Source organism: Eptesicus fuscus, chromosome 16 (genome assembly GCF_027574615.1).
Source record: "Eptesicus fuscus isolate TK198812 chromosome 16, DD_ASM_mEF_20220401, whole genome shotgun sequence".
NCBI lineage: Eukaryota > Metazoa > Chordata > Mammalia > Chiroptera > Vespertilionidae > Eptesicus > Eptesicus fuscus.
In genome coordinates, this window is record NC_072488.1 from 58,523,119 (window position 1) to 58,593,637 (window position 70,519).

The window sequence follows — 70,519 nt, forward strand, 5'->3', positions numbered from 1 at the left end:
TCAGGGCAGAATCTCTCTGTATTATTCTTACAATTGCATGAAGATCTACAATTATCTCAAGTTTCAAGTCAGGAACACTCTTACACTCACACACAGAAGAGTGTTAAAAAATACAACCACACACAAAGCCCTCAATAAACATTAACTAATGATGGGATTCAAGTCCCACAACACTCTCCGTAATTTACCTTCCTCCCCCCATCACTCGATGTCAGTGTCATTGCAACAGGGGACGGAGCTTCCATCTTCCATGGGCCTCAGGGGATGGCCCGGGTTGAGTGACAGAGACCAATGAAGCCGGACGATCTGGGCCCTCGGGTCATGCTGAGTCCCCCGTTGCTCATGTGGCAGTGGGGGCATTCTGGTCCAGGTCCCAGAAATGGCCCTAGGCTGGCACCGGGGACCTGCTGCCTCCTCTGAGGTCTACAAGGTTCCTTCTGGGCAGAGGCTGCAGGTGGGCAGGGCCAGGCCCTAACACTCACCCCAGAGCCCCGAGACTTCCAGCTCCTGCCTGGCCAAGAGGACCAGGGGCAGGTCTCAGAGTGCTTCCAAGTCCCCTGCCCATGAGGAGCAGGGGAGGGACAGACAAGATGCCACATGGCGATGCACCTACAATGTGCCTTATTTCATGCGCACACAAATCTCTCGAGGTCACTTAGACCCTCCTCCAAATCAACCAACTGGAGCCCACACCCTGCCCTAGTTTCTTTCTCACACCCTCTTACCCAGCTCCCCCGGCCCAGTGCTGCGTTCTCACCCACTCAAGGTCAATGAGGACTCAGCCCAACTTGCTCAACTTTGGGTGTGTCCAGGGGGCCTGCCTGGAGGTCACTGGCTCCAGGAAGAAGGGCTCTGCCATTGGGCACCCAGGAGCTACCTCTGCCTGGCACAAGAGATGGCCTAGCACCCCTCTAACTCCCGATGGTGCCCCTCTTTTACAAAAGCAATGGGAAAAATATCCTCCGAAGGCTACATACTGACAGGTTATTGTTTTCATTTTGGTGATGTTGCTATGGTTACTTTTGGGGAAATAGTCAAGCTGCTAAATTACTAAAATCGAGTAGACTGGGGCATGAGGAAATGATTCTACTCTTGGTTTAAGTAACCTGGGAACTTGAATTTTTGAACTCTCCACTTTGGCCTGGTGATTATATATATATATATATATATATATATATATATAAATACTACAGATAACCCTCTGATCACCCCCTGAAGGACTTAGAAAAGAATGTTCACATATCCAACAGCCTAACATGACCATCTAGACCACCAGCCACCTTAAAGGTTATCTCCTAGACCAACCCAGAAGCTAGGAAGGCAGGACTAATTCTTCTCAAGAATGTCAGTTTTTTTCTGTAAGAACTCTTAGCTTTTCTTACTTCTTCAGGACCCTTAGGTATTGCCTAGTTGTGTTTCTGGTTTATAAACCGGAAGACCCTTGAATGAATCCTCATCATTTATTTCCAGCCGAGGCCTCCTGATTCATGTATGCTCGATCGACACCTACTTCAGCAACTGCTACCAGCACTGCATTTACAGTAATGGTTTAAAGACTCCCTCTTAGAACCACTTGTTAAAGCTTAAAATGTGAGTTCATTTAAAGAAAAAACAATAGCACAGATAAAACAAAATTGTGAAGGCAGAGGACAAACAGGTAGGAACTTAGAGGCTGAGAGGCCCACTGAACGTGGCCAGGCTCTGTCCCCCACGGTGGCCATTGGCCACCTGTGGCTACCAAGCACTTGGAATGGGGCTGGTCCAACTCCAGATGTGCCCTCAGTGTAAACACGCACTGGATTTCCAACCTTCGCTTACTAGCGTGCAAAATGGCTCATGAGTAATTTTTATATCAATTGCACATTGAAATTATAATATTTACATAGGGTTAAATAAGATATATTATTAAAAATAATTTCACTCTTTAAAAAATGTCCTTTATGTACCCACCTGAACATTTGAAGTGACACCCATGGCTCACACTGTTTCTATTGGCCAGCACTGCCCCCGGCTCCTCTCTCCCACCCCAGTCCCAGCCAGGGTCAGGCAGAGTTGTTTCAGAAAGGGGGCCTGGTGGAGTGTGAAGGAGGTTGGAGGACAGTGAGGCAGAAGGCCAATTTGGGGGGCTGCTCCTGCCCAGGGAGGAAGGGAGGCTGAGCCAGACCCAGGCAGTGGGATGGGTGGCGGAGATACCTGTGTGCCAGTGTTTAGGATCTGCTGCAGATGTGGATAGTGATGGGGGGTCATGGTGACTCCTCAGTAAGCTGAAAGGTCACCACGGAGATGTAGGAAGCAAACCCTCATGCCTTCCAGCTCCCCCGGAATCCGGTACAGACTCTGCCCCAGGAGCACCATCCCCTGAGAGTCCACCACACCTCCCAGGCCAGATCACCTTCGACAAAGCATGAACATGGGCCCGACATCCCACCTCATGGCTCCCCACTCCCCACAGGTCCCCTAAAAGGTCAAGTGCCCACAGTTCACAGCCCCCTGCCCAGTGGACACAGCCTTATCCTGTGGGGCCCATCTGGTCAGGCGTTGGGGGCGACCTTTGAACAGCCATTTCAGTCTATGGTTCTCATCAGCTGTTCTGAGAACCCCCGAGAGTGGCCCAGAGCAGACTTGGCAGAGGCCACCTGCAGGCAAAGGCTGCTGTGGGGATGGGGTGCACAGCTGGAGGCCATGGGGGGCCCTGGTCCACCTGAGTTACCATACCCAGGCTCCGTTCCCAGAGCTGATGTCATGTGAGTAAGCACCTATGTGAAAGGCATGGCCGACGTCTCCCAAATGTCTACAGACATGTATGGATGCAAAGCAGCATGAACCGCTTCGGACCAGCAGATGCTGGTTCAGCAGACGCACTTAGGAGGGGTTGGGGGTGGTTTCAGGCTGGTTGCTGTTACTTCAGGCAGCCAAGAGCAGTGGGAAGAGGTCTTGGTCAGCTGAGCAGGGACTTGAACTCTGGGCCCTCGCCTCCTGGCCGGGTGACCTTAGGCAAAGTACCTGACCCAGCTGAGCCTCCGTTTCCTCATCGGTGAATGGGGATGATAATGTGCCCGCACAGGACTGTGGGAAAGGTTAACTGAGCTCACATACACAAAAGCCCCAGAAGGAGTGACTAGCACTATTCTTCATCCTTCTGACGCCAAGAGAGGGCCTGGCCACCCAGTTCCAAGCCCATGGCCCCGTGGTGTTTGGCAGGAGACCCAGCCTCCCTGCTCAGTTAGCGGCACATCAGAAGCGCCTGGCGTGCCCACACCTGCCTGCCTGAGGGCTGCAGTGCTTGCCTGCACTGCTCTGTTTGTTAAAGCCCCTCAGTCCATGTGAAAGCACAGCTCAGGTTTAGAGAGCCTCTCCCTCCAGACAGGAAATGCTTGGCCTGGTCTGTGAGAGGGCCAGGCTCCAGGCTCCAGCCCAGCCTCTCTCCTCCCAGGAGAGCTGCCCTAGGGGACACGCAGGCCTGTTCAGACGGGGGCTGCCTGGCCCTCACCCATCGGGGTGCTGCAGCGCAGGCTGGCTCACTGAGCACCCACTCATCGCCTGCTCTATTTCCATCACTTGGGGCAGATGGCAGGAAGTGGCGGTGGGCGTCGCGTCGTGCGGCCCTGAGTGTTTGGAACGGGAGGCTTCTGGAATCCTCAGTTCTCCACCGCCCCTGGACAGAGACAGATGTGGGCCAGGCAGTGTGGCTGATGAGGGGGAGCTGGGTTTGTCATGAGTCCCTGCAGACACCTGCATGGGCACGTGCTTGAACACACACACACACACACACACACACACACACACACACACACACACACACCTGCCGCTTCCCCTCTCAGAGCCCTGGAGCAGGAGAGGGGAGAGCTGGCCTCTGGTGACTGCCACCTGGGCCAGGACACAAATCCTCCGCTCCCTGCCACTTGCTGCCCGGGAGGTGAGAGTCTCACTAACCCAGCCGCCCCACCCCCAGCCGCTCACTGACCGCATTCTACTGTCAGGCCTTTTCCGGGCGCCATCCAGTCACCAGAAAACAGGAGCATTGACACCTCCCGGCATCATGGAGCTCTCACTGTGCTCCCCGGGCCGTGCTACAAGGGTTAGTATAAGATCTCATTTGTCTAGGAGATCGATGATATTTCCCCAGGAAAGTGAGGAGACCTCAGCACAGAGGAGCTGCATAACTTGCCCAAGGACATGCAGACGGCTGGTGTAAGGCTGGGACTGAGGGACTGAGGCCAGGTCGGCTGGTGCAGAGCCAGGCTAGCAGCCCACAGGTGCAGCCACGTTACCTCTCCAGGCCCCAGGTTTCCCGGCAAATGGTGCATAGGGGGCGCTGTGATAGGCCAGGGTACATACGTTGTGGATGTGGGCAGGCATCTATGTCATGGCACTTTTGGTGGTGATCCAGACCTCGACACCCAGCCCCACCGGTCAGCACATGGCCCTGACTTCATGCGTGGACTGAACAAAGGCTATACGTGTAGCTGAGTCCCAGATGCAGAAACTGAGGCCCAAGGAAGGGATGGGTCCTGCCCGAGCCCACAGACTCCACAGGGAAGAGTTGGGGCTAGGATTGGCTCTCTGGAGTCACTGCCTAGATTGCCCAACTTGAGAGAATCTTAAAACAGCCAGGATGGACTGGGCACCAGCAGCAGGGGGGCCCAGGTTCGCCTCTTGATGCCCTGGAAGTGCCATGTGCAAAAGGTGGGGGGAGCAGCGCTGGGGTGAGGGACAGCGCTGGGGAGGAGGCTGGAGAGAACCGGCAGCTGCTGTGCCCAGCTGAGCCAACATGGGCACAGGCCAGCCTGATGGAGGGGGCTGGGCAGAGACCTGAGGCAGCAGATCCAAGGGGGGCGGCCGTGCCAGCTGGGCGGTGGGACAGGACCCTCTTGGCTGTCCTGCCTCAGCTCAACTCAGCCCCGGCCCATCCCACTCTGGTGCCTTCTCTCCCTGGCCCGTGGCTGCTCTGTGGTTCTAGGACGTGGGCTGATCACAGCTGGCAGAGGCACCTGTTGGAGGGAACATCAGTCAGCCAGGGATGGGGAGCTGGTGGGGGGAGGAAGGGGGTACCGCACAGTGGCTCACTTCACACTGCACCCTCGTTCTGCTCAGGCTCCTTCCTGCCCCTGTCTGGGACCAGCGGAGGGAGACCTGCCAAGCTCTCTCCCCTCTTCTTTCTTTGCCTTGGAAACCAAGGCTGCCCTTATAGCAGGCTCAGCAGCTGCTCTGGGCCTCACCAGGGAGGGCTGCCTTGGCGTGGTGCGGGGAGGGGGCCCGATGGCCCCAAGCCAGAGTGAGTCTGCAAAGCAGCTCCCACTCTTGCAGAAACGTCTAATAAGAAAAGGGATCCTGAATTCACCAACCTAGGGTTCTTTTCTTTGCAGCTCTGGACCTGCATCCCAGAAAGGGGCTATGGAGGCTCAAAGTTGCTGATCCAGGAGACATGGCTGGGTGTGGGGTCTGCTTGTGAGCAGTCACTAAAGGATTCAGAGGATTCAAAGCCACAAGCACACAGAGCCAGCCCCCCGCTGGGAGAGGGCCCCTCCTCAGCAACCTGGTTCCGGGTGTGCATCTGTCCCCTGCAGTCTTCTCCCCGGACCCCCTCCCCCGGCCCTAGGGAAGTAAGACAGAGCAGGTTTCAAATCCCAGCTGCAGCTGTGTCACTTGCCATCTAGGGCAGGCCTCGGGTTCACCTGTGAAGTGGGAACAATGCCAAGAGCTACCTCGTGGGCCACACGTGGGTCCAGGGAGATGATGCAGGTACAGGGCCAGCCCTGACCTCCCAGCCTCCACCTGGAGAACAGTCAGAGCCTCTTCAGGCGTCTGACTCATGCCTCATCGCCAGCCGGGCAGACTGAGGGAGCAAATGAGGGCTCACCTCCTGAAAGTGCCCTGCAGGAAGGCTGCAGCCTGGCAGGTGGGGGTTCACTCCCTGGAACCCCGGGCAGCAGGCAGGCCCACTCCAGCAGAGCCCGCAGCTCCGTTTGCGCTGCTCACGGAGTTCAAGTCTGGGTGCTGTGACGGCAGGCTGCTCCCTCCTCTGAGCCTCGGTGTCTGCAGAGGGCAGTGACCGTGCTTGCCCTTCTGGGCTGCTGTGAGGACCCATGAATGACAGGAGGGTGCATGCAAGAGGCGGAGGACTGGGCACTGACCATGGCAGTGACAGGCAGCCTGCGCTCTGACTTGCAGTCCCTCCTGCCGCTAGTGAGGAAGGTGATTTTCACAACCAGTCCTCCTGCTGACCTTGGTGAGCAGCCCAGGGGACCACTGGCCCTGCACCAGCAGGTGTGGGACCTGTTCCCGTCACAGGAAGGCTACTGGCAGGTGCAAGGCCCCTCGAGATCCTGTAGGGCCGGGAGCCAGTGTGGAGGAGGGCGGATGGCAGTGTGGAGCCACACTGGCCAAGGGAAGGGCAGGTGCAACTGCTGGGCTGGAGCTACTCCCTCCACCCATCTGGCAGGGATGGGCCCCGCCAAGCGCCCAGGATGAGCTCTGGGTGTTAGGGCAGAGGCCAGGCAAGAGGAGGACTGTCCTCCGCCGGGTGGACAGAGCGGGCTGTGTGCAGCCCGACTGCGCAGAAACCCGCCTCTGTGTGCATGCAACTGTGCAGCCCAGGGGCCGGGGGCAGGTGCTGCGTGTGGCCATGCAGGGCGTGCTCCCACTGACCTGTGGATGTGCACGGACTGTGCTGGCAGCGGTGTGTGCGTGCACGGAGCCTGCAGTGTGTGAGCCTGAGACAAGGCGCTGTTCCTCTACGTCTGCGTGCCCACCGGGGCTGCTGGGAGAAAAAGCACCTCTTCAACCTGCCCCGTTGCCAAGCTTGAAGAGTTTTGTGTTGTCACCTCTGCTAATCCTCCTGGCACCCCTGGGAGATGGACTAGGTGGGGCAGGGGCGACCGGGCTCTGAGCAGTGTGGACTGAAGTCAGCCACAAGCCCACTGCTGGCCCCTTGTTCTCATGTGTGAAAGAGAGATAGGAATCCGTCTTTTGGGGCATCCACTCTCCCCTACTCAGGAGACCCTGGTTGTATTTGAGTTCTTTGCCCTTCCTCCTCTCCTCTTCCTACTGCGTGCAGTGCTGGCTGGAGCTCCAGCGGCCCTGTTGGCCCTTAAGGTACCCTCGGAATGGAAGCCAGGGAGCCGGATGGAGCCTGAGTCCCTGCTGACCATGGACCTCCATGCCCGCCCTCCACTGCCCCGCTCTGGACTTCTGCCCGAGAGAGAAATGCAACCAGCCTTGTTCAGAACATTGTTATTTGGGATGCACACAGACCTATTCTCGGTGCCACTTCCTGCCGCAGAGAGATGGTCACACACACACACACACACACACACACACACACACACACGGAGCTCACACAGCCTCAGGACGTTTGCTGAGTGTTAACTATTCTGGGGGTCAGCTTATGTTCCTTTCCCTCCTTCTTCCTCACTTAATGATTATTCATCCTTCCCACTACCCTGCCACCATAGCTTGAACTCTACCCCAGGCATTTTCCCTGCTTTCTCTCTCTCCAAACTCCCATCAGCCCCCAGAGTGAGAACTCTGCATGTGTCCTTGTTAGGGATCCCATGGCCCTTTAGGACCTAGGCATTCATTCATTACTTGAATCATTAAAAGGTGCATTCATTGGCCAGCCCTCCAGCATAAGACACTCCCTCCCAGCGCAAACGATCCGGCGGCTCTAAGGGCTATGGAGCCAGGCTCAGGGACCTCACAGAGCAGAACCAGCCACATGGCTGATCCCAGGTTCTCCTCTGTCCAGCTTCTGTCCCACAAACACCTAAAAACTCTCTCCCACCCAAATGGGACCCCAGGAGTCTAGCCTCCCATCCAGGACACCCCAACACTTATTTTTCCCAAAGCGATCCTATAGGGGATAGCAAGGGATGAGCTCAAAAAGGAAGGAACAGCAAGGTTCCTGGGTGGTCCGAGGCAGCCCCCGGCCCACAAGCCCCCAGCCCCGCCACCGCCTACCTTGGCGCGCTGCATCCTGGGTGCTGAAGGAAACTGTTGCCGGCCTCCCCTCCTCACAGCCCAGGAGATGAGGACTGTGGGGCAGGGCTGGCAGCTGCCTCATGTTTGCTTGGACTGGCAGCTTCTCGCCCGCCCCCTGCCCACCCCTCCCTGCCTGTCTGCTTCTACGGGCTCCACCCCTTCTGCCTCTCTCTCTCTCTCTCTCTCTCTCTCTCTCTCTCTCTCTCTCTCTCTCCACCCCACCCCCTGCCCAGGCAGCACTGTCTCATCTGAATACATGGATAAATGGTCCTAACCCTGCCCTCTCAGCCTGGGGAAGTCCTGCCTCTCTGGGTCTCCCCTCCATCCCTGTCACCAGGGGTCTTCTCTGTGCCACCCCCACTCTGTCCCTTTCTCTAACACACTTTCTCTGCTCCTCCACTTTGGTTAGGGGAGGCTGGGATACAGTGGGGGGGGGGAGTGCAGAGAGCCCCGGCTGCGGGGAGGGGAGCTCTGGCTTGAGTTCCTGCCCAAGTGAGGGGCAGCCCTCCTGTCCCTGCTGCCCCCTCCTCACAACACCTTGTGGAGGGACCAGAGAGGACTTCAGGCCATGCATTGTAGTCAAGACCCTGGTGTCCCCTCAGCTGCCCTCCTCCCTGTGGGGACATCATTGTGGAGCGTCAGGTCCGAAGTGGCCTCACAGATGAAGGCTCACCACCCGGAGATGGTGACAGCTACCAAGGCCACATCATGCGGGTCACACAGAGGGGTCCTTTTACCTCTTTCACCTGCCACCACTAAATTATCCCTTTTTTACCCCTGGGGCTTTGCCATGTGAGAGCCCTCCCAGGTAGCCTGTTCCTCCAGGGCCTGTCATCTGTCCCTGCCTGGAACCCCATCCGGGTGGCTGAGGGACCTCATCTGATCCCCTGGGTAGGGGTAGAGGAAGGGGTGAGGGTCCCTGGGCATCCTCGGGAGGGTAGCAGACTCCAGGGCATTCGCTCAATCCCCAGGGAGACCCCCCCGGGATCCAGGTGCCTGAAGCCTCGCCAAGTTTCCCTTCTCTGCACCCCAGCGCCAGCCTGAGCCAGTGGTTCCCATGGAAACGGAGCCCTGTGACACCCTCCTCTGCAGCGGGCACAAGGCGCTCACACGCCCTTTTCCTATTTTTTAGCCAATCAGTTTGCTCCAACTCTCAGATCCGCAGGGGAAGAGAGCAGCCAGAGCTGCTGACCCACTGAGTCCGGGCGAGCGGGAGGCAGCCGGGTGTCCGTCCCGCTGGACTCCCAGGGCTGAGCCTGTGGATATGGAGGAGGAGGTTAAGCTGCCTTCCTTAACCTCTTCTGGGTGTGATACGCCCCCCAGGCACCACTGTGAGTCGGTCCCAGGCTGAGCTCCCGGGAGCCCCGGTGCAGTTCACCGGTGGCCTCTGGCTCCGAGCAAGACCCACAAGGGACTCCCTGAGCGCTGCGTCTGCACAGTGGCCTTGGGGGGAGTGTCATCGTCTGACGTGATGAAAGTGAGACCCAGGAAAGTTAAGGACTTGCCCAGGGTCCACGAGTGACACAGCCGCTCCGGGAAGCCTGGCTCTTCCATTCCCAATAGAGCCCGTGGCTAAGTCCCACCCTGCCTCCCAGGTTCCTTACACCACCTGGCAGTCTGCCACACGCTGGCCAGCATGGGCCTGGCCTTGCTTCTGGCCTGGCCTGAAGAGGGGGGACCCCACACCACTCAGAATGGCTCCTTTGAGTTAAAGAGCCTCAAGCTGTGACAAGACATGCCCAGGATGAATTGCCCCCCACCCCTGCTCCACCAGGCCCTTGTGCCTTTGGGCTTTGGGAACTCCCACTGCAACTGCCACGCAAGAGGTGCCCCTCATAAAACACAGATTTGGGGAATGTGTGCCAGGCCATGACCCTTGCCCACCCCTGCTCAGTGCCCCAGGCACTGGGCACATGGGATCCCCAAGAGTATCCCCAAGATTTCCCCAAGAGTGTCTGGGAGTTTCCGGAGATTCGTTGGCAGCGTATCAGACCCAGAAGAGGTTGAGGAAGGCAGGCTGTGGGAGGCCCTACCAGTCAGCATGAGCACTTCAGCCTGAGGTTTCAGCCGTGGTTTTCTCACATCAGGGGTGGGGGCAGGGATGGCGGAGTTTGAAAGAGGGAAAGTTAGGGGTTGTTTCAGAAGGTGGAGTTTCCTTGTTTACATTGAGTGCGCTGCCATTGACAGGAGGCAGAGGAGACAGCCATCTCAGCTGGCTGGGGCCCTCTCTCATTCCACCTTAGGGAGGAGCTCACAGCACCCCCACCCATGAGTGCTGGGGTTTCCCGGGCTTTCTTCCATCCAGGCCCAAGGTCAATCCCTCCCTCAGTAGGCACTCAAACCTGGCTCCCTGGAACCCCTAGCCAGTATCTTTTCCCTGGGCCCTTTTCTTGGGCTCTGACTCTGCCTACCCTGGCTAAGGGCAGGGGGAAGAGAAAGAGAGAGAGAGAGAGAGAGAGAGAGAGAGAGAGAGAGAGAGAGAAGAGAGAGAGAGAAGAGGAAGAATAAAGAGGAGAAGGAGGAGGACTGAGGGAAGGAAGAGTGGGAGGAGGCGATTGAGAGAGAGAGATACTCAGTACAGTTTCAGAGTTTGGGCCACTGCCCACCAAGAGCCACTGTCTGTGAGGAAGGGCCATCTAGGTAGGGGTGGGTCTCACTCTGCACATGGACCTCAACAAATGTCTGTTGCCCAAAATCAGCCCTACCCTGGACGCCTCAGCCCCCAGGCGCCACTGTGAGCAGCACAGCTACGGAATTGGAAAGCCACCTGACAGGCTTACGTCTTCCGCTGGCCCTCGAAACCTCTTCTGCAGCTGGATGGAAGCCTGGCAGAGCTGGGATGCTGCTTGGTGGGGAGACCCAGTGGTTCTCTGTCACTTCACATCACACAGCACAACCTAGGCTCTGGTCCAGCCCCTGTCCTGGTGGGCCCTCCTGCTGGCAGCCTGGTGCCCCACCAGTTCAGGTGGGGCGGGGCCTGCAGTGGCAGCATCGGCCTCCAGAGGGAGCTCTCAGGAACTGCACTCTGGGGTTCACAGAGATTTAAAGCTGTATCCCTTCCCCTGTGGGCACCCCAGGGGTCCTCAGAGCCTAGTCGTTGCTGGGCGCCTCTCTACCCTCCCCTGACTAGGGTCTCTCACATGGGCCTCAGGGGATGGTATCCCCAACACCCCTTGCCGCCCCGATACCCCAAGGAGTTCCACCGTCTCTGCTGAGCTCTGTTCACCCTCCAGGCTGCCCTGAGGACTATGCTGACTGCCCCTCTCAGGAGGCCCTCATCTGGACCAGCAAAGCAGCAGGTGGGGGTGAGACGTCATCCCCTGGGTTTCTCAAACTATGGGGACATCATGAAGCTCCAGGGGACTCTCTGTAAGCCCCTTTCCTTCTGACTTAAAGTGAAGACACCCCACCTACGTGGGCTCAGCTCACCCACCCCAAATCCCCTCCTTTAACCTCAACACCTGCTCCTGGGTCCCCTCAGTGTTTTGGGGGTCCAGGTGCCTAAGTTCTGCATCCCTGTGGCAGAGGTCAGGGGTGACGTCGTCTCTGCACACCCCGCCTTCTTCGCACCAGGCACCGTGGTGCACAGTGCGTGTCTGTAAGATGGGGAGTGCCAACTGCTCCAAGACGGACACGTCCAGGCAGCACAAGAGAGAATTGTGGGCCCTGGTGAAAGGGCATCATTCCAGCAGCCCACGGTGTGTGCACAGGGCTGCCCACCAGGGTATAGGCTCAGGCCCTGGCATTCAGGCCTGGAGACAGGGCGCTGGGAGTTAAGTGTAGGGATGGCCTGGCTCTGGGAAGGTGGAGGACACTTGTCTGTCTGTGACCACCCAGAGCAGGGCCTCAGGCTGACCCCAGAGAATTCAGGTATCACCTGAAATGCCCCAATTATCAGTTGATTCCTTTGGGCAAGTGGTGCCCTTTCTACTCAGCCTGCAATCAGTCTCAGTGCCTTCGTTTTCTCAAGCATAAACAGGTAAATAGCAATGTCAGCCTCTTAGTTAATTCATGTAAAGTGCTCAGCACATTTGTAGTGTGTACATTCCGCCGTTTCATAAATGCCTCTGTCCCCTTTGGTAGCCTGAGCAGGCCTCTAGCTCACCTGTGCTTAGCACAGTTGCTAGTGCATACCACAGCTCCATATATGTCTCTGTCCCTTTCTTTTGCACACCTGAGCCAGCCAGAACCGCCCTAGTCAGCCACCTGGGACCTCAGACCCAGGTGGGACTCAGACGCCCTGGCCCATATAGCATTTCTTTGGCAGAATCTGCCACTCACGGCTCACGGGGCCTTTGCTCTGGAATGGCCAGGCTGGAGTGTCTGACAGAACTCCCAGGGCGTCCGATCTGCCATCCCTCCTGCCACAGGACAGCTAAGATACTTGTAGAAATCTCCTTGGAGTCAGGGCCTCCTTCCCAGACCCACAGGGAATGGGGCCTGGCAGCACGCCCAGGAAGGAACCTCTAGGGCCACCAGACTAGGGGCCTGAATCCCAAACAAGGTCTACCTGTGAGACCTTGAACCAGCCACCCGGCTTCTAGAGCTTCTTTTGCTCAACGTGAGACAAAGACCGTCCCCACCCCCTTCAGGGAATGTCCTGGTGACCGATGAGCCTGTGACCCCCGAGGGCCTCGTTTCACATGTGAAGTAGGATTCCCATTGTAGGATCCCAGCATTTTAAAATCAGGGAAATGTGTAATATATTCTTCTCTGTGGCTATTTCTGTCTCTCCGTCCCCTGCCAAGTGCCAACTTCTATCCCCAAGAAACCAGAGCTTACGGTGATTCCTAAAACACAGGGGCTAATCTCCCCTGCAGAGGGCAACAGATAAGAAATGAGGAAAAAAAACCTCTCTGGGAAAAGCCAAAAAGAGGTGATTGTGCTACCTTCTGGGATGTGTGTGTGAGTGCGCTAATAACTAAGTGTTTGAATGGCTGGGCCAAGGGTTCTGGACACCAAGTTCAAAGAGCAACAGCCTTTTGCCAATTCACATGGGAAAGCAGATAAATTTTTTCAGGATTACTACTTCTGATCATGGTGGACTAGGACATGTGGACTAAATCCCCAGCTGAGGTCAACTTAAAAGCTGCTCTGATATGTTTGTTAGTCTGATTTGGGATGTTAAGGGCCAAACAAGGCAGTAAGGAATCACAGGGCCAAGATCAGGGAAAGGAAGGAACCCAGAGGCGTGTGCCTGGCATCTGTAGCTACTTTCTCCCTAGGGTCCCGCTGGTCCTAAAAGATAGTGAGCTGCTGAGCAGAGCTGTTAATAGCCTCTGGGGCGAAGGAGGTAAAAGCACCACCACGGCTAACCTTGCATGTCTTGGGTTAGGACTCCAGAGAGCTTCACTCCCACAATACGACTGGAAACAGGTCAGCCCTCCAAGGGAGTGCAAGTCATTTCAGCCCCGGAAAGTAGAAAGCCATCCTGGTTTGCTAGATCCCAGGCCACCTGCCAGATGTAAGCATAACCCTGGTGGGGGAAGAAAACTTTATCCTACACCTCAAATTACTTCTACAAGTTTCAGATGTAATATATGATACTCAACCAAAAATCACCAAGTATGTGAGGAGAGAACACAAAACTAGCAAAAAAAAAAACACAAACAAAAAAACAAGAGAAACAACAGACACTATAAACAGATCATGAAGGCTCCATGTCAGGGAGTTACTGAACTTCAAAATAACTATGCTTAATAAGCCCAAATATATCAAAGATAAGATAGACAACTTTGATAGAGAGCTGGGAATTACTTTTTAATAGTTTGTTTCTTTTTTTATCCCATCTATTTCATTCCTAAAACACAGGGGCTGCATTTCCCCTGCACAGGGCAACAGATAAGAAACGAGAGAAAAAAACTCTCTGGGAAAAGCCAAAAAGAGGCGATTGTGCTACATTCTGGGATGTGTGTGTGAGTGTGCTTATAACAGTGACAATGCATTGTGTATGCACCATGCTACTTCCTAATAGCAACTTTGTTGTTGGTTTGTAAGATGCAATTAAACACAGACACTCCCGAAACTCAGCAGACCACAACCAAAGTGCCTTTGCACAGGGGCCCACCTCCCGCTTCCCTCGCTCCTGCCCAGACCCAGCGCTGTCCCCGATTCAGTCATGGCCAAACGTTGCAGCATTTGAGCATGTGTTTTGTGCCAGGCCCCTGCCAAGGGCTTTCCACACATCGTCACATTTCCCCCGCCCTATGAGGAGGCTATGACTCTTCTCCCATTTTAAAAATGAAGAGACTGAGGCCCAGGACCTCCATGTACATGTTTGAGGTGCCCCCACTAACAAGCATTAGGACGAGCACATGGACCCGTGTCTGCCTGCTCCTGGAGTGGGCCCCTCCCCACCTGCTGATTGCTGGGGGAGTCAGCCTGTGACTAGAGGAGGCCTTGGGTTCTCCTCTCCACACTCCTGAGACACCGACTGCTTACAGGGCTCTAACCTGGGAGACCTACTGTGCAGGACCCAGAGCCAAGGCTGAGGAAGTGAGAGCACTTGACTGGATCAGGGACCCTATCTCTCCTCCTCTCTGCTTCCTCTTCCCTTCTTCTGGAACCCAGGGCTCGGCGTGCAGAGAGCCCAGGGTGGACCAGGGGACACCAGGCCACATGCACAGAAGGAGTAAGGGCCACAGTGCAAAACCCTGTTGTGGCCACCAGGTCCTGGCTGGGGAAGCTGCGTGGGGGCTGTCAAAGAGCTACCTCCTGGGGAGCCGAGGGGGAGGCCCAGGTCCCAGGTCCCAGGTCCCTTCCCCGGAAACAAATACTCAGAGAGTTGTTTGGAACAGTGCTGTTTCCAAACAAGGATGCAGGCAGGGGGCTCTGGCTTCACACAGGCTGGGGGGCCAGGAAATCCAGGCTGGGGCCTGTGGAGGGTACAAGTCTCCAGGCCGTAGTGGGTTCAGAAGCCAGGTGGCCCCTTGCCTGCTTAGTGGCTTTACCTGATTAGTTTGGTCAGGCAGGAGGGGTCCTGGGGGCCCAGCAAGGTGGTGGGATACGCAGAGAAAGGACAAAGGGGAATGAGCTTCCCTAGGGGGAGGATGTAACATGTGACTGAGGAGGAGACAGAGCTACGCTGGGGAAAGGGGAGGGGAGGGGAGGGTAAGGGGAGAGGACTGTTGCGGGGGGGGGGGGGGGGGGCATGTGCAGGGAGAGGGGTGGATGATGACAGAGGGGTGGGCAGGGCCTCTGTCCCACCCCAGGTGCTAAGAAAGGGACTCCAACAGGGGGAGAACAGGGTCTTCTCGGTGCTGACATGCTGAGGAGGAGGAGGAGGAGGAGGGACGCCTGGAAGAATCTGTGGGCTCTGCAGCTCAGCAGCAATTGAGCTTTTGAGAATGAATAAAGGGGGTCGTGAGCAGACGGGGTGGAAAGGGAACAGGCAAGATGGAGTGAGGAAGCTGGAAGTGGGGGACCGTCCAGGCCTGGACGCCGGCCTGGGCTCTGGGGGCAAGAGCGGCGGAATCCTCTGGTCCAGGCCAAGTCAAGGTGGAAGGCGGCAGCCCGGCATCACCTGGCAGCCAGCAAACCTGTCATGGATTCAGAACAAAGGAGGTGAGTGACAGGGATGGGGTACCTGCCAGGGCCTGTCGGTGCCGCTGCTGGGTGGACCAGACCCCACACTCAGACCCCACCAAGTCCCAGAACCTGTCACCCCCCTGGAGCCCCCAGTTGTAGAGAAGGCCTGGGACGGGAGAAGGACGGTGGTCCATGCACCCAGAGCAGGGCTTCAGGGCCCCAGCCCCTCCCCTTCCTTCCCCCAAACCTCTGCCCCGGCACCAAGGAATTAAGGGGGTGACTCACCCAAGGGGGTCCTACAGCTTCAGGGAGGTGACCCGGGGGATGTGGAAGAGCTGAGTCTCCTCGGAGCTGCTGGAGCTGTGGCATCACAGAGAGAGTGAGGGACCCCGCACAACCCCAGCCCAATGGGGACAAGCCCAGAGCCCCGACTTTCCCGCCTCAGATGCTATGGCGGGGGGGGGGGGGGGTGGGCGCAGAGTCTGAGCACAATGCCTGGAGGGTGCGCTGTAGCAAGGAGCAAGAGTGGCTCCTCACTGTGGCCCCTTGGGGCCAGCATGCGCCTCCTCTGCCTGGCGGGGTCTCAGGAGGGGTGTGGGCCCCTGTTGCCCCCACAGTCCTGGCAGCCCCTCACCTGAGGCGTTTCCAGATGGGATGGAAGTACTTGGAGGTCTTGATAGCAAAGATGATGCTGGGGACCAGGAAGAAGGTGCACCACGCCAGGCAGAACCAGAAGGCGTTCTGGAGCAGGGGGTGTGGGGTTAGCTCGCCGGGGCTGGGCAGCTCGGTACCGCAGGCCCCCACCGCCTCAGTGAGGGGCAGGAGGCAGTGCTCCCAGAGCCGAGTGCAGGCCTGCGGCAGGGACCCTGCCTCACCTCAGGTCCTGCTCATGCACCCCCCCCCGGGGGGCCTTAATGTCCACGAGCCCGTATGAGCGCCCCAGCACTCACCCAGGGGTCAGCCATCATGTCACACAGGATCACGCGGCCATTGTCCAGGGCTCCAGAGAGGGGCTGGCAGGTGGCGATGTGCTGAGTCACCTGTGGCATCCACAGGAGGCAGGTACATCCAGACCCACAGGTGCACACCCCGCAGTCAGGGAGAGGTTGACAGATACCGACAGGTCCAGGGACACATGGGGGAGACCGGAGACACACGAACACATGGACGGACACATGGACACACGAACACGGAGATGTAAGGACACACAGCTCAGCTCCTGCCCTTTCCATCATGCCCCAGCCTGCATTAAGCGCCTACTGTGTGCCCAGCACTGTGCCTGCAGTCACGCTCTCCCTGGAGAGGCAGCACAGCTTGCGGAGGCTGGTCAGCGAGGCCTGCAGGAGGAGGCAGGCCTGAGGGCTGGGTTGGGCTCAGACAGGATGGGCAAGGGGCCAGCACGAGGAAGGGCGTGCGGACGGGTGTGGGCAGCACGTTCGGGACCCTTGGCCCGTCCCGCTCACACTCAGGCCTCAGAGAGGGCTGCCTGGAGGGTGGGTGTGCAGAGCCCAGCTAGCGAGCAGGGGCATGGATGCCGGGTTTGGGAGTTTGGGCTCCAAGGCACCTCTAGGGAATCCCCAAGGGGCTCTGGGGTGGAAGAAGGTAGAGCAGAGTGAATGGCTGGTACCGCTGCGAGTGAGTGATCGGCAGTGGCTCTGAGGCCAGGAGGGGCCTGAGCCCCACTCACCTCCTCTCTCACCCAGGCCACGTACTGGGAGAAGTAGCCCATCTCCCGGGTCAGGAAGCACTCGCTTTCCTGCGGGAAGGAGAGGAGCGCTGGGCTGGCAGGAGTCCCAGGAACCAGCACCCAGTACCCATGCGTGGCACCGTCAGGTCAGGGCTGGAGGAGAGGCCGGGGTGGGAGCCATGTGTGACTCAGCCCCTCGACCCTCCTCTGGCTCTGAGGCAGCCGCCACCCCTCTGCCATCCCTCACTCACGTTCCTCAGGATACGGGTGGCCCAGGCCGGCAGCTCTCCTTTCAGGTGGGTGACCCTGTCCAGGGCACCTGAGGTCTCCCGCTGGGGAGAGGGGACGGGCTCGGTCAGTGTGCCGCTCGGTCAGGGAGCAGCCTCACTTATGAACTCAGCAGAGAGCACACAGCACGTCAGCTTGGGGCAGGGTGTTCCGCCCTAAGGTCACAGAGGCCCAGACAGTGGTCCTCAGGGATCTGCTCACCCACCCCAGTTCTTCCCACCCAGCCCTCAACCTCCCGTGGGACCGGGCAGAGCAGGCGAGGTCCCAAGCCAGCTGGGCCTCTTCCTCCCTCCCTCTGCTGCCCACCTGCTCCACCCCACCCTCCCATCTCCAGAGCCACCTGGAGGTTTGGTGCTGAGAATGCCAGAGTCCTGACACTGATGTTGAGCTTGGCCTGTGGAGGAGAGATGGGGGCTGGTTAGGGCAAGAGCAGGATCCGGTACCTGCCTCCCCGTTCATGCCCCCTGCCTGCCTCCCCTCCCCCACAGGCCCCAAGCTCCCTGGGCCTCCAGCTTACCACAAGGCTCTGCTGGGGGAGGACCTTCTCCTGGTAGAGGGTTCTGAGCCCTTGGGCCTCCTCCTGCAGTTGCTTCCCCAGCACAGAATTGCCCTGAGGGGAGACAGGGACAGAATGGCCTCTGCCCAGGACTGGGCAGCCCTTGCCAGCATGTCCTTTACCAAACTGTTCAACCAACATGCTGAGGGGTGTGCGTGCCAGGCTCAGATGAAAACACTAAGGCCTCCTTGAACTCCTGGGCCGGATCTGGGTTTGGAGGCCTAAGCTCAAGTTCAAGGTCTACTGCTAGCTTGCTGGGCATCCCTAAGTCAGCCACAGAACCTGTCTGAGTGGCATCTGCTGGGTGGGGCCTATAACCTATCTGGAAAGTAACTTTTAAACTCTAAATATTTCTAAATACAAAGTGCTGTTTTCCCAGCAGAGCTGAAACTCCTGAGGGGCAACTGTCATGATATCTGCTCCATCGCACTGTCCTCTTGCCACCTGTCCCAGTGGCCCCCACAGCACTGAGCACTTAGAAACACTTGCTCCATGGTGTGATGTCAGACCAGTCAGTCCGTCTGACCTCACAGATGGAACAAACCAGGCCCAGGGATGGTAAATGACTTGCCCAAGGCCACACAGTCAATTGGTGGCCGAACTTGAGTCAAAACTGATACTGAAAAACCCTTCAGCCCTGCTGGGGGTGTGGAGCCTCACTGGTGGGAGCCTCAATCCCCTGCCTTTGCCCTTGCCCCCTCCCCAATACAACCACTCTCACCCCCTCCCGTGGCACAGGCCTCTCCCCGACTCCTGCGTGCCCAGTGGGGTCCCTGTTCCCTTCTCACCTGAGAGTGGGACAGAATTTCCAGATCGTGGGCCAGCTTCTCCACACTGGTGTTCACCACGGGCTTCTCGATCTGGGGGCAGATGGAGGGGCCAGGAGGGGATGAACCCTGGTTCCCCCTCCCCTGACTTTCCAGTCTTTGCAAAAGTACTGCACACCAGGTAAGTCAGTAGGGACACATCAGCAGGTTTGACTGAACCTGTGACTGACACCATTTTCCATTCAGATAGAAGAAAAAAAGTGAGGCGCCCTCTGGTGTACCCCAAGGAAGAGACTTCCCACCATCATTTGCCACAGCAGAGGGTTCAGAACCACGGACAGCGGCACTCTCTGGGGTAGGGGGGACATTCACTCCAGCCCAGCAGGATGGGGCACATGGTCTAGGCCACATGGTCTGGGGACAAACCTCCCCCCACCCCCTGCCCAGGGACATGGGGGCTTGAGAAAAGATGGAGGGCCGGGACAAGGCGAGATGCACCCCTCCAGCTCCTCCTCGGGCCCCTCTGTTCTGCAGCGGTCTGGCCTGAGGGGCCCACGGCTGACCTGGATGAGGAAGCCAGGGTAGTGGATGTTACTAAGCCCACTGCTCTGCAGGGCCTTCAGGTCCCGAAGGCCAGCTGGACTCAGCAGGTCCAGACTCTCCATGTCCACTTTGAAGTTCTGCAACTCCTGCTCCAGCTTGGCCGAGTACTGGGAGAGAGGGAACAGGGTGGGGACATGTCCAGGCCCTGAGCCAGGGCCCCAGAGGTGCTGTCCTAGATGGGGCGGTCACCAGGGCCTCCATGCTGGATCCTTCCAGCCCCAGACAGACCCCCAGAGACCTCTGCTTCCTACCCACCCTCTCCCTCCAACCCATAGCCACCAATACCTAGCCCCCTCAAACACCTGTCTGGTTATTGGACAGCAACACAGACCTTCCCTGGCATCCAGTGTAAAATAGCTTCCCCAGCCCACCTTTCACATCACCATGTGTCAGGGGCTTCAGAGTACCTGTCCCTGTGACATTGTCTATGTGTGCACTTGCCATTGCCATCAGCTCTGTGAGAGCAGCGCCTCCTCTGCCCATTCTGAACCAAACCCTCGGAGTCTAGAGCAGGGGCTCACATGTGGTGGGCACAGGACAAGTGTGTTGAATATGAAAAAGTGAATGGATGGATGGATGATAGAATGACTTAATGAATGAACACAATCACTTAAGACAGATCACAGTTTAAAAAGGAACACTCAGCATTTCCCAGCCATTGCTGGAGGAGATTTAAAGGGTATGACATTCAGCCATGTTTAACAGATGAGAGACTGAGTCCAGAGAGGGGCACTCATCTGCCCGAGGTTTCACAGCAGGTTAGAGAATGGAGCCCAGCTCTGGTCCCCTCCTGCCCACCACCCTGCCTTCCCAGGGGGAGAAAGGCCTAATTCTTTCTCAGAGGCATCCGTGACAGGCGGGTACAGGAGATGTTTGAAGGCAGCCAGAGCTCTCCTGGTGACCTGGGAAGCACACCTTGTCACACTTATCTCTGCCTCACCAGCTCTTTGAGGACAAGCACTCTTAAGGTCACAGTTGATGTTGCCAGATGGCCACAAGGACTGCCCAGTCCCTCTGAACTTGAGGCCCTAATGTCCAGACTCTTCTGTGAGCTGGACCCTCCCCTCCCAGGTCCGGCTGAGACCCCTCCCCACAAGAGCCATGACTCCCAGCCAGCAGAGCAGGGCCCCTCTGCCCAGGCCCCTGCTGAAGCCCTCTCTGGCCAGCCTTCCTCCACGGGCATTGTCTGTCATGACTGAGAACCCGGTACCACCTGCTCTGTGGGTATCTTGTCTGGTTAGAGACACTGGAGGAGCAGAAAGCTAAGGCCCCCATTTATAGGTATGGAGTTGGGACTGTCACCTGGACCATGGGGCTATGCTGGCTGGCAGGACTCAGTTACTATGCTGCCCTGTGGGCTGAGAATGAGTGGTGGGTTCAAGAGGAGTTGGAAGGTTTTCTGGATGGAGAATCAGGAGTCAGCATGCTCGGGGCAGGGGTGGGGGGTTCCCAGGACATGCCTGGGAAAAGCTCCCTGGGGGCCTGGGAGTCAAACAACTCTCCCTCACCTCCCTTAGGGGTGGAGAGAGGAAAGGAGAGAACATACACCCTCAGGAGATCCCCATTCTCCAGCAGCTCTCATAAAGTAGCTCTTCCTCCTGTGTCCCAGAACTGTTTCCTATGGGCATGGATCCTTTTCCCCGTTCTATGCACCAAGCTCTGGCAAAGTCCAGCGGCTGAGGGATTGAATCCTGCCACCGACTGACAGTGTAAGCTCAGCAAGGGGCCATCCCTAGTGGTACCCAACTTCATCACCATCATTTTCACTGTCACCCCATCCCAACTGCAGCATACCAACCAATGCCTGTCCCGGGCAGGACACACCCTCAGCCTCCTGCTCACTGTCACCAGCCTTCCCTACTGCCACCTCATCTGTGTCCAGTTTTCCTGGAGCACAATGCTCAGAGCTGGCCACAGGCCCAGGCACTCACCCACCCACCTGCACATCCCAGAAACCTCCTGGGCTCCAGCCCTTGGCCAGGCCCCGAGCTGCCATCAGGGCATCTGGACCTGAGGCACCTCAATTGCTCTTGCAGACATCTTAGGTTCAAGGAGATGGTCCCACCACAGAGGCAAGACCGGAGGAGGGGGATCTGTAAGAAGGGTCCCCACAGCCTCTGGTTCCCTCACCTGGCTCAGATCCAGGTACGTCTCCAGGTCATAGGAGTCATTGAGCTGCAGGACCCTCCAGAGTGGAGCCGCTTTCCTGCACTGCCTGGGGAGGGGCGCAGGGGGGGACAATGGGTGTCAAAGATGAGAGAGGGGATGGCCAGGGGACTGATGTCACCCTAATGGGACACCCACCTCAGATCCTCCTCACACCCTGTCCCAGCCCAGGCTTCCTACTCACTGATAGGCCAGGAGGATACTGATGTTCTTCTTCAGACCAAGAAGGTGGGACAAGTTCATGGACGAGGGCAAGTTCCCCGGTGTGTCAACAAACTGGAGATGGGTTAGAGAGAAATGAGCCTGGAGTGGGCAGGGGCAAGGTTGTCCCAGCCAAGGGCTCAGTCCCATGACATCCTGGCTTAGCAGACAACATACCCTTTTGACTCCAGCCCAAACCTGCCTCCAACTCAAATCACCCTGGGCCCTAACACCCAGCAGGGACCCTTCCCACAATTCTTGAGGAGGGAGGTAGCCTGGTCTGCAACAGAGAATCTGGGATTACCTGCGAGAAGCACTGAAAAACCAAGACCCAAGTTCGCAGAGTTAGGAGAAAGAGGGCTGAGGTCTGGGAGTCCCCGCCCTGGGGCTGGGCATCAGTCCAGGCACTCACGGGCTCTCGCTCCCACTCCTCACTTATTGGTGGTTTTCTGTCTTTCTTGGGCCTTCATCATTGCCCCTTCCTCTCCCTCTTGCCTTCTCTGGCCCCTACTTCCTTCCACCCTCTTTCTCTGCTCATATCTCCTTCCACCCACCTCGTAGAGCTCCCCGCTCTCCCAGCTCCGACACACCAGCGTCTGCACGTTGCCGCCCACCAGGAAGGTGGAGAAGACGAGGAGGATGAGGGGTGCAGCGAAGAGGAAGCTGAGGTTGGCCCCACTGGGGAAGGCAGAAGGGTGGGGATTGAGGCGAGAGAGACCCTCTGTCCCCACCCACATCCCAGGCCAGCGTGGTCAGCAAGTTGGCTCCAGGGCAGAGCCCTTTGGGGAGAAAAACTCAGAGGACTCCACCACCTTGGCCCGGAGTTAGAAATGCTGACTGTCCCCACCCCGTCCACCCCCATCCTCAATGTCGCTGGGCCCTGGCAGCCTAGAGGAAAGGGTAACTTTTGCTCAAAGAGACAGGACTGCTGCCCCTTGGGCCCAGGGCACATAGAGGTGACCAGCTCCAGAGCTCAGCTCTCAACAGGGCCACCTGGCACAGCCAGCCATGACCCACCAGCAGGCGCAACTTAGAGGGTCTGAGCAGGACCAGTGCAGCTGACCTGTAGGGCTTTTTTGGGAGGTAGGCACAGCCCCATGTCAGGCCTGAGCTTAGAGTAAAACACGGGCTGGATTTCAGCCCCCAACCACCCCTTTGGCCAGGCACCCTTATGCAGTGAGCAGCCTGCACACCTGAAAGTGGCAGCCCTGGCCTTAGAGACCATCTAGTCCAGGGCAAATAGATTCTATCTCTGGGGCCACCTCCTATTGGTGGTGCTGCCTGGAGGCGGGGTTAAGGAAGATCCGAGGCTCTGTCTGGGCTCAGTGGGAGTGCCCTTTGGTTACTATCATTGCAACTGGTGTGGAGGTGGAAGTGCTTCTGTGTTGTTATGGGGCCCAGATGGGTTACTGATTTGCCATGACCACCCAGCACGTCAGCCTCTCAGTGCCCAGGACAGAAGGAGTGTCCGTGGGCACAGGGGAACCTGGCCAGCCCGATGGGATAGACCCTACCCTCTCCACACCCTTCTTACACCATGAGGACGCGGGCTCCAGCCCTGCCCTTGGCCTCCAAGTGGCTGCGGTCCCGCTGGGCAGACAGCCCCCAGATGCCCAGGTTGAGGCCCACGAGGTTACAGACCACCACAAGCAGGACCACAGAGCACAGAATGTAGCCCACAATCCACCTGCCACAGAGAAGAAGCTGGTGTCACGGAGAAGGGATAGGCTAGCATAGGACCTAGTGGCTGGGTGGGGCCACTAACCCCAAGGCTGGGGACTTAGAGTGTAGATTTGGATACTTCCTGACACACATCCCGCCCCTCCCCCCTGCTTCTATGGGGTCTACAGGCTCAGATCTCAAGGGCACGCAGCCAAGGTTGGGACACAGGGGCCCAAGGAGTAAAGGATCTTGGCTTAAAAGGAGGCAGAGGCTTAGTACAACAAGGAGTTGATGGGGACTGTAATGGGGCCCTGGTGACCAAGAGCCTGGGCTGCTGACTCCACCCCCACCCCCATGGGTCCCGAGCACCTGTATTTCTCGTATCTCTGCACCTCCTTCAGGTAGAGGCGGCTACTGTTTTCCACCTTCTCCAGTGCCTGGCTCCAGCGAGAGGCTGCCTCCCAGTTTGGGAACGCTTTGGCCAGTGTCTTCAGCCCTCTAGGCTGCTGGGCCACTGCCTTCTTCAGCTCTGCCCAAAGCAGCAGGGGCTTATGGGTTGGGGAAGGCACCCAGGGGCCCAGGGAGAAGGATGGGCAGGTAGATCACCTGGGACCCACAGAGAGGGCCCACTCTGTCCAGGCCCAGCCCAGGAACAGCCGTCAGCCTCCACCCACAGCCCCACTCCTCAGTCAGCGAGCCTGTCGTTAGGGGTGGAGTGGGGTGGCATGCTGGGCAGCCAGCCTGGCCCCTGGGCAGGGCCTTACCTTTGACCACATCGGCCAACTGCAAGGGAGCCAGGAGTGGGAGGGCGTTAAAGGTGCTGTTCTCCTGCCAGAGCAAAAGGCAGCTGTGCCTCCCGCTCTATACCTGGGGATCCCCGCGTGGGGACCTCGACACCCCCAGGCCCAGGGAGAGGGGATCTCACTTTGTGCTGCTCCCAACTCTGGAAATTGGGAAACAGCCTTCCCTTGGTTCCCTTGGTCGATGGCTTCCTTCCCCTCCCTGGGCCCAGCCTGACTCAACTCCCCAGAGCTCCTCGATGACCCTGCTTTGGATCCCCAGCCCTCGTGCCTAGACTATTGCAGTAGACTCCCGTGTCTCCCATCCCTCCTGCGCATGTCCACTAGGTGTATTTCCCTAGAGTCCATTCTAACCCCTCTCGCAGCCTCAGCTCCCACTCCTTCCTCCTGGAACCCTCTGCTGCAGCCACCTCACACAGCCTCACCGTTTCCTCAACTCAGGCGTTCCAGGCCTGGGTCATAGGTGCTGGCTCATGCTGTGGGGTCCCCCACAGCCATGTCCACCCAGGAGATCCTGCCTGCCTTCGGGGCTCAGCTGCAGGCTCCCTCCCTGGCTGCCCAGCCCCCACACCCCGAGGGTCCTAGCTCTTGCTTCTGAGTTCCAGGCCTGCTTCCCCCACCAGACCGTGTGCCCTCAAGAACTGGCATCCATCGGGGGATTCCAGCCCTGGGTACCACGTGATGGTGAGGCCCTGCTTTGACCCAAGTCTTAGGTTCAACTGGGCAAGCACCCGAAAGGGGGAAACTGAGGCTCCTCACTGTGAGCTCTCTGCCAGGTGGGGGAGAGGCCAGGTAGACAGGGTGGGCACTCACCTCCTGGACCATGCTGGAGAAGTTGGCCTCCGGGACCCCCTCCAGGCGATGTAGGACGTCGTCCACATGGGGGACCTGAAATTGGAGGGGTGGGTGGTAATGACAAAGGCCTGAAAGGGATCCCTGAGGGAGGATGGGGGCAGAGGCCACTGAAGCCTCAGTGTCCTCGTGTGTAAAATGTCGGGACCAGCACAGCCCTCTGTCCTGGGCGGCAGTGAGACCTCAAGGAGTTCATGGCACACTTTGTGCTGTAGGAAAGCTGTTGCCCCTCTGCCAGGATGACCAGCATTAGCCCCGGGGGGAGTGGAGAAGCATGGGGGGTCTGCCTTGGGAAACAGGGGACTCCGGGGGCAGCAGGCAGGGCAGCCCCCCTCGCTCTAACGGCCTCTGTCCGGCCTGCACCTGGCTGAAGTCAGCTCCCAGCTCCAGGCCATGGACCTGGCTCAGGGTCTCCTGGCAGCCCTGGCAGCTGGGCTCCTGCAGCAGGTCACGGAGGCGCTCTCGGTGCACCGAAATAGCCTGATCCAGGTCCCGCTGCCCCTCCCGCAGCTCCAGGAGGGTGGCATTCAGGGCTCGGAGGTGGTCCACGGAGACCTGCAGGGCTGAGAGACACCCCCCCACACACACAATCTTGACTGAGCAGTCCCCCCACTGCTGCCGGCATCCTCAGAGGCCTGGAGGGAAGCAGAACATCTCCCCTCCCCCCCCCCCCCGCCCCCACCCAGCCAAAGGGAGATGCCAACATTGACCTCTATCTAACCTCAACAGTTATAAGGGAAATGGCCCCAGGGCGCATTCAGGCAGGATCTGGGCAAGGGTGCCCAAGGGGATCCTAGGACAAAGCCAAGGGTGGGGCTTGGCTAAGGCGGCAAAAGAATTCTGGGGCCGAGTGAGGGTGGGGCCTGGCCTCCGGAGACACCACCCTGGACGCTGGTCCCACTCACCCTGGCCCAGGCTGAGCAGTGAGGCCAGCATCCCATACACCGTGCTCCTGAGCTGGGTGTGGATCGCGCTCCCGATGCTCGCGGCAACACCTGAAGAGCACAGGGCGGTCTGAGGGCTGGTCCCCAGGCGCCAGGAGCCCTCCCTGCCGGCCCATCCAGCCTCCCCAGGTTCTGCAGCAGCCTGACTGCCCAGCTGGGCCCAATCCCCACCTCTGTGAGGGTGTTCCCAGGGGGAGCCCAGGATGAGGGGACGAGAGGGCCCCTCAAGACAGACCTGGGCAGCGGGCCCCAGGGGCTGGCCCAGCTGCCAGCCAGCTCTAATCCTCACCATCCAGGTCCTTCAAGACGCGATTCTGGGGCACGGAGAACTGCTGTGCCACAGCCTGCAGCTCCTAGGCAACAGAGGGTGGTCACCTGTCGGCACCCCCTCCATGCTTTCCCAGCCCATCCCCTGACTCAGGGGTGCATTTGTGTAGTACAGGGACTCTCCAGCAGGGGGCAGCCAAGTACATGTTGGAAGGGGCCCCCTTTGGGCTAATTTGCAGGACCCACTCTGACCTGCCTAGGCCTGGTGCTCATGTGGGTGAGGGGTTACCCGGTGCTCACCTGGGGGACATCAGAGACCAGGCTCCGGAGGCTGAGCAGCGTCTCGGGCACGGCCTCGACACTGGGGCCCATGTGCTCATGCACACGCTGGTTGGTGACAAAGGCACAGACGACACCAATCCTGTGGGATGGGGGCGGAGGAAGGAACTCGCTGGATGTCCTTGGGCACCTGGGCCTGGGCCCACCCTCCCGCCTGAGCCGGGCACCCCTCACAGCAGCACGAGGGTGGTCAGCAGCAGGAAGGTCATGAGGGTGCCGCGCTCACAGGCCATCTCCTTGTACTCCGTCTTCACTGGGCCCCCACAGCGCTGGTGGCCACGGCAGCAACAGAAACAGAGCCCGGCAGTGGGCACCACCAGGAGGTAGAGGCCCGCGATGACAGCGCACACCACGTAGCCAGCCTCGTACCGCACCACCTGCAGGGCAGGCGACAAGGCTGTTCTGACCCACCAACCAGCCTGCCCTGCAGGACACCCCGGGGCAACCAGGAGGGCGGATGCACACAGCGGGCACTTTCACGAATGTCCTTGAACTCAAGCAAGTTGCACGTGTCCTTATTGTTGTTTACCACCTTACAACTGAGGAAACTGCCCTCCAGGGAGGTCGGGGTTCACTGCAAACCCCAGTTAAGGGCAGAGCTGTGGTTTGAAATCAGGTCTGCTGACTGCAGGGCTCATGAAAGAGAGGAAGGGATGCCCAAGACCCACCCTGGGGGACAGCCAGCAAGGCGGGCTGAGCTGGGGGCCTTCCCCTTCAGGCCCAGGCTCAGCCTGAACTCCCTCTCCACCCTGCCCAGCCTCACCTCATCCACCTTCACGGAGGCCGGCTCATTCAGCACGTTCCTCACCAGCTCTACGGAAAAAGTCAAGCTGGGGGCTTGGGGCAGCGACTGCTCTGCCCCTGTTCCCACCCCACACCAGGAGAGATGGGCTCTCTGGAGGGTGTCCTCCCACCACCAAGGCACCCTGGGAGAAGGCAGTGTCACCACAGCCCCTGGCCATCATGCCCAGGCCTCGGGATGGAGGGGCTGAGGGAAGGCCTGGCCAGCCCCTCCTCCTGGACCCTACAGGCTGGCCCTGCAGCGGGAAGCCAAGCCACCGGCCTGGTTAAGAGTGGAGAAGGGCCTGGCCTAGCAGCTCCTCCCCTGGAGAGGCAGGGGACAGGCTGAGAGGGCCCTGCAGCCCCTCCTGCTCCTCCCAGCCCCTAGCACCACTAGACCCAGAGGAAATCTTAGCCAGCTCTTCGGGAACTTCTAATGTAACCTCTATATTAGGTCAGAGACTGAGGCTCAGAGAGGAAAAGGGCTCACCCAAGGTCACACAGGAAGGTCCTGGAAGGGTCTCCAGGTGATGCCCCTGGGCAGGAAGATGGGGGTGGGAATGCTGGGGATCCCGCCCTCCAAAAACCCTGCTCCACGATGGAAGGGGACAGGGTGCTGGCCAGGACCCAGTCCCGCCCGTGGCCCGCCTGGGGAGAGCACACTCACCGGCAGGGAAGGGGTTGAGCTGCACAGTGGAGAGGAAGCGACGCACGGTGCCATAGAGATGGTCCAGGGGCCCGGGAGCGCGCACACGAGGGGCCAGCCACCGTTCCCTGGCTGCCCGCGTGAAGGTCAGGCGCGTAGCCGGGCCAAGGGACTCACAGTCCATGGCCCGCGCCCCCGGCAGGCTCAGGGCCAGCATCAGGCCCAGGCCCAGGCCCAGAAGAGGCGCCATGAGGTTGCCTGCGGCTCAGGGCAGGCGGATGTGGGCTCCGGCGGCAGAGAGTGCGGAAAGCGCACAGGGCCGGCTGTGCATCCTTCACCAGCCTCCGTCCTTCAGTTCTCAAAACTGGCCTGACAGGTTTGGGCTCCAGAGCTACCTGGGCGCTGGCCCAGAGCGCTGGAAGGGCAGGGCGGAGGCCTGGAGTTGGGGGCAGGGCCTGTTAGGACCGCCCTCAGCACCTGGGGTGTGGGAGCCTGGGCGCTCTAGCCCCTCCCCAGGGCCTCCTGGGAGGGCTGCCTCCGAGCTGGGTTAGAGACGCACTCAGTAGCTCTGGATTGGCTAGGGTGGCCCAATTTCAAATATTATATCCTGTGCTCAGACCAGCAGCCCAGACTGGGAGCTGGGAAAACAGCCACCCAGGGAAGCCCTGGCCCCAGGGTGGCAAGAGCAGCCTTCCAGGCCTAGGAGCCAGGCTCCTCTCCCAGCTCCTTCTGGGGCCCGCTGTCCTCTCGCCCACACCTCTGCTGCCAGGCCCATCTGGAGCAGAGAGGCCACCAGGCTTTGACCCGAGGGGCTCTCGGAGGGGCCGCTCAGGCAGGCACAGGCCTTTGGGTGGGCAGATCCCCGCCAAGGTGGGCGCTCTGGCCCAGGAGTGCCCCATCCAGTCGCAGCTGAGAGAACTGATCCAGGCTATGCCCCGCGATGTGTCTACACAGGCCTCTGCCTTCTAAATGGCCGTGTGCCTGAGACCGAGACACTGCCTGTGGCTGAGCAGGTCCTGGGGAAATAGGCCAAGCGGATGGGGATGATCCTGGCAGCATGATCCATCACACCAAAGCCACCCCGATGGCCACCCGACGAGGGAATCCGTAAAATGAGCATCTCACATGACACCCCAGGCAGCCATTAAAGAAACTGCTGTGGAAATGGCTCTTTGACCTGGGAGATACTCACGGGGCACTAATGCGAGCAAATGGCTGATCACGTAACAGGACGCGAGGGAAGGCATGCAACGCGAGCAGCTCTGGGTAACGCCGGATAAAATCACAGGCGACTTTTATCCTCTTCTGCTCATCTCTACTGACCACTGTCTTTGCCTGACGCACGTGTTGTTTGTGTCCAAAGAAGTAATAGGAGTTTGTGAGTTTCCATGGAGCCCTGGAGGGAGGGGCTGCTGCCCTGGTTTTCGGGGTAAGTTGCTCAGGGATTTTTTGCTGCTCATGAGGGGGAGGGGGGGTCCCTTAGATCTGAGTCAGGGCCAAGTTGGCAGCATCATCCTTACCCTTCCCATCGCTGCCCCACCGTTTTCTTAGAGCTGGGGGACAAGAGGCACAGTGGTGGAAGGAAAAGTCCTGTTAATAACGGGGTGCATGCCGGAAACGGGGCCTCATCAAAGGGTGACTCAGAGATGAGGATCACTGAGGAACGGGCTGGGGGGGTGCTGGCTCCTCGGTTCCAGGGGTGTGTGTAGGGGGGGGGGGGCAGCATTGCCCCTGGAGACCCAAGGCAAGTATGTGGCGGGAGGCCCCTGACCACTCTGCCCTGGCACTGCCGCATAAATGCCGGCTGTGCCCAACTCCCCCCCTTCCAGTCTGACTCACCTGTGCCCAGCGCCTGTGCTGGGCGCCCTGCCCCCAGGCTGCCATCAGGAAGGGCTGCTCCTCCCGCGCCTGCCTGCCCCTCCCCTCTCTCTCCTCCTCCAATTGGGGCTGTTAAAAAGTTACTCGCCTGGCGATGGCTTTCTAACTTCAGTTCTGCCACCAGCAGGGTGGAAATACCCCTTTCCCAGCTGAATCCCACCCACTTATGGAGCAGTTAGTAGCTACGATCTGGCTTTTTTTGGTATTTTCTGAGTTGGGCTGACTGGGGGCAGTGCAGTTATGTCCCGGCTCCCTGGGGAGACGAGAAACCCTTTGAGTTTGGGGTCATAAGCAGCCCAGGCCCAGGCTTGTCCCTCAACCTTCCTCTCTCTCTCTCTCTCTTTTTTTTTTTTCCTGTTAAGTAACTTTTTTTTTTTTTTATCGTCTAAAGTTTTACATAAGTCTCCTTTTTCCCCAGTTGACACACACCTCCTTCACCCCACCCCAGGCCATTCCCACCCCGGGCAAGCCCCCACCGCCCTGGTGCCTGTGTCCATTGGTTATGCCAATGTGCATGCATACAAGTCCTTTGGTTGCTCTCTACCCCCCTCCCCTGCCACTTGTCTCTGGATCTATTCTTGTTCATCAAATATGCTGATCATTATATCCCACATATGAGTAAGATCATGTGATATTTATCTGTCTCCAACTGGCTTATTTCACTTAGCATAATGTTCTCCAGTTCCATCCATGCTGTTGCAAATGGTAAAAGTTCCTTCTTTTTTATAGCGGCGTAGTATTCCATTAACCCAAAGACAGGATTTCTCCAAGAAAAGACAAGTGTACCAGCCTCTTTCTTAGCTGAGGGCAGAGGGGTGATGAAGACACTGAGTCTGCCTGTTGGCAGTGGACAAGGTGAGGCAGGAAGAAGGGATCTTCCGGAGTCAGTGGCCACACCAGGCCTGTCCTTCCCAAGTAATTCTCTCTCTTCTTAATCCTCACACGAGGGTGGGTAGAGAGAGGAGGGCAGGGGGAGAAAGAGAAATATCGATCAGTTGTCTCTTGCATTCACCCCGACCAGGGATCGAATCTGCAACCTTTTTTGGTGTGTGGGATGGTGCTCCAACCAACTGAGCCACCGGGCCAGGCCCCAAGCAGAATCTTGATGGAGCAATCTGTCATCAGACTGGCTGGCCAGCCCCAGACTCCTCCCCTCCCACAATCCCACCTGGAAGAGCAGGCAGGGCTCAGGGGCCCGCACAGGGCGCTGGACAGAGCGGGAAATGAACCTGCTGGTGTAACCCAGTTCTTTGGAGGGCCGAGCAAATGAGCTGTGTGGGGGCTGGGCTCACTAGCAGCAGCCATGCCCCTGCAGCAGGCTGGAGGGCTTTTAGAAGTGGGACAGGGCTCCAAGTTTGGTGCTGTTCTGCCTCCTTTTGTTCATGCCTTTCTGGGCATCGGGGCATACGCGCAGATCCCTTCCTCTTGCTACCCCCTGGGGCCCTCTGCCCTAGAAATTCTTTGATTGACCTGGGATCAGCTAACCATGGTTACCTTGGGAACACTTCCTGGGGCCACTTTCCCACCCCCTGGCTCACACATTCTCAGTTTGATGGTCCCTAAACCCTACAGCCCTGAGCTAGGCGAGGGGAGTGTGGAGGTGGAGACCTGGACAAGGGAAGGGACTCCACCCTCCAGAAAGCAGTTGGGAGGACAGCGTTGTGGCCACCCTCTGGGAACAGAAAGAGGAACTGTCCAGCTGTCCTCAGAAAACAGCAGGCCAGAGGGCTGGTTCCTCTTTTTGCTGCCTCAGGTGTCCACCTGTGGCCTGGGAGCAGGTCGTAAACCAACCCAAGGGGACAAAGACCGGGTCATCAGACCACGGAGGCTAGAGCAGGCATTCATGGGCCATCGAGGCTAGAGTGGGCATTCACGGGCCATCGAGGCTAGAGCGAGCATTCATGGGCCACCTAGGCTAGAGCGGGCATTCATGGGCCATCGAGGCTAGAGTGGGCATTCATGGGCCACCTAGGCTAGAGCGGGCATTCATGGGCCAATCGAGGCTAGAGCGGGCATTCATGGGCCACCTAGGCTAGAGCGGGCATTCATGGGCCATCGAGGCTAGAGCGGGCATTCACGGGCCACCTAGGCTAGAGCGGGCATTCATGGGCCACTGAAGCTAGAGCGGGTATTCACAGGCCGCTGAGGGTAGAGCGGGCATTCATGGGCCACCGAGGCTAGAGCAGGGCACTGCCATAGTGAACACACTTGATGGAAAGAAGCAAACATGTGCTAAGGCCGCTGAGAGATCTGAGAAGTGGGAATTTCTAGTAGGCATAGGAGGCATTTGAGGAGTGCAAGCATGGGAGCTGGAACTGGGCCTGGGGGCTTGGAGCCCAGATCCTGTGCCCACTGCTCTGTCTCCGACAGTCCTTGGGCCAAGGCTCACCCCAGCACGCACTGTCTGGGATCCTCTGTGTCCAACAAGGCAGAGCAGCCATCCTCCCAATCAGAATGGACCTGTTCTCCCAGGTAGGCGGTCAGCACAGCCCGCAGCACCGCAGCCACATTCTGAATCTTGGGAGAAAGAAAACAACGGCCCCACTGGAGGCAGCATCCCCCAGCCACCACGGCCCAGCCCTCTGTGACAGCCTTATGTGGTGCCGGCACGGATGCTGGGCGGTGGGTGTGTGGGGACAGTCCTCTGAGCAGGAGGTAGCACTCTCAGGGTGCTGGTCACAGTTGTTCCAAAAACCCACCAAATGCATAGACCACCCGATGAGTGTCGTTCTGAAAGTTTTAGGTGAGAATTCCATGAAAGGGAATGAAGGGCTACCTTGGTGAGAATATGTTGGAGAATTTCCACCACCATGAGCCCAGAACCAACTCTGGTTTCTTGTCTCTCATTCTCGCACCCAGACAATCAACTGTGTCTTTCCAGTGCCACCTCCCAAGCAGGTCTCCAGAATGGACCATGGAAGCCCTGGCCTGTGTTGCTCAGTGGTTAGAGTGCTGGCCTCTGCACCAAAGGGTCACAGGTTCAATGCTAGGTCAAGGGCATGTACCTTGGTTGCAGGTTCAATCCCCTGGCTCCAGTTGGGGTGAGTGAGTGAGTGAGTGAGTGAGGCAACCAATGGGTATCTCTCTCCGCCCCCCCCCCACCCCATCCTCGTGCTTCCCTCCCTCCCTTCTACTCTCTTAAAAAAAAAAAAAAGAAGGCATCATGGAAAATGCAGGTCAGACTATGTGACTCCCTGGCGTCAAGGCCTTCAGTGCTTCAGCGCCCCGCACCAGCCTCAGGGTAAATGAAAGCCATCATCTGTGCCGCCAGGTCCCTCACTGCGGGGGCAGGGGGGGGGTGCGGGGGGGGCCTCTCAGCCCCCTGCAGCTTCTGGAAGTGCTCCCTATCATTGTACACTCCTCTCTGCCCTTCCCTGCCCACATGATGCCCCCCACCCCACTCTCCACGCCTCTCTTCTACCCCATTTCTGCCCATCCTTTAGCCTTGGCTCCGTGCCATCTTCTCTTGGAGGCCCTGGCGTTCCCAGGGCAGTGAGGGATCCCTTCAGGCCCTGACGTTACCTGTGCACGCGTCTGCCTCCCAACGTGTTCGGACTTGTATCACCCACCTCAGCCCCAGCACAGTCCCCAGACACAGACATGCTCATAAATGTCTTCCTGGCCTTGAGGAAAGCGGATTTCAAAACATTCGAAGATAAAACATGTTCTCAAGACCAGAGTTTGGAAATGAGTGCGCTTCCCGCAGAGATGGGAGTGTCTCCAGCTGAAATCTGTGGGTGTGGGGTGGGTGGGCCTGTGAGGGAGGGTGGGGCGGACACGGAGGTGCTCCCCGGTGAGCACCTTGTGCCTGGGACCAACTTCCCGAGCCTTGCCAAGCAGTAAGGACGCGCGTGGGGGTTTGGGCACGTGCTGGAAGGTTCCTGTGACAGCCACTGCAGGTGGGGCCACCGGGGCACGGCCAGGAGGACGCAGGCGTGTGGGACCTCAGGCAGCCTCCCTGTCAGAAGTGGTCAGGTGCGGGGGGGAGGCAGGGCCAGGCGCACAGGCTCTCGGTGGCAGGGGGAGCTTCCAGAAGAAGCGGCCAGTGCTAGAGGCCCTCCACGAGGGCGTGCCGTGAGGGCTTCGGTCCTGGCAGCCCAGGCCCCGGGGAGGTTCTGCACCCTATGCCTGGCCGGGGACCAGAGGGCTGCCTCGTCTTCAAGCCTCGTTGGTGTCTGCGTCAGCTGAGAAAACAGCATTTTCCTTGTTACCACGTCCCCCCGCAGCCCTCCCAGCCCACCCAGCCCCCCTCTCTCCAGGTCAGCTCCCCGCTCTCCTGCGGTGCTTGTGGCCGTGGTCCCCGGGAGAAGGCAGGCAGAAGTCTGGTTTCAGAGCCTGGGCACTGGGGGCCTCCTCCTGCCTGTGAGCACCAGGGGGCAGGCTCTGCCCCTCAGGAGCCTGTCGTCAGAGGGAAACAGTCACAGCTGAGCTGAGCCGCTGGCCCTGTGGGAACGGGCCTGAGCACCATCTTCCTATCACAGGTGCGAGGGGAGGCTGCTCTTTGGAAGTCCATGCGTCCTTCCCTCCTCTGCAGGGCTCAGCAGAACCACTGATGGAGCTCAGTCTGACCCCGAGCCTCCTCCTGGGCACCTCTTATACTGCAGCTAGAAAACCTGACCGCCTTGTCCCCTTGAGACTGTGCAGAGCGGACACAGGGTGTAGGCATGAGGCCCCTTCCAGTGGAGGCTGCAAGAGGAGCCCCCTGCCGTGAGCGGGAGACCGGGCGCCGCCCAGAGGGTGGAGTTTCGGGTGGCGTGCTGCCTGCTCTGGCTCAGGGCCTGCCTCCTGTCAACACCACCACAGGAACCCCGGCGCTCAGGTGCCTGGTCCTGATGACAGAGCGAGGATTCGGAAGAATCTCCACCCACGGGAAGGGGGGTTCAAACCCACAGCAGGAAATGGAGCTGGGGAAGCGTGATGGCCAATTGGCAGACAGATTCTTAGATGCGTAACCGTTTGTGGAAACAAAAGGAGAGTGGGTTAGCTGACAGCAAGTGAGCACGAGTCAGCAATGAGGCCAGACACCCAAGAAGCCTTGGTAATGCGAGAGGCCCAGGAGGCCGAAGGTGCCCCCTGCAGAGGCCCAGTGCCACCGTCCTGTGCTGCTCGGCCCTTCGCCGAAGCGTTTACTCCCTCCCCGACAGCGGGAGCAGAAGAGGCAGGGCCAGAGCACCTGTGCCAGGCTGGGAGCCACCGAGGGCCAGGAGGAGGGCACAGGGCGGGGGGGGGGGGGCGCGTGTCAGGGAAAGACCCCATTGCATTCTGGTCTTTGTGCCAGAAGCAGCCAAGAGACCTGCCCTGCCTGCCCGGTCTGCTCCCACCTCTTCCCACCCACCCTCCACCTTCACAGACCTGGCCGCCCACGCCTGGCCCCAGCCTCAGCGTCACAGCCTCTGCGGGATGAGGGCCGTGCAGACCAGCCCTCAGCGTCACAGCCTCAGCGTCACAGCCTCTGCGGGATGAGGGCCGCACAGATCAGCCCTCCCGAGGCCCCACTCCAGCAGCATCTCCCTTTCTCGTGTGCATCGCCCAGGCTGAGGAAAGGGCCGAGTTGTCGCAGTCCCCCTCGACCAGGGAGAGCACATAGGGACCACCCTGACACCCTTGGTCCCAGGCACCACTGCCCCGTGCAGCAGCCCCTCGCAGGTGCACCCCCAGGCAGGACGCTGTACACAGGAAGGAACCGGAAGGCCGCTTTTCTGGGCCCCTGTCCTCTCTGGGGGACCCACAGCGAGAACGCTGTCCGCCCCTTCGTTAGAGAAGGCCGCTCCAGGGTGAGCTGCCACTGTGGCAGGCGCATCCCGTGCACACGTGCTGCTAACTGAAACTCAGGTGTCACAGACATGAAGTGCGGCCATTTCCTCAGGACAATGTGGGGGTGTGAATTACACAGCAGTCTGTGTCCCCAAAACAACAGAGCACCATACACTGCGGGAGGGGCTTCCGAGTCACACACCCTCCCCGTGAAATGAGTGGGGGCAATGGCAAAACTGTTCATCCCCACGGGAGACCGTGTCTTCCTGACCAGATGCAAGTCCCCAACCTGCAGCGTGAAGAGCTGCTTTCTCCGGGCCTTATCCTGGAGGGCAGGGGCACCCCCAGCTCACATGCCTGAAATTCCCTGTAAGGGCATGGGGCGGGGCTGTCTGCCGCCAGCTCCACCCCACCTTCCCCATCTACATGCTGCACCAGGCAACTTTGGGGACCAGCTCAATACAGGGCTGGGGAGTGTGTGTAAGAAGGGGGTGTAGGCAGGGCACTGGGTGCCTCAGCTGCTCCAGGGAGGGGGGCAGGGGGAGCCTGGGTTGCATGGTGCTCCAGAAGCACCTTTGGGAAACCTCCAGTTGGTTGCAGGCCAGCTGGGCTTTGGGGGTAACACCTGCCCCTGAAATGTGTGGAGATGCAGAGAACTCCCTGCCAAGGTCTGGGCAGCCTGCGTGGTTCCCTGGGGGACAGCTGGGGCTCTTGGGGATGGGCTGCCGGCAGGACAGACCGTACCAGGGAGCAAAGCAGATAGCCATAGGGGGGATCCCCACCTCGCTCCAGCTGGTCATTCCAACGCAGAGGACAGCGGGAGGAGGACTTGAAATGGAGATGACCCTGGGCAGTGACATCAAAGTGCCTGGACAATGGAGCAGGGTTTCCAAGTGCAGGAGACCCGGGGGGCGGCGCTCCGTCTGACGGAGACAAGTGACGAGTGACGTGAGGGAGCCTTCACATGGGAGGAGAGGGGGACAGACGGGCGGACACTGAGCAATTCTTTCAAAACCTCGGGGCTGTGGGGCAGTGACTCCAAAAGCAGAGGACCCTGCATCAGGGACATCAAGGCGAAGCGCAGAGCTCCAGCGCCCCTGACACGGAGCGGAGCTGCGGGAGCTGTGCCCGGTGCGAGGACAGCACAGCTGTGCCTCCCACACGCAGAGGACGGCGGGCAGTGCCACCAGACGCGGAGGACACCGGCGCAGCACTCCCAAGGCAGCAAGGAGAGCTGTGTCCCAGCACAGCGGGCAGGGCGCAGTGCCTCCAAGTGCCTCAGAGGGCGCCTCGGTGCGTCCGCACAGCCTGGAGACAATCCGTCCAATTACCTTGTTTTAAGTCACCCAGCTTGTGGTGACTTGTTTCAGCAACAACAGAAAGCGGATACAGAAACCTGATGCCCTCTATCTAAAATATGAAACTTTTGGCAGAATAACAATGCGCATGGATTTAGAAAGGAAACAGTGTGAAAGGGATTACACTGAAAATCAGCAAAGCCGTCCCTTCCCTTCTCTGCCCACGCACACCTCCCGCTCCGGATCCTGTTTTCTGGCACATCCGTCCGTGTTCCTAAAGAACGCCCTTATGCTGCTCTTTAGCTCTGTGAACAGTAGACACTGCGATTCACTTTCTGTTCTGAGAGATTAAAACTGTTCCTGGGAGATGTGCTCCCCCCAAAATGATGGCATGAGCCACGGATGAGAACACAGGGAACCAGTGTCAGGAGCCCGTGAGCCTAGAGAGGGCTCCGGAGGAAGCTGTTAGCAGACCTGCAGCTGCCGGCCGGCCTGGGGCCGGAGAGGGGCAGGGAGAGTGAGGTCGGAGGGGTGCTAGGGGTGGGTTCTGGAATAAGGGATGTGCTATAGGAGGGGCTTGATGGACTGTTTGGAAATAATTAACCATCTGTGCCTAGTAAATTATGCAAGTTATCAAACAAGGGAAATTATATAACAGAGAAAGGGGATTCGTTCAGAGCACACATACCAGTCAGGCCAACCGCAAATACGGATTCATTCAGCGTCCGGGTGTTCCCAAGTGAGGAGGGACAATGAAGGGATACAGACTGACCATGGAGGTGTCAGAAGACAGAACCAAGAGGGGGAAGTGTGACTGGGGCAGAGAAGGGAAGGGGCAGCTTTGCTGATTTTCAGTACAAAATCCCTTTCACACGTTCATGCTTAAATCAACGCGCATGTGTTATTTTGCCCAAAGTTTAATATTTTGGATAGAGGGAATGAGGTCCCTGTACCCATATTCTATTGTTGCTGAAACAAATCACCACAAGTTTGGTGACTTAAAACAATGAACTTTATTCTCTCCCCGATGTGTGATCGGAGTCCCATGGGCTCGCTGCTTCCTGGGCTCCGGGCCTCACCAGGCTGAAGTCACGAGCTGACTGTGTGGGCTCTTGTCTGACGTTCAGGGTATAGCCAGCTCCCATGCTCCTTCAGGTCATTGAAAGTATCCATTCCCTGAGATCCTATACCTGGGGTCCCCGTTTCCTTGCTGGCTGTCAGTGTGGGCCACCCTGAGCTGTTAGAAGCTGCTCTCTGCTCCCTGCACGCAGCCCTCACATCCCACAGCCAACAATGGCGCAGCAGACCCTTCTCACACCAGGAATCGCTCTGACTTCCCGTCTGTGTGTTTCTCTCGCCTCGTCCACCTCATCTCTCTGGGTGGCTCTTCTGCTTCCGATCCGGTGGGCCCACCTGGATGTTCTAGGACTGGCTTCCTATCTTAAAGCCAGCTGCTCGGTAACCTTACCTATATCTGCAACGTCCCACACTGCGGTATCTAGAGTAGTGTTTGGTTAACAAGGGACACGATCTTCCAGGGACATCTTTAGACGTTTGCCTATGACAGGTTTCTTTACGTTAAAGCTTCTCACTGTTTTAATTTGTGAGCATGAACGCTGACTCCCCCAGAAGGGGTCTTCTATGTCGGGTGTATGTGTTAGATCAGATTCCGTTGACTATGTCAGAAAACTCAAAATAGCAATAGGAAACCAAACAGAACTATCTTCTCACATAAGATGAGACTGGAGTGGCAGTCCGAGGCTCACCGATGTCCGAGGCTCACCGATGTCGTGCAGCAGCCACCCAGGCTCCTTCTCTCCATCCTCAGGCAGTGTCTAACCTGGTGATCGCCTTGGGGAAAAGATGGCAACTGGAGATCCGGTCATCACACACACATTCCAACCTGGGAGAGCTGGGGGAGGGGCAGCTGCTATCCCTCCCGGATGAGGCAGCTGCCCAGACCTTGAACGTACATCTCACTGGCCAGACCTTGACCCCAGGGCTGGGCATAGCGACAGGGGGCTGGAAGCACGCTCCCTGGGCTGGGCGCTCTGCTGCCTGGAACAAAGCCAGGGTCTGTGGCCCAGGAGACAGGGGAGTGTGGAGCCGGGTGGATCCCGCCTTCGCTGCCACTGTGGGTGTCCCAAGCAGATGTTTCTGCTCTCAGAGCAGAGTTCAGAAAGTGTGTCTGGTTTCCTTTAACCTGCACCATAAAGTGTGACGTCTGGCTGCCCAATACATTCCTGCTCTGCTCTCCCAGTCCCCAAGTAGTGGAAGCATTTTAGGACCAAATCACATAGTACCGAAGGAAACATAAACACCCGCCAGAAACTGCATCCAAATAGACCCCCGTGCTGTCAGACTAAACCTTTCCCCTCTTGCCCGTGATTCCCTCCGTGGGCACTCCCTCCGTGGGCGTGGATGTGACGCAGCACAGGGAACACTCACACTCCCCGCAGGGAGCAGGGAGCGCGGTGCCCCGGGACTGGGCGCCGGGCCAGCACCAGTGAGTGACCACAGGGACCTCCACCTGGCGGTCCCAGGCCCTCCCTTCATGTCCAAACCAAATGGCCCAGCTCCCACCCACAGCACCCTCTCCACCTCCGTGCCAGGTCACCTCCTGTCAGACACCTGGGCACAGGAGGACTCTCTTGCGTCCCCTGCTCGCCCAGCGGCTGGTCACAGCCGGGACTCTGGGTGCTAACCATTTCTCCACCCTGCAGCACCACTCAAAGAATTACTAGTACATAAGGGTCTTTGCGTATTGGTTAGGAGGTGAGGAAGGTACCTGCCACAGAGGAAGGGAAAAAACTCAACGTGAATGTCACTCATCACAGTCCTAGCAACTCACTCGCAGCCCAGCCACGGGGACTTCTCCATCCACAGGCCCTCCCTCCCTCATGTCATCTAAGTCTTCCTCCATCTCAGATCCGGGTACTGAAGACCCAACTACCCTGATGGTGACTTTGCGAGGGCCTCTGCCTGGGGCTGGGGTTCGAGCTCCTCCACGTGCACAGCCCTTCTCAGGTGACATGTTACACTCAGAGATGGGCTGCCCTGCTCCAGGCTGGCCTCTCACTCCCCACTCATTAACCTCCGAGGACCGCAAGCTCCTCAAATGCAAAGGGGCCTTGCCGTGCTGACCTCTAACTTTGACCCCTTTCCCCCCAAACTGACAGCTGGTGGCCACTGGTTGCAGGAGAAGCTCTGGCCCAGAAAACATCTTTCTCGAGGAGGAGGCAGGGCTCCTCGAGGGCAGAGCATCAGGCTCTTCACTCTCACAGCCGGGCCTTCCTGGACCAGGGGGAGAGGGGACAAAACCAGTAATGCAGAACCCGGAGGCTCTGATGGAGGGGCAGCGGCGGTGTGACGTCCGCGGGATGAATGACCACAGTGCAGAGGCTCAGACTGCTCCAGGATGGCCAGGCCAGGCGCACCCCGTGGGAGAAGGCACCGAGCCCTTCAAAGAAGGTGACAAATGGTAATTATGGGCGTCAGGAGGAAGGGGCCAGGAGAACAAGAGCTTAGAGAATCAGCTAGAACCGGGGTCTAGGCTAAATCAGGGACCAGGCAGGAAGCCTGAGGCAGACACACACTCACTTCAGAGTCCGTGTGAGGCAGTCAGGTGACGAACCGGCAGGGGGACAAGGTTTGACATCAAGGCGTGGCAGCAGGCTGAGCACAGCAGGCACCAGATACACAGGTGAGAGCCAGGTGAGTGCAGATACCAGGGCACTCAGGGGGGGACACAGTCCCTGCAGGCAGCGGGCAGCCGAAGGCAGCGGAGAGGAGGAGCCTCTGCTCCGCTGGTGCAAAGGCAGCGGGATCTGGGCATGAACTGGAGGCAGAACTACCTGGTCACCTCAGAGCCTCCAGGTTCCACTCAACCAAAGCTCCGACAACAAGCCTCGGGGGCCAGCGTAGCTGCTGGTGGGTGGAAGCCGGCATCCAGGGGCAGCCTGGAAGCTTTTGGGGAGAAGTGGCCTGTGTTCAGGTCGCAGTGGTGACCCAGCGGGAATCCCCTCTCCGGCTCTCTCTGGCAGAAAATTCTGCCATCAGACAGCACCTGCCACCCTTTGGAGCAGCCCGGGGCCTCCGCACCTCCACACCAGCTGCAGGCAGCCCTGTCCCAGAGCCCACAGCATCACGGAGCGTGACTACAGGTGACCCATCTGACCATAACACTCCCTGGCTTAAAACACTCCTGGGCTTTGTACCCCTAATAAAGTCCTGTCCCAGCATTTGTCAACCTCTGCTCCAAAGGCAGCTCTCCACGTCCATCCAACCCGCCTCATGTCCCATCAGACTGAGCAAGACTGCATTTCCCAGCCTCCCCCGTGGCTGGCTGGGGCCATGGGACTAATTCTAGGGAATGGGCTCTAAGCAGAAGTAAAGTGAGTTACTTCTGGGCTGAAGTACAGCAAAGCAGAGTGGGCCCTCATGCCACATGTCCAGATGGCGATGTCACAGGAAGGTGGCATCTCCCACAGCCTGGACCCCTGAGCCGTGGCAGAGCTGCCAAACCCAACACCCTTCACCCACACCCCCATGTACACACACACCAGCCCCAGCCAGAGTGAAAATCAATCCTTGTGAGACCAGGCACTGAGATCTGGAGTCAGCCTGTCATTGAAGCATCCCCTGGCCACTCCTCACCAAACACAGCCCCGTGTGGACCTGGCACTCTGGGCATCTTCTCACGCTGGTCAAACCTCTCACAACCAACTGTAAACTCCAGCCACATCTGCCACACCTCTCCGTCCCCGGACACAGACACAACATTGCCTCTGCCCCTGACGTGACAGTCCTTCGTGCCTCCCTCTCTCTGCCACTGAACATGCTGTGTCTTGACCCAATGACCCCTGTATAGTTCTCCCAAGGACCTCGTGTAGTTCTTCTGGCCAAACTTCCTACTGCTCTCCTCCCCCTGACCCCCAACCTCACCCCCTCACACACACACACACACACACACACACACACACACACACCCCTTGCCGCCAGCACGGAAAACAGTTCCTGCAGCATGGAAAATGCTCAGCAAATGCTAGCAATTATCAAGAAAGCGGGCTCTTTGATAAACGGAAAATTGGGGGACAGGGCTCTGTGAGGGAGGAACCACTGAAGGTGAATCATTTAGACTTATTCCAACTCGTCCCCAGGGGACCACACCACAAGTCAGCCACACAGGGAGATCACATTTCCGTGTTGGGGAACTCCTCCTCCACCCAGCTTTCAAAGGAGCCTTAAGCACATTGTCATGATTACCTGCAATGGTGGCATGTTTGCACCCCAGATATAATTTTTGGAAAAAGATAAAAGTCATTTTCCGCTAAGCCTGCTGAATTAAGTAGATAATCACGATGAGTAATATTGTTTGCTCAAAAGTGAGTGACGATGACAGAACAAAACCAGTTCTTTCCTGGCTCCAGACAGCACAGGTATCTCTTGTGATCTGACCCCTCCCAGGCCCCTGACTGACTGGTAAAGGACTGCCACCTGGTGACACAGAAGGGAACTACAGGGCAGTCCCTAAAAGGCCAAAAATCCTTAAAAATGCAAACCCAGGGATCCTGTGCCTGTATCCTGCAGAGGCCTTCAGTTTCCCTTTCACCAACGTGTTCCCGGGAGTGAAATTAATGTGATCTACTCTGCAACTCTAAGTCTGCCAGGCTGTTAATATTTCCTACCTTCCATTTTCAACTTGGAGACATAAATCATACACATACTCACATAAACTTAGACACATTCTAGAAAGATCTTATCTACTGCAAGCATAAATCTTAACTGTATAGTTCTGACAAACAGATACACACTGTGTACTCCACATCCAGTCAAGATAAGGAGCATTTTCATCAGCCTGGGCAGCCCCCGGGGGCCTCCCCAGCAGCCCTCCCCCTAAGAGGCAGTGACGCTGCTGTTTTCCATCACTACTGATCAGCTTTGTCGTTTCGAGTTTCATGTGAGTGGACTCACATAGCATGTACTGTAGCATTCTGACTTCTTTCACTCCACATGTTGCTGGAATTCATCCAGGCATCAGTAGCTCATTCTTTTCATGTTGAGTAGGAAGTAGTGCATTGTGTAAATATGCCATCACTTGTTTTTTTTGTTTGTTTGTTTTCTTACGCTGCTGATGGACATTTGGGCTGTTTCCAGTAACAATAGTACTACTAGGAACATTCTGGAATAAGTATTTTTGGAACATATTTTTCATTTCTCTTGGGTAAATATTTAGGAGTCAGATTTCTGGGTCAATGGGTAGGTGTGTGTTTACCTTTATAAGAAACCACTAAGCCATTTTCCAAAGTGGTAATAGCATTCATACCTTCCCAGCAGAAGTGTGTGAGTTCTCTTTTATTTCTAAATGTTGGGAGAAGTCCAATTCTACATGAGCAGCAACATAAACTATGATTTCAGCATTCGGCGAGGTAGGTGTTCAATAGAATGCCCCACATTTTAAAATGGCAATGTTGGCCCGGCTGGTGTGGCTCAGCGGTTAAGCATTGAGTCAAGAACGAAGAGGCCAAATTCATTCCCAATCAAAATGGGAACACCTGTACAGGTCAAATAACCTGGTTCTAATTCTAAAACAAACATTAATCCAACTTTCTGACAACCTATTTCAAAAGTCCCTTAAGATTTTTCTATTTTTAAACTGATGATTTTTAATTCTTTTAAGCAAGATTTTATTTAATCTCTGTTTAAAGTTGAATTCGTAAATATACTGTTTCTGTTATCCTTAAGAGAAAAAAAAAAAAAAACACGAAGAGGCCAACGGTTCAGTTCCAGGTCAGGGCACATACCTGGTTGCGGGCTTGCGGGGGAGGGGGGGCATGCAGATTGATGGTGTTTCTCTCTCATCGATGTTTCATCTCTTTATCCCTCTCTCCCTCTCCCTTTCTCTCTCTCTAAAATAATCAATGAAATATATATTTTAAAGTGGAAATGTTGGATTAAAACATAATAAATCTGCTCATAAAAACAAAAAGCTATCACCTCACACCTATTAAAATGGCTGTTATAAAAAAGACAAGAAATAATATGTGTTGGAGAGAATGTGGAGGAAAAAAGAACCGTAGTACACTGTGGTGTGAATATAAATTGGGAAACAGTATGGAGGCTCCTCAAAAATATAAAAAGTAGAACTATCATATGATCCAAAAAGAATCTAAAGCACTAATTCAAAAAGGTATCTGCACCCCATGTTCATTTACAACGTTATTTAAAACAAAATTTGTGCACTGGGGGGGCGGGGTCCTCAGCCCGGCCTGCGCCCCCTTGCAGTCCAGGAGCCCTCGGGAGATGTCTGACTGATGGCTTAGAAACCATCAGTCAGACATCCTTAACGCTGCTGTGGAGGCGGGAGAGGTTCCCGACACAGCCACTGTGCTCACCAGCTGAGAGCCCAGCTCCCCATAGGGGGAGCACACTGACCACCATGGGGCAGCTCCTGCGTTGAGCATCTGCCCCCTGGTGGTCAGTGTGCATCATAGTGAGTGGTTGTTCTGCCATTCGGTTGATTTGCATGTTGGCTTTTTTTTTTTAATTTCTTTATTGATTAAGGTATCACATATTTGTCCTCGTCCCCCCATTTCCATCCCACCCCCCTCCCCACACATGCCCCCACCCCCCTGTTGTCCTTAACCGCTGGTTGGGCTCGCATATTGGCTTTTTATTATATACTACAGGCCCGGTGCACAGATTTGTGCACCAGTGGGGTCTCTTGGCCTGGCCCGCGTGTGGAGGATCAGTGAACCTCCACACTGCTGCAGCCTGACCTTACCTGCCAGCTCACCCAGCTCCAGCCCACCGTCCTTGTCAATCCTCCACAGCACAAAGTAATGTGCAAAGCAGCAGGCAGCAGGGAAGGAGCCTGAGCCCAGGCTGGGTGCTGAGCCACTCCCTCTTATCCCAGCCCCACTGCGCCTGCCGCCACCGCTCACCCATCTGTCAGCTGAGCAGTGCTCCCACTATGGGAGCACACTGACCACCAGGGGGAAGCTCCTGTGTTGAGTCTCTGCCCCCTGGTGGTCAGTGCGCAACATAGCTACTTGCCAGTCATCCAGTCGTCCAGTCTCTTAGGCTTTTATATATATAAACTAAAGGCCTGGTGCACGAAATTTATGCACGGGGGTGGGGGGTGTCCCTCAGCCCAGCCTGCACCCTATTCAATCTGGGACCCCTCGGGGGATTGGCCTAAACCAGCAGTCAGACATCCCTCTCACAATCTGGGACTGCTGGCTCCCAACTACTCGCCAGCCTGCCTGCCTGATTGCCCCTAACTGCTCCCCTGCCTGCCTGATTGTCCCTAACTGCTTCTGCCTGCCAGCCTGATCACCCCCTAACCACTCCCCTGCCAGCCTGATCCATGTCTAACTGCTCACCTGCCAGCCTGGTTGCCCCCAACTGCCCTCCCCTGCAGGCCAAGTCACTCCCAACTGCCCTCCCCTGCAGGCCTGGTTGCCCCCAACTGCCCTCTCCTGTAGGCCTGGTTGCCCCCAACTGTCCTCCCTTCCCTGCAGGCCCAGTCACCCCCAACTGCCCTCCCCTGCCAGCCTGGTCGCCCCCATCTTCCCTTCCCTGCTGGCCTGGTTGCCCCTAACTGCCCTCCCCTGATGGCCATCTTGTAGTGGCCATCTTGTGACTACAAGGGGGCGGCCATCTTGTGCAAGGGCATGATGGTCAATTTGCATATTACCTCTTTATTATATAGGAGGAGGATAGCCAAGATCTAGAAGCAATCTAAGTATCCATTGGCAGATGTATGGATAAAGAAGATGTGGTACATATATACAATAAAGTATTATTCAGCCACAAAAAATAAGGAAATCCTGCCATTGGTGACAACATGATGGACTTTGTGGGTATTATGTGAAGTAAGTCAGACAGAGAATGTATGTATGTCTGATCTCACTCCCCACCATGTGCCTGTCTGTTTCTTCTGTTATTAATAATTACAATACATTTATTATTATAAAAAAGTTTTATAATTTTTAAAAGTTGTTGACAGTATTACAGATGTCCCTCCCCCCCTCCCACTCTTTGCCCTCTCCACTCAGCCCCACTTTCCCTCCCCTGGCCTTCATCCCACTGTTATCTGTGCTCATGGGCTATGCATGTATGTTCTTTGGCTAATCTGTTCATCTTCTTTTATCTACTGCCCTCCACCACCTTCCCCTCTGAGTTGTCCATGTCTCTGGTTCTATTTTGTTTGTCAGGTTATTTTGTTCATTAGATTCCACACACAAGTGAGATCACGTGATATTTATCTTTCTCTCACTGGCTTATTTTGCTCAGCATCATGCTCTCTATGCTTTCACAAAGGTAAGAGATCCTTCTTTTTCACAGCTGAGTAGTATTCCATTGTGTAAATGTACCACATCCATAGATGAGTGGATAAAAAAGCATACCTGTCTCTTAATTAATTTTGTGTTATTTTTCACCTGAATCTGGAAACTTCTGGTTTTCTTTTCATTATTTTGAGTGAGAACTAAATGAGCTAATTAAAGGGCTTAGTAGCCGAAACCAGTTTGGCTCAGTGGATAGAGCATCAGCCTGCGGACTGAAAGGTCCCAGGTTCAATTCCAGTCAAGGGCACGTACCTTGGTTGTAGGCACATCCCCAGTAGGGGGTGTGCAGGAGGCAGCTGATCGATGTTTCTCTCTCATCGATGTTTCTGACTCTCTATCTCTCTCCCTTCCTCTCTGTAAGAAATCAATAAAAAATATATTTTTTAAAAAAAGCATAAATTAAAAAATAGAAAGTAGATAAACAATAGGAAAAAAACAATGAAATTAAGAGTTGGGTATTTTAAAAGGTCAAGAAAATTTAGGGGAACAAAGGGAAGGAAGAAACTATATTACACTACACACACACATACACACACACACACACATAAACATGATATGGTTGTGGTCAAACAGGTATTACATTTGTCAAACTAAACAGACACTTTAAATGGGTGAATTTTATTTATGTAAATGACTAGTAAAATTAACAAACCTCTGGAAATGCAATCAAGAAAAAAAAGAAAGAATACAAACAAGCAATTCTGGGAACAAGAAGGACATAGCTACAGATAAAATAGGGGTTTTAAAGAAAATAGACATATTTTGAACAGCAATAAAAAATATTTTTTAAAAAACCTAACTTTAAAATTTGTTTCAAAAATAGGAAATCTGAATACCCTCTAAAACAAATCAAAACTTACATTATACAATAACCCAGTTTACCAGGTGACTGCAACTAAAGTATTCAAGGAACATAAACTTTTCCAGGATGAAGAAATCACTAAATTGGATAAATCCCAGGAATGCAAGTATTCTTTAACATTAGGAAATCCTTGAAGAGAGAATAAAGGGTAAAAGGTATAGGGGGCCAAATATATGGTGACAGAAAATGATTTGAGTCGGATGGTGGGCACACAATGCAATACACAGGTCACGATAGAAATGTACTTGAAACCTACACGATATTATTAACCAGTTACCCCAATAAATTTCATTTAAAAAAAGAAATAACTCGAAAATCCTTGATGCAATTTACTATATTAACAGATTAAAGAAAACCATATGATCATCTCAAAAGATGCAGATTTAACTGGTGTTTAAGAAAAAATATTTTTCAAAAGATAAAAAGAAACATTATATTGTATTTGTAGTCATTTTTACTGGGCTATACCAGCAGAAAGCATACATAAAGGACTCTATAAACAATACATAATGGTTATTTAGCACTTGATGCCTTACAAATCACTGTGTATCTATTATCTGTCTAATCTAGCCACTCTCAAGAAGGTATCACATGTTTTAAAAAATACTTGAAGAAACCCATTTAAAAAAAGGGTTATTTGTCCCAAATCCTAATTATTTTAATTCTTTATTTTGTTGATTCTCTGATATCCTGTGTTATTTGTCAAATTAAAAATAACAGATGTCTAACTATAGATAATACATAATTTAAAAAAAAATTCTGGCCCTGACCAGTTTGGCTCAGTGGATAGAGCGTCGGCCTGCGGACTGAAAGGTCCCAGGTTCAATTCCGGTCAAGGGCATGTACCTTGGTTGCGGGCACATCCCCAGTAGGGGGTGTGCAGGAGGCAGCTGATCGATGTTTCTCTCTCATCGATGTTTCTAACTCTCTATCCCTCTCCCTTCTTCTCTGTAAAAAATCAATAAAAAATATATTTTTTAAAAAAAATTCTGAATTCAGTTCTCCAGTGTTTCCCACATGCTCTTGGAACAGAGACAAATAAAAATGTTTAATTCCATAGTTTATGTTCTTAGTCATTTCTATCTTTCCTTCTCAAATTTGTAATCTACAATTAAACACTGGCTGCCCTGGCCAGTGTGGTTGTTGGTTGTCCAATAGACTGAAAGGTTGTGGGTTTAGTTCCCAGTCAGGGAACAAACCTAGTTTGCAGGCCTGACCTGCAGTCGGGGCATGTACAGAAGGCAACCAATCAGTGCTCTCTTTCACATCGATGTTTCTTTTAATCTTCCTTCCCCTTTCTCTAAAATCAATAAGCATATCTTGGGGTGAGGATTTAAAAAAATAACACTGGTATCCTCCCTGGTTTGGCTCAGTGGATAGTGCATCGGCCCATGAACTGAAGGGTCCCAGGTTCGAATCCAGTCAGTTGCAGGCATGCAGGAGGCAACCAATTAATATCTCTCTCTCATATTGATGTTTCGTTCCCTGTCTCTCTCCCTCCCTTTCACTCTCGCTTAAAAAAAATTGTTTTTCAATAGAAAAATGTCCTCGAGTGAGATTAAAAATAATAATAACAAAATAAAATAAATAACACTGGTGTTCTCCCCACTTAAAAACTATAGTTTGTTCAAAGCTGGATGAAGCTTGAAGCCTGGTGGTTTCTATCTACCAACTTCGCAGCTCCTCTCTGGGGAACAAGTAAGCATCCCTCTTGTTAGTTAATCCTGACTGGTTACAACAACCTAGGTATACCACAACCTCTGACACAACCTGACATATCACTTCCGTGTCAAAAGGAAGGACATCATGGGAAAGGGGAGGAGTACTCTTCCCTCTTCCTCTAAGCACAGCTAAAACCCTGGACACCATATATAAAACAGTGTAAGAAGTTCTGAGGATACAGGCTACTGGGGGCCAGGGACCTGAAGAATGACAGCACCGAGTCCCTTGAGTTTTCCTCTTGCCTCATCTCTCCCAGGCTGGGTTCTGAGGAAGCTGGCAACCCAGAAATGCCACAGATACAGACCAAAAAAGGTCCAAGAGAAGTCTTCTCTTTTCAGCCAAAGGACTAAGAAAGGAGTAAACTCACAAGACAAAATTTTTGGACAATAACCACTCTCCTCCAGCCAACGATCATAGGAGAAAACTTCAGCCCTATCCACACCAACAAAGGCCAAGTGGGGTGCCTACACTTCCACTCTCACCAGGCTGTAATCCCCACCCTGGAGTAGAGTCAAAGAAGGTCAAGTGAGGAGACAGGATTTAAAACAAACAAACAAAAAACTCCCATCCCACTCCAGCAGTATCAATGGAAACCATATGGGGAGACCAAGGCTTCTAACCCTACCCAGAAACCAGACATCTCTCCCTCCTTACTGTTTTGGACATTGGAGGGTCAGGACTCTCAGCAATTCATAAGGTCACTCCCCACCCAACGCTAGCACATGGTGTCAGTGGAGGACATGTGGGGAGCACTAATGAGACACTCCTGCCCCTCCCAGCTAGGTGGTATCAGTGGAGCCTTAGTGGGGAGCTGTAACTCATACTCCTACCCAAATACTCTAGTAGTAGAGGCCAATGATGGACTTCCAACACCAACTTCCAACACTTTATCCTCCAGGGCAGTGGCAGAGGCCAGCCCAAATAGAAGATTTAAATAGTATAGTCTTCTAACATAATGCCCAAAATGTCCGGATTTCAACTGAAAATCACTCATCTTGAATGAGAAGACAATCCACAGATGCCAACACTGAGTTGACCCAGATGTTAGAATGACCTGTTAGATTAAAACAGCTACCATAAAAATACCCCAGTAAGCAATTACAAACATGCTTGTCACAAATTTAAAAACAGAAAGTGTCGGCAAAGAAACAGAATAAAGAACCAAATGGGACTGAAAAGTATAATAACAAAAGTTAGTGATGGGCTCACCAGCAGAATGGAAGGGACAGAGGAAAGAACCCGTGAACTTGGAGATAGAATAATAAAAAACACCCAACCAGAACAAGAAAAAAATTGCTATGGCCCTGACCGGTTTGGCTCAGTGGATAGAGTGTCGGCCTGTGGACTCAAGGGTCCCAGGTTTGACTCCAGTCAAGGGCATGTATCTTGGTTTCGGGCACGTCCCCAGTAGGGGGTGTGCAGGAGGCAGCTGATTGATGTTTCTCTTTCATCGATGTTTCTGACTCTCTCCCTCTCCCTTCCTCTCTATAAAAAAATCAATAAAATATATATTTTTTAAATTGCTATGGACTGACTTGGGTTCCCTCCTTCTCCTAATGTGACTATATTTAGAGATGGGGCTTTTAGAAAGTAATTAAGATTTTATTTATTTATTTTTTTATATATTTTATTGATTTTTTTACAGAGAGGAAGAGAGAGGGATAGAGAGTTAGAAACATCGATGAGAGAGAAACATCGACCAGCTGCCTCCTGCACACCCCTTACTGGGGATGTGCCCGCAACCAAGGTAACATGCCCTTGACCGGAATTGAACCTGGGACCCTTGAGTCCGCAGGCTGACGCTCTACCCACTGAGCCAAACCGGTTTCGGCAGAAAGTAATTAAGATTTTAAAAGTTCATAACTGTGGGTCCTAATCTGAGAGGGTTGGTGTCCTCTAAGAAAAGAGAGCTCGATCTCTCTCTACACACATGTCCTGAGAAAGGGCTGTGAGGGCACAGTAGGAGGGTGGCTGTGTGCAAGCCAGGAACACACCAAAACCAAATCAGCTGGTACCTTGCTCTCAAAGACTTCCAGTCTCCAGAGCTGTGAGAAATACATGTCTGTTGTTTGAGCCCCCAGTCTGTAGTATGACAGCCCAACAAGACTAAGGCAGATTTGGGTGCTGCTATACCAAATACCTAACCATGTGAAAGTAGCTTTGGAACTGGGTAACGGGTGGAGGCTGGAAGGGTTTTAAGTTGTATGCTAGAATACAGACATCAAAGGCCATTCTGATGAGGTGTCAGACAGAAATGGAAACAAGAAGAAAGGCAATTCGCATTGTAAAGTGGCAGCAGCCTTGGCTAAACAGTGTTCCACTGTTTTGTGGAAGAGAGAACTTGGGAGCAATGAAACTGGGTATTCAGCAGAGATTTGTAGGCAAAATATTAAAGATACATCTTGGGTCTACCTCATTGTTTATAGCAAAATGTGAGAGGAGAGAGATGAATTGAAGAAACGATTGCTAAGGAAAAAGAACTTGGAGATTTGGAAAATTCTGTCTATCCCCATTGCAAAATGAGAAAGTTTGTTCAGCTCTGGCTGAAGGGCCATTTGATAGAGATCATGGGTGTGACTCATGGGTTTAATCAGCCATCTCAGCAGAAGCCAGGAATAGAGATGGGATTAAACCATCAGAAACACTGCCAGTTGGTACTAAAGGGGACAGAAAACACTAGACAAGATGAAGGCAGGCTGTCAGACTTCTTAGATCCTACAGGACCAGATAGCAGAGCTGCAAACGTGCCCTATGCTGCAAGGAAAGGAGAGAATGACTGAATAGATTCAGAGACCATCAGGCTACCTCTTCAGTTCCAACAGGTGGGGATGACCCTGAAGTGTCAACAGGCCACATGGCCAAACACTGAAGCTTTGGGGGGTAGGACTGCCCAGACCAGTCTCAGTGGCAGGACCGCTGAAGCAGAGGATTGTGAAGGTGGAACCCCTGCTTCAGTGAATCTGGAAGGTAAGGCATCAAGATCTGATGGAATTGCCCCACTGGGACTTGGACTTGCTTGGACTTACCCCTCCCTCCCTCCCTCCCTCCCTTCCTCTTTTAGAGTGCAACATCTGTCCTGTGCCTGCCCCACCATTGGTCAGGTTTCACAAGTTCACAGCTGGAGACAAATCTGCCTCAGGATGAAATATACCTTGAGTTTTACCCATACCTGCTTTACGTGATATGTAGGTGAAACTGTGGACATTAGAGTTGTTGCTAGCATAAGTTAAGACTTTGAGAGTTGTTGGGATGAAATGAATGTATTTGGCATGTGAGAAGAACATGAATTTTGGGGGCCAAGGGCAAATTCTATGAATTGTGTCCCTCCCAAATTCCTATGTTGAATGCTAATTCCAAATGTGACAGTATTCAGAGGAAGGACTTTTTAGAGGTAATTAAGGTTAAATGAGGTCATAAGGTTAGGGTCCTAATCTGATAGGACTGGTGGCCTTTAAAGATAAGGAAGAGAGATCTTGCCTCTTTCCACAGGCATACACCAAGGAAAGGCCATTCGAGGATACAGCAGGCAAGAAAGCCAGGAAGAGATCCAGCACCAGAGACCGAAGCCGACACCTTGATCTTGGACTTCCAGCCTCCATAATTCTGAGGAATAAATTTCTGTTGTTTGAACCACCCAGTCTATGGCATTTTATTTTAATGACAGCCTGAGCAGATTATGATAAACATATAGTGAAAAACAATGAACAGAGTTTCAGGAACCTGTGATATTACAAGCAAAGACCTAACATTTGTTTCAGCATCCTGGAAGGAGAGAAGGTGTGGGAATGGAGGCCGAAAATGTATTCAAAGAAATGATAACTGAAAATTCCCCCAATTTAGCAAAAGGCATAAACCTACAGATTCAAGCTCAGCAAACAGGATAAATTCAAAGAAATCCACACAAAGATACATCTTAGTCAAATGTGAAAACTAAAAACATAGCACTCAAAACATGTCTAGCAATAACCTTCAGTTTCAATTCATATATATATATATATAGATATATATATAGATATATATATATATATATATATATATATATATATATATATCATGTCATCTTCCTCTACCCAAGAATCAAATGGTGAAAGGCAAGTATTTCAAAGTCTTTTCAAATTTTCACAACCTAATATTCAGTGTCAGTTCAGGCCTACAACTAAATTTTACTATGGTATGAAAAAGTCTAAAGTACAAACTACATACAATGAAGGTAAATCTTCATAAATAAGTACATTGTCAAGTAACTCAGCTTGAAACAGACAGAAAACATCAAAGGCCCTTCTGTACTCCCCCTTTCTAGGCTACAGGTCTGACCCTGGTAATTAACATGATTTTCAGTAGATGTCTAAATAAGCAAGGTCTAAAAGACACAAAGTGCAAAAGTGAACTGCCAGGCCAGTGTTCTGTGGATTCAGGGGAAGCTGCCCTCATGGGAACTTTGTGACTGGCTAACTCACAAGTCTCATTTTTCCCTGGGTGTGAGTAATCATCTAAGTAGTTATCTCAATCAACAATTTCCCCCTCAAGAATGATTAGTCACACCCAGGAAAAAATTTTACAGTCTTTAACCATTATGAATTCTATTTTGCTGGACAAAGGCTGAATGCTCACTAAAGACTTTTCCATATTCTTTGGTTTTCCCTCCAGCATGAGTTTTCTGATGTTGAGAAAGGGATGAACTCTGGCTGAAGGCTTTTCCACATTCCTTACACATATAAGGTTTTTCTCCAGTGTGAGTTTTCTGGTGCTTTGTGAGAGATGAGCTCTGGCTGAAGGCTTTCCCACAATCGTTACACTTGTAAGGTTTCTCTCCAGTGTGTGTTCTTTGATGACGGATGAGGGCTGAGCGGTCACTGAAGGCTTTGGCACAATCATTGCATTTATAGGGTTTCTCCCCTGTGTGAGTTCTCTGATGTTGAGTCAGGGCTGAACAGTAGCCAAAGGCTTTCCCACATTCATTACACTCATAAGGCCTTTCCCCAGTATGAGTTCTCTGGTGCTGGATGAGGCCTGAACGATCACTAAAAGCTTTCCCACATTCGTTACACTTATAGGGTTTCTCTCCAGTGTGAATGACCTGATGCTGGGTAAGAAATGTGCTTTGGCTGAAGGCCTTCCCACATTCATTACACTCATAAGGTTTCTCTCCGGTGTGAATTCGCTGATGTTGAGTGAGATATGAGCTCTGATTAAAGGCCTTCCCACATTCATTGCATTCATAGGGTTTCTCTCCAGTGTGAATTATGTGATGCCGAATAAGGGCTGAGCGATGACTAAAGGCTTTCCCACATTCGTGACATTTGTAGGGCTTTTCTCCGGTATGAATCCTCTGGTGGAGAGTAAGGTGTATGCTCTGGCTAAAGGCTTTGCCACACTCATTACACTCATAGGGCTTTTCTCCTGTGTGAATTCTCTGATGCAAAACAAAAGCTGAGTAGTAACTAAAGGCTTTCTCACACTCATTACACTTCCAGGGTTTTTTCCCTGCACAAATTCTCTTATGCCTCATTAGATCTGAATTTTGTTTTAGGTTCTTTTTCAATGAATCACAGTTACGTAGTCTTTCTCCTTGCTGTTGAACAAGTAATGACCTCCGGCCAAAATTTCTTCCAAATTCATCACACTGGTAACTTCTCTCCCCAGGTTTCTTCTGAGTGACAACTTCTTGTATTAAATGTTTCTTGTGGTTTTCCTGTTGACTCTCTAGAGAATCCTCACATCCACTGTCACCTTCCTTTGGAAATCTTTCAATTAACACACCAGGGGCTGACTCTTCTTCAGAAACATCCTGCTCTCGAGTTAGCTCCTTGCCTTCTGGTCTTATCTCCCAGTCTAACAGAAACAAAAATGGACATGTATCATTTCCTAAACTGAGAGTAAGGTAATTACTGTGGTGGGAAAATAGTAAAACAATCAAAAAGTGCTACAGGGAACACATGAACTTAAAAGCTCTCACAAACAGCCTTGCAATCATAAAAGAACATGAGAAAAGAAAGATGACCGGGCAAAGAAGTACAGCCGCATAGAGGGAGAGGGTGAGTAGGCATTCACAATTCCTCTGTCTAGTGGCTAGGAAATGAGAAAAACTAATGGAACAAGACTAAGCAGAGGTGATAAAAAAGAAAAACAGAGTCCGGGGAAACAGGGCTGGGATCAGAGAAATATAGTTTCCCAGAGACTGCCCATTGCCAGCACCACACCATGGCATTATCACTTCACACCCTGAGAATGACCATCATTAGCTGATCTCCTTCTGCCAATCGTTTCCCATTCCAAAATATCCCACTCAATGCTAACAGACTAACCTTCCAAAACTACTGCTCTCACACAAAAATATGTTAATTCTACTGTCTTGAGATGAGACACATATTCTAGTTACTAGCATTCAAAGTGGTCAAGATCTACAAATTCGCCCTGGTCAGTGTGGCTCAGTTGGTTGAGTGTTATCCCATGCACCAAAAGGTCGTCAGTTCAATTCCCAGTAGGGGCCCTAGCCAGTTTGGCTCAGTGAATAGAGCGCTGGCTTGCAAACTGAAGGGTCCCGGGTTCAATTCCGGTCAAGGACGCATGCCCAGCTTGTGGGCTCAATCCCCAGTAGGGGGCATGCAGGAGGCAGCCAATCGATGATTCTCTCATCACTGATATTTCTATCTCTCTCTTCCTCTCTGAAATCAATAAAAAATACATTTTAAAAATTTTTTCCTCATAGGGCACATGCCTGGGTTGTGGGCTCAATCCCCAGTAGGGGCCATCCAGGAGGCAGCCAATTGATGTTTCTCTTTCACATCCATGTTTCTCTCTCCCTCTCCCTTTCTCTCTCTCTAATATCAATAAAAATATACTTTAAAAAATATCTACAATTCAAATCATCACAAAGCTTAGTAATTCAGAAGCAAGTGATCATTCTCTGACTGCCCCAGACCCAACAAACTGCAAAGAGTAAACTAAAACTAAGTTGTTTTTTTAAATGAATAGCATGTAGAGAGGGGGAGGTCAAATCCCCATGTGCTTATATTGGTCCCCAACCTGTCAGGATTGCTGCCCCCAAATCCTAGGCTTTCTAGTAAGAATTTCGGGGAGAGGGGGGAAGCTTCACTGCTAAAAATGTTTAAACATTTCCAGGTGTAAAGTCTTTACTATCCATTCCAACCATGATGATATATACAATAAATCAATATGATCAAATGTTCTCAACCACATATCCTAATTAGGGAAGTGACTGAGATTTTAAAGGACAAATAGATAGATACAGATTACAGGCAAATGGACTTCCAGCTAAGAGGATAATTAACTTATTACAGGTCACAAAGCTTGAGTAGCTGAGATTTTGGCTTTGGATCTGGGAAAACTGGGTCCAAAGTCTGAACTCATAACCATATGCTATGCTGCCTCTGCTTAGATAGAGAAGGCAAGGGAAAACTCAGAGATCAATTTATAGCCATTGCTGTTAGACAAAAAGTCACATTACCCTCAGAAGTAAAATAACACACATGAAAAACCTGGTTTAGAGCCGTGCACCCATGCAAATTATTAATATACATTAAAATGCTACTTTCATTTCACCTTATTGGGGGGGGGGGGACTGGTTTAAAAGAGTAGAAAGTACTTACTTTCTAAAATATAAAATTATGAATTTATAACAGATCATCATCCACAGCGGGTAAAGTGTGGCACGGGAGAAAGGGACTTCAACTTTTCTATGGTCTAGCAAAATCTGAAAGGCTCCTTCACAAGCATTTCAAAGATGCTTTTCCCACTGGCCATGAGGGTTGTAAGTTCTCTGTTTCCAACACTCACTCACCTGGACTAGTGGCTTTTGAGGCTTCTCTCTCCAGCTTCTCCCCAGACTCCAACTGAGAGATTACATCAGGCTTGGAAATTGGAAGCCCTGTTCATGGGGAAAGTAAAGAAGTCTGGTAAAAAGCACAGGATTAACTCTTTGGTCATTAGGAAAGACACTTATATGAGAGGCAGGTTCTGGATTTCTCCCTCACCAGTGCTCAGGAGGCAGGAAGGTTGATACGGGGTCTATTTGAATTCAGAACAATGAGTCCCTGTTTCTACCTCTCCCTATTAAAAGAATAAGCATCCACTTCTTAAGAGGTATTTTCACTAGAACTTCATCTTAATATCTCTGGTCAGATAATAGAAAAGAAGGCTATTACCACCTGGGAAAATTCAGTAAAAAGGAGTCCATTTCTAACTCTAGGGGTGTTAAAAAAATATCCAGAAACAAAAAGCAGAAATTACATGTCTCAGGCCTTTCAGGAATTAAGACTCTTTTAACCATTTTTATGCCATAAGTGTCTATAGATACAAGGCTCGGACCTTTTCAAATTAAATTCAAAATATCATGGCAGTTAACTGGTTAATCTAAGAACCTCCTAGTTCCTTGGAACTGAGGAAGCAAAGCTATCGCACTGAGTAAATTCACAGGGACCGAGGAGCCATCCTTACCTAGCAAGACCAGATTCCTATGCTTCTCAGGCACATCTCCCTGCGGAGGGTTCAGCTGTCCCCACTGGGTGAGAGCCTCAGCCATATCCCTGATCATGAGCGACTCCTGAAAAACCAAATACATCCATGCTCACCAAGGGACCTCCTTCCAGAGGTCTCTGGGAAGGACTCAAAGTGACAGACAGAAGCAGGAAGACATGAAGGATGGGAAGGTTAGACAAAATGACCTCTAACATCCCTTCCAACACTAAGATTCTCTGGTGTATAATAGTCCCCCTTATTTGTGGAGAACATGTCCCAAGATCCCCAGCAGATGCCTGAAACTGCAGATAGTACCGAACCCTATATATACTATGTCTTTTCTTATACGTACATACCTTTCCACTTAAAAGAAGCACTATGACTTGTCTTTGACATATCTGAATTGCTAGCATCATAGACGCCCTGATGGGTCTGACTCCCTCCCACCATCTAACCTCAATACACTGCTCCTTCTGAAATCTCTGGGCTGCATGGTGGCCACCTTTCCACATGCTATTTCCTGTTCCTGAATGCTCTCCACTTGTGCATCCTTTCAGCTCTCCAAATCCCACTCACACTTCAGATCTCAGCTCAGGTGTTACCCCTCAGGGAAGCCTTCCCTGACTCTCTGGGTTGTAGCACCATGTTCCTTCCCTTCTCTTAGATCATGCACACATTGAGGAGACATTCTGATCATCAGCTCTCTGTCTCGTTCACTGTAGCGCCTGGAGAGCAGAGGCCAGGCCAGTTTTCCCTCACTGAAGCAGCCCTGGTACCTGACACATAGCAGAACACTGTATTGGTCAGACAGTTGAAGGAAGGAAGGAACACTTGAATAAGAATCAGTAGAAACGTTTCAAATGGGGTGTTCTATGAAAGTGTGTGTGGGAACAGAGGTGGGGAGGGGAACAGAAGTGTATCAAACAGGATCTGTCTTCCAGAGCTAGTGAACTGCAGTGCATCACAGTGCACCAGGAGCTGGAGCTGGAGTTCCACCTGGGTAACCTGCTGGTCTCTGACCGGAAGCCCTTCATGGGCCTGCAGTGTGGGGACCCACACCCGGAGGCTGAACTGCGGGCCTTGGTGAGCGAACTGTGGGCCTTGGTGCAGGACAACATGCAGCTGCTCAGCAACCACAGAGCTCATGGAGGAGGCACTGGTGGTGTGGCCGCCGGAGCCCACCACTTGCCTGCCGCACAAGAAGTTGGTGCTCTGGCCATGGCAGCTTACAAGCTGGCAGCAGTTCGCACGCCTCAAGGGCATCTGACCCAAGAAAAAAACCACTCTGGTGTGAGGTGAGGTGAGTGGCCATGGTGGCGCTGCTGGGGCTACCAGCATGCCCGCGACAACACCAAGGAATGGCTGATCAAGGTGTCCAGCAATGCTGACCCCCTGTAGGACCTGTTCACCAAGTAGATTCAGGCTAAGAAGAAATAGGTGGCCAAGAACGAGCGGAACTGGCTGCATAATTTAGCCCACGTGCACAGGCTGACATGCACAGGCTGACAGACACCAGAGTAAGGGCCATGCCTTGCAAGTGGCCAAGGTCTCTACTGCTTCTGTGGGGCACTTCCAGGAGAGCCTCCCAAAGAGAAGGTGCCCCAAGGATCTGGCAAGAAGAGGAAGTTTCAGCCCCTTTCAAGGACTTTGCAGGGGAGAAAAAGAGCCAGTTGGAGATGCTGTGAGTCATGAACAGCAAAAAGCCTCAGCTGGACGTGAGGAGGGCCACCTATAAGCAGATGAGAGAGGAGGACCAGAAGGAAGTGGTCAAGAGGAGGAAAATGAGCAAGAGAAAGGGGGCAGGGGCAGGATCCTGGAGGCAAGAGGAAGGTAGGGTCCACCCACCCAGGGGGGTAGGAGAGGGAGAGGCAAGGAGGCTTGGGAGGCAAGATGAATTCTGGGCTACCTGGCTAGGGTGGCAAGAGGAAAGGAGGGGAACACCAAGAAGGAAAGTTCACTCTCCAACCTGCCTGCCTATAAACCAAGAACTATTCTAAATGTTAAGGTCTAAGTCCTGTAGGGGATGCAGAAGAAGGTGGCCACTGCCTTCATCGAGCTTGAGGTTGAAGCAATAGGACGGCCCACCGCTCAAAATAGTATGTAAGGGATTAAAAATGGCGGCAGAATAGGTGGATGCTGCATGGACATGCTCCCAGGAACAAGCTGGAAATACAACTGAAATACAGAAAGACTTCCTAAATAATCAATGGAAAACTCACAGAAGAGAACCTTGATATCCAAGAACTGAAGGTGGAGACCACAAAGAGACTCGTAAGAGGGGCGGAGGCACAAAAGGGCTGGCTGGGCACCCACAGACAGCAACTTAAGTCCCAGAGAGATATCTCAGCTGTGGGGGTGAAGGGGTGCCACTGAGAACTCTGGGATCTAGTCTCAAAGCTGGGCTCCCCAGAAGAGATCACCAAACTGAGGAAGGTACCCACATAACATCTAGCTGTGAAAAGCAGTGGGGTGCTGTCTGCCAGGGAGTGGCAGCTGAAAGTTCAAGCACCCTCTTGTAAGGCCAATGCACAAAAATTCCCTGTGGAGCCACCAATCTTGTGCTTTGGCAGAGGGAGGATGAAGTGGACTGGAGCTGTGAGACCAGAACCCAGGACTGGGGACTCAGGAGATAGAGCTCAGAAGGCAGACACCCCAAGTTTCCTGGGCTGAGTCATTCCCTCACACAGTGGAGGACATCTTTCCCACATAGACATCTGCCTTGCCTGGGGGGGAAGACAGTCAACACACCCTATTGGAACACACCTTGCCCTGAGGCAACTTAAGAGATTAAAAGTAACAATTAGCCTCCAGGCAGAAGCAACTATCCCACCCTGTTGAAAAAACTCTCGCTACACCTAAGGACAATTGCCTGGGAGCAATTCAGGTCTGAATCCTATTAGTCTGTAGACAGAGGTAGTCTCTGGAGGCTTTGAGTCTTTGCCTGATCAAATTAGTCAGAAGTAGCCTTTAACGCTGTCCTGCACTAGAGATTGAGGGTATAGAAGATCTACCTACTACATAGTCACAAACCCAGACAACCAAAATGAGGAAACAAAAAACAATCCCCAATGAAAGAACTAAAGAATCCAGAAGAAGAGATAAATGTAGCAGAGATAAGAAATTTATCTGAAACAGAGTTCAGAGTAATGATGGTAAAAATGCTCAACAGTATGAAAAAAGATATAGTAACTATGAAAAAGAACAGTCTGAGATAAAGAATGACATAACACAAAGAACACATTGGAAGGAATACACAGCAGATTAAGGGAAGCTGAAGATGGAATCAGTGAATTAGAAGACAGAAATGAAACTATCACTCAATTAGAGAACTAAAAAGAAAAAAAACAATTAAAAAGCAGGAGGACAGCTTAAGGGAGCTTTGGGACAATGTAAAACACAATATTAGAATAGCAGGTGTGCCAGAAGAGGGAGAAAGGAATAGAGAAGGTGTTTAAAGAAATAATGGTAGAAAACTTCCCTAACCTGGTAAAGGAAAAAGTCACACAAGTTCAGGAGACACAGAGAACCCCAAACAAGAAGAGCCAAAACAGACCCATGCTCAGACACATCGTAAGTAAAATGCCAAAATTTAAAGACAAAGAGAGAATTTTAAAGGCAACAAGAGAAAAAACTGTTACCTAAAAAGGAGTTCCCATAAAGCTGACACCTGATTTCTCATCAGAAACTCTACAGGCCAGAAGGAAATGACATGAAGTATTCAAGGTAATGGAAAGCAAGGTTCTGAGAACAAGATTACTATATCCAGCAAGGCTATCATTCAAAATAGATGGTCAAATAAAGAGCTTTCCAGACAAAAAAGGCTAAAGGAGTTCATCACCACCAAACTAGCATTACAAGAAATGATAAAGGGATTGCTGTAAGGGATTGCTGAGAAGAAGAAACAGAGAGAGAAACCTTGCCATGCAGAATTAAAATGGCTATAAATAAGGATCTCTCAATAATAACCCTAAGTGTAAATGGATTAAATGCTCTAATTAAAAGGTATAGGGTAGTTGAATGGATACAAAAACATGACCCAACTATATGCTGTCTACAAGAAATCCACCTCAAAACAAAACAACACAGGATGACAGTGAAGGAATGGAAAAGAAAAATAAAGCTGGAGTAGCAATACTCATATCTGACAAAATAGACTTTAAAATGAAGGCCATCACAAGAGACAACAAAGGTCATTACATAACACTAAAGGGATCCATCCAATAAGAGGATATAACCCTGGTAAACATATATTAACCCAATATAGGTGCACCTAAATATATTTTAAAAAAAAAAAACTTCTAGAGGACTTTAACAGAGAGATTGACAATACAGTCATAGTAGGGGACTTTAACACCCCTCTGACTTCCCTGGACAGATCTTCCAGACAAAAACTTAATAGGGAAACAGAGACTCACTGGATCAGATGGGTTTAATTGACATTTATAGAACATTTCACTCCAAAGCAGCAAAATATATATTCTTCTCAAGTGCACATGGGTCATTCACAAAGATAGACCACATGTTAGGACACAAAAAAAGTCTCTACAAGTTCAAGAAGATTGAAATCATATCAAGCATCTTCTCAGAACACAGTGGAATGAAATTAGAAATCAACTACAGTAAAAACACCCCAAAACATTCAAATACATAGAGGCTAAATAGCATGTTATTAAACAATGAATGAGTTACCAATGAGATCAAGAAATCAAAAACTTCCTGGAAACAAATGAAAATGAATATACAACAAAATCTCTGGGCCATAGCAAAAGCAGTCCTGAGAAGGAAGTTCATAGCACTACATGCATATCTCAAAAAAACAAGAAAAATCAGCAATAAACTATTTAACTCTACAACTTAAAGAACTAGAAAGAGAACAACAAGAAAAGCCCAGAGTAAGTAGAAGGAAGGAAATAATAAAGATTAGAGCAGAAATAAATAACATAAAGACTAAATAAACTGTACAAAAAAATCAATGAAACCAAGAGCTGGTCCTTTGAAAGGATAAACAAAATTGATAAACCATTAGCCAGACTCATTAAGAAACAAAGAGGACCCCAATAAATAAAATCAGAAATGAAAGTGGAGAAGTAACCACAGACAGCACAGAAATACAAAGGATTGTAAGAAAATATAATGAACAACTATATGTCAACAAGTTGGACAATGTGGATGAAATAGACAAATTCCTAGAAAAATATAATCTCCCAGAACTTAATCAGGCCCAAAACAACTGATGAAATAGAAGCAGTAATCAAAAAACTCCCACCAAATAAGCCCAGGTCCAGACGGCTTCACATGGGGAGTTTTTCCAAACATTCAAAGAAGAACTAACACCTACACTCCTCAAACTATTTCAGAAAATTCAAGAAGAAGGAACACTTCCAAACTCTTTATGAGGCCAGCATTATCCTAATTCCAAAACTAGATAAAGACCCTACAAAGAAAGAGAATTTCAGGCCAGTATTCCTGATGTACATAATGCTAAAATCCTCAACAAAATATTAGGAAATTGCATCCAGCAATATATTAAAAAGATCATGATCAAGTGAGATTTATTCCAGGGATGCAAGGCTGGTACAATTATTCGTAAATCAATAAACATGATACAGAAGGAGAAACCAAGATGGCGGCATAGGTAAACACCTGAAATTGCTGCCTCACACAACCACTTCAAAACTACAACTAAAAGACAAAACAGACATCATCCAGAACCACCGAAAGGCTGGCTGAGTGGAAATTCTACAACTAGAAAAGAGAAAAGCACACTGAGACTCAGAGGAGGTGCGGAAGTAAAGTGCAGAGGTACGGAGGCGCGCGCGTGAAAAGGGCTGGCAACTGAGGATGTGGTTGTCTTTTTCAATCGGGAGGGAGACACAAGCTTCCAACTGCTCTGAACTCCAGTTCTAGGTGAGACTCTGGGGACCCAGACTTACACATGGAGAAACTGGACTGTCTGCCATCGGACAGAACTTGAGGGTGGCTTTCTCTCAGAGATGATTGCAGTGATTACCGAGGGACACTGAGACCCGGGGGCCTCTTAAGGCAGGGCTGAGGATCATCCATAGCTGTTTGCTCCACCCTGTTAATTTCCTGAGACCCCGCCCCACCCAAGCTGTGCGCAGAGGCTTTTGCATATGAATGGCCTGGCCCTTTACAATCTAAAATTACCTAACAAACTGCAGCTGGGTCAGAGAGACCCAGAACATCCAAAAGAAGGGCTAAGACCCCACAGCAACTTGCATTGCTTCACAGCTGGGCCTCATCTGGGCACCTCCAAACCCCAAACAAAGAAGAGGAATCTGCAGATCTCTCTGTAGTTTCTGCTGGGTGGCCTCAGGCAGAGGCTAAATTAGCACCTCCTTAGAGATCCAAAAGCCAGTGTACCCAGTGGTCAGAGTAGGACCATCCAGATTACAACTCCTCAGATCAGTGGTTCTCAACCTTTCTAATGCTGCGACCCTTTAATACAGTTCCTCATGTTGTGGTGACCCCTAACCATAAACTTATTTTCGTTGCTACTTCATAACTATAATTTTGCTACTGTTAATGAATCGTAATGTAAATATCTGTGTTTTCCGATGGTCTTAGGCTCTATATTAGTGGTTCTAAACCTGTGGGTATGACCCACAGGTTTAGAACCGCTAGCAGGGTCACCTAAGGCCATTGGAGGCTGAGCCACTGGGCCCTATAGGACACTAAGCAACACAGGGAAGCAGCCAAAATGTGGAGACAAAGAAACAGGTCACAAATGACAGAAATGGAGGAAAGCAAACCACTGGATATAGAGTTCAAAACCACGGTTATAAGGTTTTTCAAGAATTTCCTAGAAATCGCCGATAAATTTAGTGAGACCCTCGAGGATATGAAAAAGGACCAACTAGAAAGTAAGCATACACTGAATGAAATAAAGAATAATATACAGAGATCCAACAGCAGACCAGAGGATCACAAGAATCAAGTCAAAGATTTGAAATACGAAGAAGCAAAAACACCCAACCGGAAAAGCGAAAAGAAAAAAGAATCCAAAAATATGAAGATAGTGTAAGAAGCCTCTGGGACAACTTCAAGCGTACCAACATCCGAATTATTGTGGTGCCAGAAGAAGAGACAGAACAAGATATTGAAAACCTATTTGAAGAAATAATGACAGAAAACTTCCCCCACTTGGTGAAAGAAATAGACTTACAAGTCCAGGAAGTGCACAGAACCCCAAACAAAAGGAATCCAAAAGAGGACCACACCAAGACACATCATAATTAAAGTGCCAAGAGCAAAAGATAAAGAGAGAATATTAAAAGCAGCAAGAGGAAAACAGTTAGTTACCTACAAGAGAGTACCCATATGATTGTCAGCTGATTTCTCAACAGAAACTATGCAGGCCAGAAGGAAGAGGCAAGAAATATTCAAAGTGATGAATAGCAAGAACCTACAATGAAGATTACTCTACCCAGCAAAGCTATCATTCAGAATTGAAGGTCAGATGAAGAGCTTCACAGATAAGAAAAAGCTAAAGGAGTTCATCACTGCCAAACCAGTATTATATGAAATGCTGAAAGGTATTCTTTAAGAAGAGGAAGAAGAAGAAAAAGGTAAAGATAAAAATTATGAACAACAAATACAGATCTATCAACAAGTGAATCTAAAAATCAAGTGAATAAAAATCTGATGAACAGAATAAACTGATGAATATAATAGAATCAGGGGCATAGAAAGGGAGTGGACTGACAATTCTCGGAGGGAAAGGGGTGTGGGGTGCTGGAAGAGACTGGACAAAAATCGTACACCTATGGATGAGGATAGTGTGGGTGGGGTAAGGGCAGAGGGTGGGGTGGGAACTGGGTGGAGGGGAGCTATGGGGGGGGCAAGAGGAACAACTGTAATAATTTGAACAATAAAGATTTATTTAAAAAATAAATTAAAAAATAAACATGATACATCACATAAGCAAATTGAAAGACAAAAATCACATGATCATATCAATAGAAGCAGAAAAAGCATTTGACAAAATCCAACACCCACTTTTGATAAAAAACAAAAAAAAACTCTCAGCAAAGTTGGAATAGAGAGAACATATCTCAACATGATAAAGGCCATATATGACAAACCTACAGCCAACATCATACCCAATGGGCAAAAACTAAAACCATTTCCCCTAAGAACAGAAACAAGACAGGGATGCCCACTTTCACCACTCCTGTTCGACATAGTACTGGAAATGCTAGCCATAGCGATCAGACAAGAAGAAGAAATAAAAGACATCCAAATTGGAAAAGAAGAAGTCAAACTGTTATTATTCACAGATGACATGATATTGTACATTGAAAACTCCAAAGACTCCATCAAAACACTACTAGACTTAATAAGTGAATTCAGCAATGTAGCAGAATACAAAATTAACACCCAGAAATCTATGGCTTTTTTATACACCAATAATGAACTCACAGAAAGAGAAACTAAAAAAAAAAAAAATCCCATTTACCATTGCACTGAAAAAAATTAAGATACCTAGTAATAAACTTAACTAAGGAGGTAAAAGACCTATACTCAGAAAACTACAGGACACTGAAAAAAGACATAAACAAATGGAAGAACATACCCGTGTTCATGGATTGGTAGAATCAACATCATTAAAATGTCCATACTACCCAAAGCAATCTACAGATTCAATGCAATCCCCATTACGATACCAACAGAATATTTCACAGACCTACAACAAACTCTCCAAAAGTTCATCTGTAATGGAAGAAGACCCATTCAGGTCTATTGCTTCTATTCAAGCTGTAGCAATCCTGAGAAAGAAGAACAAAGTTGGAGGGATCACAATACCAGATATCAATCTATATTCCAAGGCTGCTGTTCTCAAAATGGCCTGGTATTTGCAGAAGAACAGACATATAGACCAATGGAACAGAACAGAGAATCCAGAAATCGACCCAAGCCATTGTGATCAATTAAATTTGACAAAGGAGGCAAGAGCATACAATGGAGTTAAGATAGTCTTTTCAATGAAGGGTGCTGGGAAAGTTGGACAGATACATGCAAAAAAAATGAAACTAGAACACCAACTTACACCAATACACAAAAATAAACTCAAAATGGATAAAGGACTTAAACGTAAGATGGGAAACCATAAAAATGTTAGACGAATCCATAGGCAGCAAAATAGCAGACATATGTTGTAGCAATATCTTTACCAATACAGCTCCTGACCTAGAGCAATGGAAACTAAAGAGAAAATAAACAAATGGGACTACATCAAAATAAAAAGCTTCTGCACAGCAAAAGAAACCATCAACAAAACAATAAGAAAGCCCACTGCATGGGAGAACATATTTGCCAATGTTATCTCCAATAAGGGTTTAATCTCAAAAATTTATAGGGAACTCATACAGCTTAACAAAAGGAAGATAAACAATCCAATTAAAAAAAATGGGCAAAGTACCTAAATAGACACTTTTGGAAAGAGGACATACCCCAGCTTCCCTCACCACACTCCTGCTCACTCCACAGAGATACACACACCTCCAATTCTCTCATCACTTAGACTAGAGATTTTTCTTTGCCAAAGCTGTTCTCTCTTGGAACATTCCTGTATTCTACAATCCAACTCCATACTCTCTCTTGTTTTTGAAAGTGCAGCTTTTTATCCCAGTCTTTCCTCCCCCTCCCCCACCCCCCCCAATATTCTAAAGGATGGCAAACCTCTTCCAGGTTCTATTATGACTTGTCCCTGCCAGTCATTTTTGCATTTAAATATATATATTTCTTCTTGCTATTGAACTATTTTACTTATCTATATCTTACCTCCTCGGTAAACTTCATGAGATAGGAGCAAGTGGCTTTTATTACTTTGCCTTTCACCATGAGGCCAATTACATTCCTGCAGAGCTACTAAGTGTGCATTAAGCACTAAGTGGGTAGGGGAGAAGTCATGCCAGGAGGGAAAGTTCTGCGCAGTGAGGAACATTTGTCATGAAGTTCATCTCTCCTCAGTTTATCAGAGTAAACACAGTGGTCTAGGACTCAGAGCTGAGCAATTCCATGACAATGGAAGAAACCATATCCATGATCTGAGAACAGAAGGGGGAAAAGAAGTAACCTAGACCCACCTGGGCTGCAGGGATCAGCAGCACAGTGAGCGCGCCCTTTTCTTCTGGGTTCCCAGCATGGAGAGGTCTCAGTCCTCAGAAAGTGACCCTAGAAGCGGAGAAAGGAACCAGGATGATTACTCTTGCCTTGCAGTAAACTCGCAAAAACTGCCACACACAACTACTTGTCACCTAAAAGAATCACCCAGGGAACCAAGGGATAATCCCACAACTTCTCTGAATCAAGACTGCCATGACCATGGCTGCCTCAGGCTCCTCCTATCCTCCTCTTCCTTAAACTTCAACAGAACTCCTCTAGACACGTAAGCTAAACACATATTTCTGTCATCTGCTGAGCGTTAGTCAAAATAATAATCAAAGAATCTGTGTCAATCCGTATGTCCCTTAAGGATTCACTCCGGCTCTATTCCAGGCTCACTAGATGAAGGAAGACTAAATTCTTTTTGAACACTGGTTTTTCGGATACAGTACTTGCTTTCGCAGTAAAGCGATGGGTCTTAAACGGAAATAACAAGGGTATTAGACAAATCTTGTGACTTCTCAAATCCTCACTTTCCTCATCTTAGTCTCCTTCCCAATAGTGTCGTCCTCTTGTGAGGACAAGAGTTAGTCGTTATCAAAAGTCAAACAGATCTGTAGGTTTGGGGGCAAGGAGGCATGCGCACCCTACAGGCAAGCAGGCAATGCAGGTAGCAGCTCTCCCTCCGGGAAAGGGCTCTCCCAGAGAAGTCGGATGCTGCCCATTCCTGAGCCGGCCCCAGCCAGAGGGCAGCCTTTCTCCTTTCATCTCTACAGCAGGCACCGCGTACTCCTCCGAAATTCTCACCTCTGCCCACAGGCTGAACGGCGACTCCCTCCCTGGGCCGTGCAGGAGACCCCCACCGCGAGACCAGGGTCCACCGCTCTGTCCACCCAGAGGCCCGAGGACGCGCGCGACCCTCACCGGGCCGCCGGGCGCCTATCCGGGAGCCTCCCTGCGCCCTCCCTCCAGCCACTCGGGTTTAGAGGACCCGCGCTCAGCCCTCCTCCACCCCAGGCTCGATCTCACTCTAAACACCGAGGAAGCCTGGCCAGAGACAGAGGCATCTAGGAGCCAGCGGGGCCAAGACTCACAAGCCCGAAAACAAGGTCGAACTACAACTCCCAGAACCCTCTGCGCGGTGTAGCACGTCACCGGACGCTGCTTCCCAGAGGCTCCCCGGCACTCCAGTCAGGCAGCCTTCTGTTGTCATAGCCTTGTACCCCGCCACCGAATGCAGACCCTCGGGATTGCTCGGCCGCTCGGAAATCGCCTTCCAGGCACAAGAAAGGTTACCCCTTCTTTTAGGCCGTCTCTGGGCTCTGGCCATGCCAAACCGCACCTCGCTCGGAACCCTCACTCCCTACAACTGGACCCCGCGGAGGACCGCGCCCCCAACCACAGGATTCCCGCCTCGGCTGCTGAGCTCGTTGGGAGAGGAGGCGCCTGCATCGCGTCCCCTCTACTGCGTCTCCCCGGCTTTAGGCCCCTTGTGGGGACAGAGATCACCCCAAGTAATCCGGGATGTTTATTCCGGGCTACACCTCGGAATAAGGGAAAGTAGGATCTCAGCCCCGGAAATTACTTCAACCCAGGTCCCCACAGGTCCCGCGGACCTCAAAGAGATTGGAACCTGCAACTCCTCCAGACTCCCCACGAGCTCTAGGAGCTTCCAGCAGGGAGTCGGTGGATCTCCAGGCTAGTGCATGCTCTTGCTTATCTTCCCACTATAAAGTAACTAATTTTTCACCCAGATCAAATCCCAAGAAAGAAAATCAAATTAGCAAGACTGTCCGAGTTTCGCTACAAGCCACAAGGTCCGTTTGGCCTTTCTCTAATAGAGTCCACACTTCTAGCTAGGCCTTAGGCTCCCCAGAGTAGATTACATTTCACCCCCGCCTCCTGCCAGGGGGATGAAAGGAAAGGTGGTTTTTACAGTGAAGAGGAAAGCGCCTACGTGCTGGCTGGAACACGGAGCATGTGGACAAGGTTAACACCCTAGGAATGGCGAAGCAAAAGAGCAGAAAGAAGTGCCCCTGACAGTTGGTGGAACAGATCTTGTGCTTTTTAACATGAGTGAGGTGTAAACTGGTATTTTGTATAAACCCCTATTATATTTGGTTTCTGCTGCACAGATAGCCACACTTACCTCCTAACTGGTCTCTAGGTTGTCTGCTTTTGGCCTAATTGGCTAGGCCTGGAGGAGAGGGGACATACGGAGAATACAATGCTGTTGACTCAAAGAACCGGAAGAGAGTCCCCACTCCCTTCCATCAGCAGCAATGGGCAATTTCTTTTTTAAAAACAGTGTATATGTAAGGTCCCACCAGCTGACATGTCTGGAACACCAGGAAATACCCTAATTTTTATTAACCATCCCCATCACAGAAATCCCCTGTCTTTTGTTATCAAATCAATAGTCAGTTCTCCGTCCTCTCACTTTACCTACCAACAGTAGTTGATAAAACTGATTATTCCCTCCTTGACTGGTCACTCCTTAGTCTCTTTAAGTAGTTCCTCCTCTCCCCAGCCTCTAAATCAGTGTTTCTCAAATTGTCTGTTACATGATCAGAATCACTTGGATGGCTCCTTGAACACTGTGCTGAAAACACCTGTATCAGGATGGGGTAGGGCCTGAGGATTTGCATTTCTAAGAAGTACCCAAGTGATACTGAAGGTGCTCATTTGGGAACCAACTAAATGTTAGAATGTACAAGGGCTCAATGAATAGTAGGGGAAACTTATGCCATCCAAATGTGGTCAACTGTCAATTTTTATTTTCAACCATTAGATTCACATTCCAGGTAGAAAGAAGGGAAGGACAAGAGCAAAAGGGAGTTTTTAGCTGTCCCTCAGTCTTTTAAAGTGCTGTGGGGTCCCTGTTTAAAGTGCACTGGATGGTCAAGGCTGCTCTGAGCCTGGGACTCATAATCAGACTGTTCAGGACTCAGCCTGGGAATCCTAATTAAACTGCGAAGACGTGC

The 70,519-nt window shown here is 52.4% G+C and overlaps 2 protein-coding genes and 1 pseudogene across 2 annotated transcripts; 1 reads left to right on the plus strand and 2 right to left on the minus strand.

Moving 5' to 3' along the window:
• Positions 1-15,140: 15,140 nt before the first annotated feature.
• PROM2 (prominin 2) lies at positions 15,141-28,517 on the minus strand. The gene is made up of 24 exons (XM_008160572.3): positions 28,087-28,517; positions 27,403-27,452; positions 26,814-27,016; positions 26,601-26,721; positions 26,323-26,386; positions 25,995-26,084; positions 25,453-25,652; positions 25,051-25,125; positions 24,202-24,265; positions 23,807-23,966; positions 23,310-23,462; positions 22,330-22,453; positions 21,759-21,850; positions 21,539-21,623; positions 19,369-19,515; positions 18,827-18,898; positions 18,000-18,092; positions 17,823-17,876; positions 17,446-17,526; positions 17,195-17,263; positions 16,458-16,547; positions 16,142-16,248; positions 15,793-15,867; positions 15,141-15,518 (listed from the first exon to the last, which is right to left on the minus strand). Exons 1-23 carry the CDS (start codon positions 28,313-28,315, stop codon positions 15,804-15,806), a joined length of 2,487 nt encoding a protein of 828 aa, XP_008158794.1. The 5' UTR covers positions 28,316-28,517; the 3' UTR covers positions 15,141-15,518; positions 15,793-15,803.
• Positions 28,518-52,995: 24,478 nt separating this feature from the next.
• Positions 52,996-54,631, minus strand: ZNF892 (zinc finger protein 892). The gene has a single exon (XM_028137699.2). It carries the CDS (start codon positions 54,436-54,438, stop codon positions 53,494-53,496), a length of 945 nt encoding a protein of 314 aa, XP_027993500.2. The 5' UTR covers positions 54,439-54,631; the 3' UTR covers positions 52,996-53,493.
• Positions 54,632-57,590: 2,959 nt separating this feature from the next.
• On the plus strand, positions 57,591-59,387 carry LOC103303583 (ribosome biogenesis regulatory protein homolog; annotated as a pseudogene).
• Positions 59,388-70,519: the final 11,132 nt, after the last annotated feature.

Coding starts and splice junctions, on each gene's coding strand:
- PROM2 (XM_008160572.3), bottom strand. CDS start 28,315: ATGGCGCCTCTTCTGGGCCTGGGCCTGGGCCTGATGCTGGCCCTGAGC. Junction 26,722..26,813: donor CTGACCACCCTCGTGCTGCT/GTGAGGGGTGCC, acceptor CCCATCCCACAG/GATTGGTGTCGTCTGTGCCT. Junction 16,548..17,194: donor TGGCCTGGGTGAGAGAGGAG/GTGAGTGGGGCT, acceptor TGGATGCCACAG/GTGACTCAGCACATCGCCAC.
- ZNF892 (XM_028137699.2), bottom strand. CDS start 54,438: ATGAGGCATAAGAGAATTTGTGCAGGGAAAAAACCCTGGAAGTGTAAT.